The 70,690-nt window shown below is 41.0% G+C and overlaps 2 protein-coding genes across 6 annotated transcripts; one reads left to right on the top strand and one right to left on the bottom strand.

Annotated features, from left to right (window-relative positions):
- Positions 1 to 10,215: 10,215 nt before the first annotated feature.
- On the top strand, positions 10,216 to 35,100 carry LOC131242695 (protein CELLULOSE SYNTHASE INTERACTIVE 3). 3 transcript variants are annotated; one of them, XM_058241506.1, is made up of 7 exons: positions 10,216 to 10,372; positions 11,253 to 11,358; positions 22,531 to 25,591; positions 28,343 to 30,887; positions 33,282 to 33,736; positions 34,257 to 34,373; positions 34,450 to 35,100. In XM_058241506.1, exons 2-7 carry the CDS (start codon positions 11,297 to 11,299, stop codon positions 34,609 to 34,611), a joined length of 6,402 nt encoding a protein of 2,133 aa, XP_058097489.1. In that variant the 5' UTR covers positions 10,216 to 10,372; positions 11,253 to 11,296; the 3' UTR covers positions 34,612 to 35,100. The 3 variants fall into 3 exon arrangements, with proteins under 3 accessions (XP_058097489.1, XP_058097491.1, XP_058097490.1); XM_058241507.1 differs by lacking the exon at positions 10,216 to 10,372 and adding an exon at positions 10,444 to 11,067; XM_058241508.1 differs by lacking the exon at positions 11,253 to 11,358 and having other exon boundaries at positions 10,218 to 10,372.
- Positions 35,101 to 37,078: 1,978 nt separating this feature from the next.
- Positions 37,079 to 46,964, bottom strand: LOC131242693 (replication factor C subunit 3). 3 transcript variants are annotated; one of them, XR_009169691.1, is made up of 10 exons: positions 46,746 to 46,964; positions 46,396 to 46,612; positions 44,137 to 44,216; positions 43,881 to 44,040; positions 42,468 to 42,549; positions 39,479 to 39,608; positions 39,312 to 39,375; positions 39,128 to 39,196; positions 37,703 to 37,931; positions 37,079 to 37,360 (listed from the first exon to the last, which is right to left on the bottom strand). XR_009169691.1 is itself a non-coding variant. In XM_058241505.1 (9 exons), the coding sequence occupies exons 1-9, from the start codon at positions 46,924 to 46,926 to the stop codon at positions 37,832 to 37,834; spliced, it is 1,083 nt and encodes a 360-aa protein (XP_058097488.1). In that variant the 5' UTR covers positions 46,927 to 46,964; the 3' UTR covers positions 37,674 to 37,831. The 3 variants fall into 3 exon arrangements, 1 of the variants encoding a protein (XP_058097488.1); XR_009169692.1 differs by lacking the exon at positions 37,079 to 37,360 and adding an exon at positions 37,412 to 37,594; XM_058241505.1 differs by lacking the exon at positions 37,079 to 37,360 and having other exon boundaries at positions 37,674 to 37,931.
- Between the last annotated feature and the right edge of the window lie 23,726 nt (positions 46,965 to 70,690).

The raw sequence follows: 70,690 nt of genomic DNA, 5'->3' as shown, positions 1-70,690 counted from the left end.
TGGTGGATATCCAATTACTATTATTTTCATGCTGTGTGGTCCACCTGAGATTTTTATCCCTCTTATTTTTGTAATCAAGCCATAAAATGATCTGTAAAAATGGATGAACGGAATGGATGAAACACATACAACATGGTGGGGCCCACAGAGCACCGACCACTAACCACAGAGCTGGTGGCAGGGGGAGTAGCCAATCCGTTTCTCACCACGGGGACCAGGTTAGATATGGACGGTCGTGTCAGGGGCTATGTGGGGCCCAAAGTGATTTTCATGTTTATCCAAGCCGTCCATCCATTTTGAAAGATCATTTTAGGTCATGAAGCCAAAAAGGAGGCTGATCGAAGGTTTGAGTGGAGCACACCTCAGGAAACAGTGGTGACAATGACGCCCACTGTTGAAATATTTGCCATCTAAACTGTTCATAAGGTCACATAGATCTGGTTGAAGGGAAATCATAAATATCAGCTTGATTCAAAACTTCTGTGGCCCCCAATAGGTTTTCAGCCGTAGCCATTCAATCCTTACTGTTTCCTCTGGTGTGGTCTACTTGACCATTCGATCTGCCTCATTTTTCGGCTCATCACTTAAAATGACTTGTAAAAATAGATGGACTAGCGTGGATAAAACACATACATCACAGTGGGCCCCATAGAGCCCATGACAGGACCGTCCTCTCTAGCTAGGTCCCGATGGGGGTAGTACCCAATATCCGTCCAACCATCAATGTTTCAGATTATTCATATCAATGCAATCCATGGGCTTTGGCTTATCCATCGCAGGGGCCTTATATGAACGGTCTGATCATCCTACAAGTGCTCAATCAACGGTGGATATCATGGGAGCTTAATAACAGAAATGATCATTGCGCATGGTAGGCTAGCGTTTGTCACCTTTTACTTCTCAACTTAAAATGACTGGATTTCCAATGCCTGCGGTACGCGTGAAAAATCCGAACCGATCATCATGAAGAATCTGCCGTCAATTGCCCACATCCCAAAAATCACCTTCTTTGGACGATCCTAGCAATTGCATTTGGGTACTATAAAAAGAAAGAAAATTCCGTGTTATAGAAAAAATCAACAAAAGCTTCTTTGACCATATATTTTTATCTCACCGTTGGGAAGTGCGGAAGGTGAGCCCTCAAAATTTGACGGTCTACATGAGTTTTGGAACCCTCACAAAACAGAAAATTGGCACTCCAATGGCCTGCCTATCTACTACTGGAGCAAATGGATCTATTCACACTTCTAATCCTACGGTATAAATGACTCCGGATTGCGATTTATGAATTAGATGGTCCCAAGGACAAGCAAAAATGGACAAATTATAGTGCACACTATATCTCTCTGTATACTCTCGGTATTTCATATTATTCATTTACGAGAGAAGTTCATCCTTTTTTATAGGAAAAGAAGGAGATGGGATGAAACCAGGTTATCCCATCTTCTCCCTATCTCTTATTCAAAATCAAATTCAAAATTGAATTTTATATTTCAACATAAAGGTAAAATCTAATTACTATGAGTTTTCTAAGCTTGTCTATCCAAGGTAGGGCCTACCTGATGGTCGGTTCCGATCTAGCACATACTTTCGATGCGTACAAAAACAAGTCGCCAGAAAGCTGACCAAAAATAAAAGACAGACATTCTGGGTTTTCCGACTAATAAAAAATATCATACCCGGCGGCATTAAGCTGTAGTTTGACCAATGTATACGCAATGCTCGTACGGGAGTTTGTACAGTACCACCCAGGATTTCACGTTATGCACAAGTGGGGTCATTGTTTTAGATATCCAAACCGTTGATATTACGGGCCCCATGATGGATGGCCCATGCAAGTAAATTATCCTAGATGGAAAAAAAATTAATCCATCAGCAGGTTGCCAAGATTAGGCGGTTAGGAAATAGAGGTACACATTCAACAAATGAAAGGACAAATATCTTATATGGGCAGTTTTCAAACCTGGTGGATTTTGGTACGTGGGACATCCAAGTCAATTCGCCTTATATAAACGGTCTGGATCGGTGGACCGTGGGCCCACTTGTAGAAGTTGAAAATTCCGTGACGTATTATTATTATTACAAACTCTCAGCCGGAGCATCGTGCAGAGGCAGAGCTCGTCTGACGTCTGTCGCCACTTCAGGATCCCGCCATTGCCGCGGCTGCGGATTGCATGTTGGCGCTGCCATCGGCTACTCGATACTGGACGGTGCTCTGTGGGACCCACCATGATGTGTGCGTTTTATCCACGCCGTCCATCAAAATTCAACTGACCTGATCAACAGATTGGTTGGAAAATACACATTACAGTGGGTTTGACGAAATTCTTAACAAGGAAACGGATTGGCTGGCGTACCACACACCACCGACCCCGCTGGTGTGTGTACGTGTCGTACGAAGACGACCGAGAAATTGACCACCGTGAATGCCACCTTTTACCCGGCGTCTTTTCAAAGCGCTCCCAAACTTTACTTTCCCAAAGTGAATCATTTTATACGGACATACTATCTACAAACGAAAATATCTTTGTATTAATGGTGCTAAGTAACTGTAGCTACGGTTATAATCCGTAGCTATAGGTAACGAATGCAAAAGTATCTCTTACTTTCCATCTACAAATAGTGTGTCCGTACAAAATGGTTTACTTTGAAAAACTAAGGTTTGAGAGCGCTCTAAAAAGACGCCGGGTAAAAGGTGCAATTAACAGTGGTCAATTTCTCAAGACGACCGCTGATGATCCTCGAGCTCCCGGCTGCACGTACCGTTCAAAGGAGATCAAAGTTACATGGGCCTGACTTATTTATTATATCTACACCGTTCATCCATTTGGCCATATCATTTTAGAGTTTGAGGCTAAAAATGAGTCATATACGAATGCTGAAGTGCAACACACCACAAATGGTAGTGGGACAATGATTCTCACCCTCAAAACATTAGTTGGGTCCCCCGTGAAGTTTATTTAGGCATAATGAGTAAAAACGAATATCATATTGATCCAAAACTAATGTCACCAGCGAAAGGGTATCAATGGTAGACGTTCAATCTCCCCCTGCATTTTGCAGTGTGGTCCACTTATCTTTGGATGTGTCTTATTTTTCAGATTAATCCCTACAACTATCTCGTTAAAGGGTTGGAAAGTCTGCATGTAACACATCGCTAAAGGGTTGGAAAGTCTAGATATAACACATATTTCATGATGGGATCTATACGATTTGATGACACCAACACACCAGCCAAGTTGGTGGTGTATGGTACACCAGCCAATTTCAGGTGCTGTATGGCCCACCGGAGATTTAGATCCATCTCATTTTCGTACTAACGTGTTGCTGCCAAATATATAATGTTCGGAAGTCGTTAGGTGACAACATCACATGTGTCTTAAATGGGTACGATCCCACCGGACGTGAATTCCATACCTATTAGACGGTGCTATGTAGACCCTACCTGATGTATCTGTTTTATCATGTGATACATCTATTTCCAATCATTATTCCAAGGCATTATGTAAAAAATAAGGCAGACACAAAATCTTAAGTGGACCACACCATAATAAAATAATAATAATTGAATGTCCACCGTTAAATTTATCTAGGGTTCATTGTAATGTTTATTTTCCAACTAATTTATTAATTAGGCCAAGTAGTCTTAGATAAAAGGAAAGCATATATATTAATTTGATTGGAAACTTTTGTAGCCTTTAAGAAATTTTTAATGGTGAGCGGTCAATCACTATTACTTCCCGTGGTGTGGTTTACTGATATATGGATTTACCAGATTTTTGGGCACATGCCCAATAATGTATTAAAAAAATACCAACAACATGAATATAACACGTGTATCATAATGCGCCCCACACAGTTCGATAAAAGCTTCTTAGGGTCCACCCTAATGTCTCAATAATGTTTATTTGCCATCCTAGTTGTTGAAAAGGTCACAAAAATTTGGTTGTAGGAAAAAATATTATTATGTACTTAATTCAAAACTTTGTTAATGATACCAATAAATGAATAATCAACATAAATATGGAATGCATACGTCGAGATGTGCCTCAATGTAAAGGTCACACCTAATCCGCTCCCATTATATTAAGGTGGGACGCATTGTCATCGGCTAAACTCACTTGAGATTTGGATTTTCTTCGTTTTTTAGATCACAGCTTGAAATGATCTTTTGCATTGGATATATATATATATCTCTGGTGTATTGAGGTTAGCAAATTTTGTGGGTCAAATCAAATGTATGTGTTATATCCAAACCGTTCATCAATTTTGCAAGCTCATATTAAGGGCTTGCTTGTTAATGCTGAATTTTTACATTTAAAAGTAGAATTGGGAAAATGTTCTGTGTTTAGTGGTGTTTGTTAATGTATCGATAACGCGGAAGAAGGAAAGCGCAAAGTGGTTTTTCACTGAATTCTTTGATTAATAGTGAACGCAGAGTGCGCACAATAAATTTTTCATTAAACAAAAATTTTTGCTTCAAATATTACCCTTTTCAGGTTACTATGGCAATTTTTTTTCTTTAAATTAATTACGTAACACAAAATCAACTTTTTACTTGTAAAACTTTTTTATGCCCCACCATGATATATGTGTTTCACTCATTCCATTCATCCATTTTAAAGATCATTTTAGAGCTTGATACTAAAAATTAGAGGAATATAAATCTCATGTGGGCCATACCACAGGAAAACAATAGTGATTGGATATCCACCATTAAAATTCTCCTAAGGCTTAATGTATTGTTTATTTGACGTCCAATTTGTTGATTATGTCATATAGACCTAGATAAATGGGAAAAACAAAGATCAACTTGATCCAAAACTTTTATGCCCCCAAAAAGTTTTTAATGGTCGACGTTCATTCAACACTGTTTTCCTGTAATATGGTCCACTTGAGATTGGGATATACCTCATTTTTCGTCATACCATAAAATGATCTAAAAACATAGATGGACGGCATGGATGAAACACATAAATCATGGTGGGGTCCACATAGCACCGATCATCAGCCATTGGCTGGTGGCAACTGGGGAGTAGCCCCGGACGTGGATTGGATACTGACAAGTTGAGTGGTGAGACTCGCTACTAAAGTTTCGCCACCAAGTTATGTGGGCCCTATCATGATGTATGTTTTGTATCCACGCCGTCCATCCATTTGGAAATATAATTTTAGGTAAAGATCCAAAGAATTAGTCAAATCCAAAGCTCCAGTGGACCTTACCATAGAAAACAATGGGGAGAGTGACGCCCACCATTAAAAACTTAAATAGGCCACAAAAGTTTTTGATAAAGCTGACATTTGTTTTTTTCCCTTCTTTCGTGTCTTTGTTAACTTGTGAACAGGTTGGATTTCAAATAAAAATCACGGTGAGCCTTAGGAACGTTTCAATAGTAGGCATTAATCTCGCCACTGTTTTTTTGTGGTGCGGTCAACTACATATTTAGATCTGCTTCATTATTTAACTCATGCTCTAAAATTATATATCCAAATAGATGGACGGTGTGAATAAAGCACATACATTATTGTGGGCCCACATACATCATAATGGGCCCATGGAACCTGATTGCATCTGAATCTCACTATTCAACCTTTCAGTAGCTAATCCTCAGCCAAGTAGGATGCGGATTGATTGGTGTACCTCACACCAACTATATTGTATTGATGTTAGCAAGTTCTGTGAGTCCAATCATGAGGTATGTGTTATATCCAAACCATCCATCCATTTGGCGAGCTCGTATTAAAGCTTGATATGAAAAATAAGCTGCAAAAAGCAGTGGGGGATTGAATGTCTACCATTGAAACCCTTTTTAGGGTCATAGAAGTTTCGGATCAATATGATTTATTTATTTTCCTCATCATATAGGGATTTGCGACCTTACGAACATATTAGATGAAAAATAAACTTAAATAGGCCATAAAAGTTTTGGTTTAATATATTTTCACTTCATCCAATTGGGAATGACCTTATAAACGGTTTGGATAGCATATAAATATAAGGTGGGACTTATTTGAAGGTTTTGTTGTTACTGGTGTTCAATTCTATATAACACATAGTGACAATCTTCCAGCTAAGAGGAATTGAGCACCTTATGATGATATTTTAATTTTTTATTATACATTTACTTTATTTGAATTAAATATAATGATTTTATTTTTATTTAATAAAAAATAATTTTTTTTATAATGTAAAGCATTTCCAAACGAGAAATAGGAGCAAATGTGTCAAATTAACATATTTTGGACATTTAAGATATTTGTTAACAAACAATTTGTTCCAGATCCAGTACTCAAATTTTAAACTTCAACTATAATTATCAAACAAGTTCTTTTACTTCAGGTTTCAGATTCAGGCTTTAGATTTCGTATTTGGTCTTTGGACTTCAGATTTAACAAATGGGGCCTAAGGCTTGAGCCGAAGAATAAGGCAGATTCAAAGATCAAGTGGACCACACTACAAAAAGCAGCGGGGATTGAACGTCTACCATTGAAACCCTTTTGGGGTCCTAGAAGTTTCGGATCAATATGAAATTTGTTTTTCCTCTTCATCCAGGTATTTTTTATCTTATTAACAGATTAGATGGAAAATAAACGTTATGGTGGGGCCCTACTAATTTTTTAACGGTGAAAATCATTATCTCGGCTGCTATTTTAGGTGTAGACTATTTGAGCTTTGGATATGATTCGTTTTTTGGATAATGCTCTAAAATAATCTCAAAAAATAGATGAACGGTGTGGATATAATAAATACATCATTGCGGGGCCATGTAACTTTGATTTCCTTCGAACCGTTCGTACAACTTGGAGATGGAGGAGTGTCGGCGCTCCGCGCTCGTCTTCGCACGACACGTATCTACACCAGCTATAGAGCTGGTGTGTAGTACTCCAGCCAATCCGCTTCCGTTGAGCTGAGGAAGTACTTAAGCACCAGGTCCATCCAATTTCCACAACACCAGGTGCCACCAGCCAGTGTAGCCTACACGAGTATTTAGATGATCAAAACCATCCATGTTCTGGAATCTACGTTGCACGTGCGACTATAAGAAACTCACCCTGTACGGACGTTTATCATCCCCACCTGAAGATGAATTTAGAAAAATGAAAAGAAAATATTTAGTGGCTGATTTAAATACTAAATTCCAAAGGTCAGATCATCACTGAACCGTTACTATTGTAAAATATCTTATTTATGGTACATACAAGAACGTAACGTTTCAAACTATTGGACCATTTAGAATGTGGGCCCCATTAAATGGCCTCATCGGTTGGATCATGAGTCGCGACGGATGCAAAATCGAAACACCATAATACCTCATTTTCACCATGAAGAGAAATAAATGTCGGTAGATGGGATGGACGGGATGTTCGGAGATGATACGGTAGAACCTGGGGAAACATGATATGGTGGAGCCATCCTTTTACAGCATACTTGACAATGTGACGAGTCAATCGGAACCATCCATCTAGTGGAACATAAAATGGATGGAAAATAATTCTAGAAAAAAATAAATTTCCATTCTCGGAGACATCTGAACATTGGAATTCCAATCAACGGTAACTAAAAAGATATGTTAATGGTCAAAATTAAGTGCTGAAAAAGAATGAATTTGACCGTCAGATAAGAGTTATTTCTGAAACATGTTCCATCCATAATCAGGCCCACTACATGGACAGATCAGATTGACACCTCATCCTGACTATTATACTCTATCAAGATAGCACTACCGAACTCCGTTTCTTCCGGTTCCAGCGTACATGCGTGTGTATTTTCTGAAATGCTCCCCGCAAAGCAAGATAAGAAGAACCAAAGGCCAAAATCGAGTCATCTCCGAATGTGACTGCCCATCCCGAGACATTGGGTTTTTGCCTTTTGCCAGACAAGGTGGGCCCCACAGACTTTACTCGGTACGCATTCCCTACGTACTGTTATGCGAGACATGGTACGTCTCCGGCTTAGCCATTCGATCTGGGCCATGTTCACTGATCGAAACCATTCATCTGAGGAGATAGATAGCTGATGATTTCTTCTTAGAAGATATTCAAGATTTAAAATCTTAAACATCTGATCAATGGCCCAAAACACAACATTTTAGTAGACAGTCTATATTCAGATTAAAAGAGTTCAGTTATTTATCAATGGATTGAAATATTATTTTTCATGTATTATTAAACCACGTTCGCCTGTCATATAAACGGCTTGGATCATGAAATGACATTAATCATATGTGTTTTAGCAAATCTCGTTACCAAACACACACCAGTTGGCCTTGCGGACCCTACTCGAGAACCGACTCGTTGCACAAGTGGCAACCTGGCAAGCATGTGAAATCTGGGCGGTTCATCACATGGGCCCACATAGCATGTGTCCTTTTTAAGAGTTATACTACTCTTGCTCGACAAGTTGTAACACGTGACAAGCTTGGACGGTTGAACCGTCGACCAAAAGTCCGTATTAGATTAGCAGTTTTGGCGCACCTAATTATTCGACGTGCATGACTTTTAAGGTTGATTACACTTCCACGTAAACAGATATGGTAATCAAGGCCACTGTGAGATGCATGCAGAGTATCAGGTGGGGCTTAGCATAATAAAGAGACTGCTGGTGAAATTATCAGGTGGGCCACATGTCCATTGAATATGCACCGTTGGTTCTTTTCTTTATAATCATCCGTTTCGTTTGATACATGTAGAATGATTTGATGTATGTGCAAGGGCATGTCTGAAGCAGGCTCCCTCTAATGATTGGTCTAGATGTCACACACGTGTACCACGCTGGCGTCTGTGCCACGATTCGCTTTTTCAATGGTTCCTTGTGCGAATCGCCGTGGCGCTTCTCTTGGTAAGGAACGTGGATCTTGCCCAGATGGCTGCGAGTAGATTAGGAATGCCAAAAGGTCACTCGTGCTTTTGTGATTGGTGACCAACCCACCAGTACATACGTGCAAGATCTGGGCCCTTCATCAGTTTTCTGGGCAACAACTTTCCTCTTCCGCAATAAAGAGGCTGATCCGGTGGCTGAGTAGACACAGTTAAGCATCGAATGGACTATGACCGTCCATTGCACGTGTCCCTCCGAACTGCCTATTTTTTCAGTGGACCCCAACTGATGCATGGCCCACATGGAATGCTAAGTGTGCTTGTTCGCACGAGATTGATAGGAGGCTTCTCATCACAATTGCTAAAGCAGCACACGTGCAAGATGGGGGAATCATAAGGTATGGCCCACTTCGAGGATGCGTTGTACCAAAAAGTCGCGAACTGTCGCAATCGAGACGCAACACGTATCATTTTAACTGTCCATTCTCCTCGTAAAAAATTGGTTCCAGATCTTTCGCACGTGCCGAATGAGATGACTAATCCTCCTCACATGTGTCAGTGACATACAGCTAGCCAATTATCCAAATTGTGGATCCAAGCATAATCTCTAGCTGAACAAGGTATCTAACCATCCAATTAATGACTACAAAATGGAGGGTGAAAGTGAAATAATGAACGGTCCAAATTAGAATGGAAAAATCAGTTGGTTAATGTTATCTTCGTAGTCCAAATTTCAATTCGGCAAGATCCACAGTCCTGACAGAAATTTGGGCGGTCTGGATTGCCTTAAAACTATGTCATGTGTACGTTGAACGTTCACCAGAGTCACCACCACTCTGTAAATGGTGCAGAACTGACACTCGAGTCTCTCTTCATTTATAGTATTTGCGACGAGACCCATGACGGCACGTGCCTGCGAGTAGGATTCTACTTCCACCCGCGTACGCGAGTAGCCAACCCGAGCAGCGGTCTGTCTCTGTCCCCATGAGGAGTGTTACAATACATCGCAATGTATCGAAAATGGGTACATCGGAGCTTTCTCCGTTGGATCGACGTTCTTTTCAAGAAAAAAAACCGTTTATACGATGGATCACATTCTGGATTGTGGAATTCTAGAAAATATCTGATATTTTAATGTTCAAAACGTTTGATTATTTAAACGGTAAAAGAACTGTCCATATTCAAAGGAAAAGAATCGAAAGATAAAAAATTAAAAATTAGAATATAATAGATTTATAATTTTTCATATAGAACATATAAATTGAGGCCCATTTTGCAGACGGTTTGGATCATTTAAATATGACCACATATCCAAAAGCTAAAGTCGCGATGTATTCTGAAAACATACATTGGGATGTATTGTCGCCAAATCTTTTCCCATTTCCTTCCCACTCTCACCGAAGCCGACGCCGGTTTCCTCAGTAGGAAAGCAAAAGAAGAGGAAAAGAAAAGAAAACGGAAATTCTCTCTCTCACAGTAGGAATTCTGGCAGCCAAACGCTCCAAAACGGCATTTCTTTCCCTTCTATTTCTCCCATCTCCTATTTCATTCCAAGGTAAGCATCTCCATCTGATACGATCTTCCTTCTCTTTGCATTTATACTGCTTTTTTTTTTTTTCAGCATCTCTGCAATTTTAACTGAATTTCTCACAAAATTCATGTTAGAAACTCTCCGAATTTCCTCCCGCTGCGATCATTCGAGCACCGAGAGAGATCCGGGATTTTTGCTGTTTTCCGACGATGTTTTTGCCAATTTCGTGTCCTAATTCATTCTCACATCCCGTCGATGGTGGTGCTAATGGATCATACTCTGTTTGTACGGTTGTCGATTCTTAGAATTGGGTCCCACTTTCCGATCTAATGGGCTGTGCACCGTAGATTGTTAGGGTCTGACTGTGGAATGGTACTTGTGGTCGAACCAGATGTCATTTGCGAATTTTTGCGTGGTGCGGGTGAGCAAGATCCAGGTTGTTTGTTGTGTGGGCCCCCACTGTTAATGTGGACCCACCCAAGGAACGGGCCAGCACACTCACTCGGTGGGCCCCCTTGCGTTTAGGAGGAAATGGAGCGTTGGTAATGCATGGCCAACAGTCCACTTGCGATGCACGTGTGTGGCCTACCAAATGAGCTGATGAGCCTGACTTTTGGATGGGGGTGCATGACTAGCGGGGCCGAACAGATGAATGGTCTTGATCTCACACACATGTGAAGGGCCGTCTGGGTTTGATGACTGCAGATGCATTCCTGCAAGTAAGCATTGGACATGGATGTGCACTTGGTTCTAGAGCTTCCTTTTTCTAACTCTTTTTTTTTTGGTCTAAAATTTAGAGTATCCAATTTCAGCATCTTTGATTGAAGTTGGGTTGTTAGAGAATTTATGGTGGCTTATTGGATATCTCATTGTTCTGTTGAATTACATATGTTTTGCTATGCAGGTGGTGAGAACGAAAGCTGCCATAGTCAGTAGTGATTAGCAAAAATGTCAAGGTCTTCCTCCCACGAACCACGTGAGCCCGTTTCCTTGTCGACTTCTCAGCCTAGGTAATTGATTCCTCTTTTAGCTGATTTTTTCGATTTTCGGTCTCCATCTACAGCCAATAGTCTGTAGTTGGAACACCCTCCATACCGATTTCAATATTTTTGGATACTTGTAAAATAGGTTGAAATATGTTCCGTCTTACTGTTTTGGGTATTTTCTAAATATCTCGCCCTTTCGTTACTTTTTAATCTTTAGGAAATATAAATGGTGCACAGTTAAGGATTTTACTAGTTGTTATACAAAGGTTTTTCTTCAATGTCGATGGTTTTCTTAAGCTTTGCATGATATAAAGACTTTTAAAAAATACTACTCAGTTTTATAAAACTAGAAGTACTAGCATCATTTAAATTGATTCAAAAAGGCCAGTAGAAGTGAATAGCAATTTTATTTTATTTTGGTAGACAAGCTGGCTTTGGTAGGACCCCCACCTAGCAGTAATAGGGAACCAAATTTCAAGCTAGGGTACGGCGTACCCTGCCAAGCATCTTCGACAATACATGAGAATTGAGAGCACAAAGGGGAATTACAAGAATGGAGAATTTGTGCCGTATAGGCCCTGGTACTAAAGGAACACATTGGCACAACCTAAGATTGTCAATTAAATGGGGAAGGATCTGCCCAACATAGGTACCTCCAAGCTAAGCTTAACACAAATCACAACTAGAGTAGGGAATAAGTTCAGAATTTTATTGAATTCTGAAGTGCTTTTAGCATACTCATGTGAGGCCCTTAAATAGACTTCTTAAATGTACAAGGAAGGAAAGTTTCTTAGTGCCATTGACGACTAAGGATTTATTAAAAAAATAAAAGACTAATCAAATAAAGATAGTAAAATGATAAGAAAGATCTAATTGGATTCAATTGCATGGCCGTCTGATTGGTTTTGCATCATTGGCTGATTAGATTATGCTACATAATTAGTGGCTTAGCCCTAATCAAATAAAGATAGTAAAATGATAAGAAAGATCTAATTGGATTCAATTACATGGCCGTTTGATTGGTTTTGCATCAATGGCTGATTAGATTATGCTACATAATCAGTGGCTTAGCCCTCCTTGCTGATGGGCCAATTGTGAGGCTTGAGCTTGGGTGTCATGGATTTGGGTCCAGGCCATCGGTCTTCGGCCCAATTGATGTAGCTCTTACTTGCATCAGTTTTCCTTGGTTTGAAAGGACTCAACTCCAGTGAGTTAATGGGTTGATATTGATCATAAAGGTCAAGAGTTAGAAGCTAGAAGTCTGTAGCTGCAATCCATGTAGCATCCGAGAGAGGCCGCCCTTGTTGACAAACGAAAAACTTCTACCAACCACCTTGGCGCACGGAGACCATCTAATTGTCAAGAACATTGATGATGGTGTCTGTAGGTGGCAAAATGGTGGGGAGTATAATAGCTTGCCCCTCGATACCATCATCAATGTAGTGCCCATGATAGATTGACAGATCTTTTACGATGAAAGTATGACTGATGGGTAAATATGGTGGGAGATCTAAAATATAAGCATTGACACTAATCTTCTTTATGATTTTGAACGATCTTGTGCTACGAGGATGGAGTTTCTTTGAGGGCTTGGGGGGTAACCATTTGGGAGGAATAGAAACCATAACCATGTCGCGTTCTACAAATTTGACAAAACGATGTCTTGCATCTGCATGCTGCTTATAACTTTCATTACTTATGGCAATATAGCAGATGAAATCATCAACTCCTATTCGTGGTCTCAACTTTGTGGGTAGAGGAGCTAAATTGACTGAAAGACACTGATGTATACCTGTTGCAGAAAAACACCCGCACTTAATCAATGTTGGTGAGGCCAAAACACAAAAGAAAAGTGCCAAACAAAAACAAGAGACAAGAGGCACATGGATTTATATGGTTCGGCAATATGCCTAATCCACGAGGCAACAACAAAGCTTTCTTCTTCACTATAAACAAGAGAAATAGAAATACAAGGCTTAATCTCTCTCCCACCCGTACAAGGAATCCCACACCAAGGAAAACCTCAGAAGATGAATTAATTGAATAAACTTAGATCTCTATAATTGCGCCATTTCTTTATATAGACCACATCGTGTGACATAGTAAAGAGGTAGGGAGACTAGGCTTCATCTGTACATGAGGAGGTGAGAGATGACTTTTCTTATAAGGAGTCCAATAGAGGAGAGTGAAAGAAGACATCTTCTTACTGGAGACGTCATCCACTGCCTGGTGGAGTATCCACCGGCACAACAATACCAATCATCGGTTCAAAATGTGACATCCTCATGAACTTGTTGACTAAGTTATTATGGGAAAATTAAGTCATGGTTCTTACAAGGTCCCACATAACTATATGATCGTGTACAAGAGGATACTTACATAAGTTGTGGTTGACTACTTACATTTGCCCTCAATTTGAGGGTAATAAGTACAAGAGAACTAAAGCTTGGTCTCCATTGCTAGCCAAAGAGTCTTCCCAAAATAGCTCATGAACGTGGTATCACGATATGACACAATTTTCTTCGGAAGCCTATAAAGATGAACAATCTTTCGTAAAAATAATTGAGCAATCTTAAGGGCGTCTGTTATAGTTAAACATGGTATAAAATGATTGAGCAATCTTGAGGGCGTCTGTTCTAGTTAAACATGGTATAAAATGAGTCATCTTTGAAAAGTGGTTACCCACCACAAATACTAAGTTAACTTTCTAGTTGGTCTTTGACAAACCGAAAATGCAGTCCATGCTGATTTCTTCCCACGAAGCATGTGGGATCGGTAGTGGTTGATACAATTTATTGTTTTTCTTTTGACTCTTAACAAGTTGGCAAATCCTGCATGACTGACAAATCTTCATGATATTTAATTTTATATGAGGCCTAAGTATCTATCTTCAACGAGGGTAGGGTCTTCTCACAACTTAGGTGACCAATACACCCATCGATGTGTAATTCTCTCATAACATGCTCACGGATGGATGAGGGTGGTAGGCAAAGTTGCGTTTTCCAGAACAAGTAGCCATTATTAATGCTGAAATGTGGAAGTTTCGCATGCTCTCCACTAAGGTTGTGTGTATAAATATGTCTGAAATACTTGCCTTCTGTATACTCATGTTGTATCTCTTTGAATTCTGGAACAGTGATAGACATCCATGATAATAAATTCACATGACGGCTTAAAGCATCGACAACTTGATTGTCCTTGTTAGCCCTATGATAGATGACAAAGAAGAACTCTTGCAGATAAGTGCTAGTGTGCTACACTTGACACGACGAACACTCATCTTTTACCAAGAGTTTTAGATATTTGAGTAATTCATGATCAAAGTATAAGACAAATTGTTTGCCAAACAAATAGTGACACCAATGTCATAGAGTCTGAATAACGGTATAGAACTCCAAGTCATAAGTGGAGTATTGTTGCTTCGCAACGAGAGCTTCTTGCCAAAAAATGCTATTGAATGACCCTCCTGACTGAGGACTCCACCAATGTCGATGTTGGAAGCATGATGGCTCACCTCAAACGCCTTCTTAAAGTCAGGAAGGGGCAAATTGGAGCTTTCGTCATCTTACATTTGGTCTTATCAAACGCTTTTGTTCTCGTAGTTGACCATTGAAACTCTATTTGTTTCACGCCATCGGTGATTAGAGCCATGATGTTGTTGAAGTTTTGCATAAAGTGTTTGTAAAATGTGTTAAGGCCATAAAAGCTATGAACTTCAAAGATAGTGATAGATATCGACCAATTAAAATGGCTTTCACCTTGGTGGGGTCCACTTTACACATTGTGATGAGGCAATGTACCCTAAGAAGATCATAAATGTACCTCATGGAGTGCACTTTTCAAGGTTAATGTAGAAGCGCTTGTGGCGAAGGACTTTGAAGATAAGACCCATGCGATTGAGGTGCTCCTCCCTCGTCTTGTTGCAGACATGAATGCCGTCAAAGTAGCTAATGGCATAGTTGCCAATAAAGGGGTAAAACAACTGGGTTATGATGTGCATAAAAGTACTAGGCACATTTGTGAGACCAAATGGCATAACCAGCCAGTGGTAGAGACCGTCTTTTATCTTAAATGGTGTCTTACATCCGTCACGAGGTCGAATGTGAGTATGGTGATATCGACCGTGATGTCAATCTTGGAGAAAACACTAGCAGTTGGCATCAAGTCCAATATATCATCATGGCGATGAATGGGGAGTGGTAGTTCACTGTTATTATTAATAACTCAGTTGTCAACACATCATTCTTAGGAGTAAGGAGGGTTGGCATAGCCATGGGCTTAAGCTCTCTCAGATGTAGCCCTTTTTAGCAACTCATCAACATATTCTCGATTGGACTCATCCGGTATGCTGGTAGATTAAGTAAGGGTGCTCTGTGGACCAAATCTATGGTGTGTTGAATATCCCACAGTGGAGGTAATTCCTTAGGAACTACATCTCGGAAGTAATGGAGCATTGATTTGACTTCACCACAAGGAATAAACTCATCCTAATTAATAACAAGCTCTTGCACTTGTTCTGGGATTAGAGCGAACAATACACCTTTCTCCCCACTCTCTTTCTCGAACTTTCACATAGTGGGAACACAGATTTAGGAAGAGTAGCCAAAGTCGACACTAACGACGTAGACAGAGGCAACGTAGGTTGCAGCGGGTGAAAGTGGATTCGATGACCTCGCCATAGGAAAGTATACGTGTTAGCCTCCCTTTCACTTTGTACCTTTTGGTCAAAGAGTAAAGGTCAACTGAAAAGGATGTGGGTGACATTCATGGAAATTATATCACACCAAATATTGTCCTCGTAGACCCAGGTTTTAAAAGACGTCAAACACATTCGAGCTACGGGAATGGCAATGTCATTGACCCATGCAACCTTGTATGTTCTTGGATGCTCTTTAGTTGACAATTTTAGCTCATCAGTTACCTCTTGTGAGGCGATGTTCATCGTACTATCACCATTGATGATCATGGTACATAACCAACCCAGGCACTTCACCCGCATTTGGAAAATAGTGATTCTTCACCAGACCTTTGACTTCGTCTTCAATTGTGGTTTCACTAGGGGAATCCTCTGGCTGTGATGTAGGTTCCACTTGGGGTTCTTCCATCTTGATGTGCTCGTTGTAATATTTAAGGCCCTCTTGGTAGTAGAGGTCTTTATTACTGCAACACTCCTAGCTTGCGTACGCTCATTAGAAAAGTGTTCTCTCTATCCACAAAGGTAACGGTCAACTTCTGCCAATCTCATCTAAGGGGAGGATTAGGATTAGGACCTCGCCCTCTGGTAGCATGTCCTTGCAGTGCTAGTTGCCTCTGGTATGAATTCTACAATGAAGGGCATTACAAGGGTTTGCCTTACAGGTGAATTTACATCTGTGGACGCAACTGAAAACGATAGGAAGGTGGCCGATAGCCTTGCGATGGAGTCCGGTTAAGATGTGGATTCGGACATTTCCTCATATAAGACTCCCTGTTGGAGAGCCAAAACGTTGGAGTCTATTGCTGCAATTGTTGCTCAACTAGTTGAGCCTTTTGATGAATATCATGGATTGACTCAAAATCATATATGATCATCTCATACTGGATTTCTTGGCGTAACCCTGCCCGATAGTGGTTAATCATTACGCAATTGATCTTTACAAGCTTACAACGGACAATGAGCTCATTAAATTTGTTTGAATGCGAGCTCCTTGAGAAGGTATCCATGTAGTCTGAAGGCAAATGCTTACTTTCTATCTTCTCTTTCATGTCAACCCACCTGGTGATAATAGAGCACCCCATGATGAGATTGTTATCATCAATACTTTGCTACTAGATTCTTATAGGGCCATTCAACTTGACTTTGAAAAAGGCCACTCATTGAACATCGTCCATATCATACCATACAAAATAATCCTCGAGTGTTGTAATCCAATAGACAAGTGCATTTGCATCAAGGCGACCCATGAAGTCCGAAACTCCAACTCACACTTTCTTGGAGATATCGTCTTTCTTTGGCATATCTATTGCGTTGTCGTGGACTTTCTCTGCAAAGAGTCGTTGCATGAAATCATAAACAAACTCCCGATGATCAATAATATTTTGATTCATCGAAGGTTCTGGCTAGAAACCTACTAATGGATCTGAGTTACCATTAGGATCTTTGGTGGGGTTACGTTGCTCTCCATGTTGTTCTCCTCGTAATTGGTCAATGGCAGGTTCCAAACTGGCTACCCTTGCGAATAGCTCGGTGATGCAATTGTCTCGTTATTGATCGGTAAGCCTCCTTCAATAGATGCGACCGCTAAAGGGTAGACACCGTATCAAGGGATCGATGTCAGCAAAGTAATAGATAGAACATCCGATTGATTATCGGTCGTTAATTGGGTGGAGTAATGGACAAAATATAAGGAAGTTTATGGGCTAGAACAGAGGACTGTTGATGGGCTGGGATTCTGGGCTTTTAATGGGTTGGATTTGGACTTGTTAATGGGCTGGACTTCTAGGCTTTTAATTGGCTGGATTTTGGGGCCTTTAATGGGCTGGAATAGAGGCTGGATTTGGAGTGGTAATAGGCTAGATTTCTTGGCTTTTAATGGGCTAAAATAGGGACTAGATTTAGATTGTTAATGGGCTGGATTTCTGTGCTTTTAATGGGCTGGAATAGGGGCTAGATTTGGATTATTAATGGGTTGGATTTATGGGACTTTAATGGTCTGAATTTTTGGGCTTTTAATGAGCTCGAACAGGGGCTTTTAATTGGCTGGATTTTGGGGCCTTTAATGGGCTGGAATAGAGGCTGGGTTTGGACTGGTAATAGGCTAGATTTCTTGGCTTTTAATGGGCTAAAATGGGGACTGGATTTGGATTGTTAATGGGCTGGATTTCTGTGCTTTTAATGGGCTGGAATAGGGGCTAGATTTGGATTGTTAATGGGTTGGATTTATGGGACTTTAATGGTCTGAATTTTGGGGCTTTTAATGGGCTAGAATAGGGGCTAGATTTCGATTGTTAATGGGCTGGATTTCTGACCCTTTAATGGCTGAAATAGGGGCTGGATTTGGACTGTTAATGGGCTAAATGGGAAGAGGTTTGGGACTAGTTTGGGAGGGTAGATGTCTGCCAATTTTTTGACAGTCTCCCCTTATCAATTGGAAATTTGGGCTTTGTAAAAGGGAAAAAAAAAAAGAAGAAAAAAGTGAAGGGGGATAAAAGGAATAATTGCAATGGAAAAAACAAACGTAAAGGAAAATGTGCAGATTTTATGATTCAAGAATTTGAAAGTAGAATAATGTGATTTGGATGTAAATTTGGGGAGAAATAATAGAAACTAGGGATCAAATTGAGGAAAGGGGATGATCAAGTCATTGTTATTAATCCAAAGCTTCAACCATGTTGTCAGTTTCTGCTTTGATGCCAATATGATGCAGCATGACGCCAATGTTTTAAATATCGACGATATCGGCCGATATATCCCACAATATATCTTGTATCCCACCTATGCAATACAAAGCACATAGGTAGTGCCACTATATCCCACATGTTTGATTCGTTGAGCATTTTCAATTTTCAATCCCCTTTTTTCGTAGAAGTTATATTAAATCATTGTCAAATGGTTACAAATCCATTGGTTCTTCATGTTTTGCACGAAAAATCATGGAGTTGGAGCTTTGATTTCGATATCCATTGGTTCTTCATGTTCTCCATATTTTTTAAAAAATTTCCTTCAACTAGCTGTCAATTGAGACTAATTTTGAAGCATTTAGGAGTACTTGATGAAATGATCATCACATACACTCTAATTTCGAAATTGGAGTGGTGGTCTGATTTGGGAAAAATTTGAAAATTCTCCAATTTATCCCAAATTGCTTGCAATGTTGCACTCTAAACATCTCGTCAATTTTCATAAAATAAAAATCATTTTAATTAAAAAGTAATTTAAAAAAATATATTTTTTTGAAATTTCCCTTCAACTAGCTGTCAATTGAGACTAATTTTGAAATATCTAGGAGTGTTTGATGAAATGATCACCACATACACTCTAAATGTTTTTTTTTTTTTTTTTTGAAAGATCATGTAATTTGTATTAAAAGCGAAAAGAAAATACAGGAAAAAGGAGAGAGGATCTGCTGAGAAAGCAGACTCTACTAAACCCTAAGAAAAAGAAGGTCATAACCTTTCAGGAAATGAACATGAACAACCCATTCTAAGATTAAACGCTTTGCCTTGGAGGTAATAGCCTCAACAAAATTAGAAGTATCCCTAAAGGCGTGTTTGATTTCCAAGAGCTTGGGTAAATACCCAGGAAATGAGTAATTATTACCATTTCCTCCGTTTGAAAATCCAGGGAAACTTCTGCATTGGGAAACGGTTCAAATAGCTATTTAAAATTTTTGAACCTCAAGGTAATGTATATGGTATATCAATTCCGTTCATATGTTTTACCACAATATTTTGAGGCATGAGACAAAAAATGAGGATGATCCAACACTTAGGTGGCCCACACAAAAAGAAACAGTGGCCTCACAAAGTTTTTAACGGTAAGTATTCGATTCCTGTTTTCGTATGGTGTGGTCCACTTGAGTTTTAGATATACCTCATTTTTTTGCTCATACTATAAATTCAAAAGGCATAATGGATTAACGGTGTTGATAAGCGAAATGCTTCACAGTGGGAGCCATATATATTTTGCAATGTTTTCGGTTACCGTGTCAAAAAGTAAGTAGTCAAATCAGGTGCCGTGTAAATACACAGGGAAATAATTATAACTCTTTTCCTTGGTATTTACCAGTGCACTGGAAAATCAAACAGGCGCTAAAGCATCTCCCATTTCTTTTTTCCCAAACAGACCACCAAACTGCAAGAATTGCCATTCTCCATAACCGAGACCTTTGCTTGCCTATGCTGACCCCGTGCCATGCCTTTAGAAGTTGATCCGCCAAACTAGGGAGACACCAACAGATGCTGAAATGAGCACAAAATTCTGACCAAATTGAGTCAATAAAAGGGCAAATGAACCAGCAGGTGATCGACCGATTCTTCGTCCATCATACAACATAAATAGACATTAACTAAGATCGTCCCCCTTTTCCTCAAATTGTCCACCGTGAGAATCTTCTTCTTTCCAACCAACCAACCAAAAGCTGCTATCTTAGGAGGAACCAAATATTTCCAATTGTGCTTTGACAAATGATCAACATTTGGAAACGGGTTATCCAGTAGATTATATAGCAATTTTATCGAAAACTTGCTGGACTTATCCAACCTCCAGATTAATCCGTCTTCGGTTAACTGGTTTCGCGTAGATCTATAGATGCAATCTAGAAGGTCCACATACTCTTTAATCTCCCAATCTTGAAGATTCCTTCTACACACCAGGTTCCACTCTATTGTCCCCGCAGAAACAGAATAGCAATTGGCTACAGATATAGCTTGATTCGGGGTGAGAAGAAATATGTTCGGGAATCCTTCTTTCAAAGGCACATCACCCACCCACCCATCTTCCCAAAAACGAATATTATCACCCTTTCCTAGTTCAAAACCAACTCCTTTAAGAACCTCCTTTTTCATATGAAGGATTCCCTTCCAAAGGGTCGAAGCCCTATAGAAGGACGAGTCTTTTGTCCACCAGCCGCCTTCTGATCTTCCATATTTGCTTTTGATAATCTTGTTCCAAAGACTCCCGTCTTTTGTTCCTAATCTCCAGATCCACTTGCGTAGGAGAGCCCGATTCATTATCTTGAGATCTTTTACCCCTGCTCCGCCTTGTTGAAATTGCTTGCACACCTCTTTCCAATCTACAAGATGAAATTTCTTCTCCTCCTTACCATGCCATTGGAAGTCCCGTCTTAATTTTTCAAGAGTAGCCAAAACTGAAGCCGGACATTTGTATAAGGACATGAAATACAAAGGCAAATTTGAAAGAGCAACCCTGATGATAGTGAGACGACCTCCCAACGATAAATACCGACATTTCCATCTAGCCAGATACTTCTCAAACCTGTTTATAACCTTATCCCATAAGGCCTTAGGAGGCGAGCCAATACACAAAGGAAGAGCAGCAAAGGTGGTCGGAAAGGACGCCGCTAAGCAACACATTCAATTTGAATATGGTTGCATTAGTTCAATCAAACAATGCATAGCTTAGGACCCTATACAAAGGAAACCTATTATGTGTACTTCTTTTTTGAGATGTTATGATTTAAAAGTGTGCATTAGTATCTTTTTTTTAACAATTTTTGAAGTTTCATTGAAAATGCCCATGTTGCCCAAAAAGTACGATAAATTACCTGATACAAATGATATATTCCGTGAGATAACTGATACCTATCTGTATCCCAAGGATGCAGTACATAACATGATACCAATATTTCGAACACTGCCTGACACAAACGATTGAATGGGGAAGGATCTGCCTAATGTACGCACCTCAAAGCTAAGCTTCACACAAAAATCACAACTAAAATAGAGAATAAATCCAAAATGTTATTGAATTCAGTAGTGCCTTGTGAATATTCATGTGAACCCCTTACATAGATTTCTTGGACATACAAGGAAGGAAAGTTTCTTTGTGTCATTGACAACTAAGGATTTATTACAAAAATAGAAGGGTAATAAAAGAAAAATGATAAATAAATAAAAAAGGATCTCATAGATTTTATTGCATGGCTGGCTGATTGGGTTATGCTGCTTAGTTAGGAGGCTTTGGCCTCCTTACCGATGGGCCAACTGTGGAGTCTAGGCTTGGGCTATTTGATCTCGGCCCATGGGTCTTAGGTCCAGTTGATGTGGCTCGGCTTGCGTCACACGCTTGCTGCTTTGCTTGCTCCCAACAAAATGTGGAGGACTCAAAACCCTTCAAGGAGAAGAAGGTTCTTATTTGAAACATGAGTGATATTGTTGATGATATACCCATATCTGTGTCACGGATTTTGGGAAATGTATAATCATATTTCCCACTTGCCAGATCCTTCTATGTATCTATAGCCATATCCAGGCATCACAGACCTGTAATGACTTGACCAAAAACAAAGTCTTGTCTATGATGAAAAATTCTTTTTAACCAAACAAACTGTTTTTAATGATTTACCATCCAAAATATCCTTCTATATAAAGGACTCTATGTTGGATGTTTGTTTCAAAAAGAAAAAAGGTCTGTTGGGTGTTTCTTCTAGCATTAAATCTTATATCCTGACAATGGAATTTTCCAATGCTTTTTAGGGAATCAAATGATGCAGCAGGGATGGATGATCCTGATTCCACCATGGCTACCATTGCTCATTTTATTGAGCAGCTACATGCCAACATATCGTCACCAAATGAAAGGGAGCCGGTCACAGCCCACTTGCTTGGTCTTGCCAGATCAAGAAAAGATGCTAGAATTCTAATCGGTTCCCACTCTCAAGCAATGCCACTGTTTGTCTCCATCCTTAGGAGTGGAACACCCATGGCAAAAGTTAATGTCGCCACTACTCTGAGTGCCCTTTGCAGGGAAGAAGACTTACGAGTAAAGGTTCTTCTAGGAGGATGTATACCTCCATTACTTTCTCTTCTGAAGTCTGAAGCATCAGATGCCAGGAAGGCTGCTGCAGAAGCTATCTTCGAAGTTTCCTCAGGAGGGCTGTCTGACGATCACGTGGGGATGAAAATATTCGTCACCGAAGGTGTGGTGCCTACCCTGTGGGATCAGCTCAATCCGAAAATAAAGCAGGACAAAGTGGTGGAGGGATTCGTGACTGGGGCTTTGAGGAATCTTTGCAGTGACAAGGATGGCTATTGGAGGGCCACACTCGAGGCTGGAGGAGTTGACATTATCGTAGGGCTTCTCTCTTCCGACAATGCGGCTGCTCAGTCCAATGCGGCATCTCTTCTGGCACGTTTGATGTTGGCTTTTGGTGATAGCATTCCCAAAGTGATAGATTCTGGAGCTGTTGAAGCTCTACTTCGTCTTCTAAGCAAGGAAAATGATATTTCTGTCCGTGCCAGTGCTGCTGATGCTTTGGAATCTATCTCATTGCAGTCTGCTAAGGCAAAGAAGGTTGTGGTAGATGCAGATGGTATACCCGTTCTCATTGGGGCAGTTGTGGCTCCTTCGAAAGAGTGTATGCAAGAGTCAGGTCAGGCTCTACAGGCACATGCAGTGCAAGCTTTAGCGAATATCTGCAGTGGGATGTCAGCTCTAATACTGTATCTTGGAGAACTGTCCCAGTCTCGTCGTTCTCCTGCTCCGGTTGCTGATATAATTGGTGCTCTTGCATACTCACTAATGGTTTTTGAGCAGGCCCCAGGGACAGAAGAACCATTCAATGTGAAGCAAATAGAAGACATTCTGGTTATGTTATTAAAGCCTCGAAATGCTAAACTGGTCCAGGAGCGGGTCCTTGAGGCTCTTGCTAGTCTTTATGGCAACACCCATCTCTCAAGATGGCTTGATCATTCAGAAGCAAAAAGGGTGCTCATTGGATTGATAACCATGGCCTCTGCTGATATGCAGGAACATCTAATCCATTCAGTAACAAGCTTATGCTCTGATGATTTGGGTATATGGGAGGCGCTTGGAAAGAGGGAGGGCATTCAGTTGCTGATAGCAATGCTTGGATTGTCAGGTGAGCAACATCAAGAGTACACCGTTGCTTTGCTAGCAATCCTGACAGACCAAGTTGATGACAGCAAGTGGGCCATGACAGCCGCAGGTGGCATCCCTCCACTGGTGCAGTTACTTGAAACAGGGTCTAAGAACGCAAGGGAGGATGCGGCTCATGTGTTGTGGAATCTATGCCGTCACAGTGAAGACATCCGTGCTTGTGTCGAAAGTGCTGGTGCTGTCCCAGCACTCCTCTGGCTTCTCAAAAGTGGTGGTCCCAAAGGGCAAGAAGCGTCATCAATGGCACTCACTAAGATTATTCGCTGTGCTGACTCTGCTACTGTCAATCAGCTGTTAGCATTGCTCCTTGGGGACTCCCCTGCTTCAAAGGCCCATGTTATTACTGTTTTGGGCCATGTACTTGCCATGGCACCACACAAGGACCTGGTGCAGAAGGGAGCTCCTGCTAATAGAGGTCTCAAGTCTCTTGTCCAGATTCTTAATTCCTCGAACGAAGAAACCCAGGAATATGCAGCTTCTGTCCTAGCTGATTTGTTTTGTTCTAGACAAGATATTTGTGACAGCCTTGCGACAGATGAGATTATTCTTCCATGCATGAAGCTCTTGACGAGCAAAACTCAGGTCATTGCAACACAGTCGGCTCGGGCATTGGGTGCACTGTCCCGTCCAACCAAAGCTAAGGCTGCAAATAAGATGCCTTATATTACTGAAGGCGATGTCAAGCCTCTAATCAAGCTGGCCAAAACTTCTTCCATAGATGCTGCTGAAACTGCTGTTGCAACATTGGCCAATCTTCTCTCGGATCCGCAGATAGCTGGAGAAGCCCTTGGAGAAGACATTGTGTCAGCTTTGACAAGGGTGCTGGGAGAAGGTACGTTGGAAGGCAGGGAGAATGCATCACGTGCACTTCACCAATTATTGAACCATTTTCCAGTTTGCGACGTACTTACAGAAAATGGCCAGTGTCACTACACAGTTCTTGCACTTGTTGATTCCTTAGCTGCAATGAACATGGATGGGGCCGATTCTTCTGATGCTCTAGAAGCTCTTGCTTTGTTGGCAAGAACAAAGCCAAGCATGAACTCCATTTACCCTCCATGTTCTGCCCTATGTGAAGTTCCCTCGAGCTTAGAGCCTTTGGTACGGTGCCTGGCTGATGGGCTTCCACCAGCTCAAGACAAAGCTATCGAAATTCTTTCTAGGTTATGTGGTAATCAGCCTGTTTTTCTAAGTGACCTGTTAGTTGGAAAATCAAGATGCATTGTCTCCCTAGTTGACAGAATTATGAATTCGTCGAGTTTAGAAGTCAGGATTGGTGGGGCCACACTTCTTATCTGTGCTGCAAAGGAACACAAACAGCAGTCAATGGACGCACTCGATGAGTCAGGTTTCTTAAAGTCACTCATCTATTCTCTTGTTGATATGGTGAAGCACCATTCTAGATCTCTAGAAATCGAAGTTGCCCCCCCAAGAGGTTACATGGAAAGAAATGCATACCTTCATGATGGGGATGACTTTGAGGCACCTGATCCAGCAACTGTTTTGGGAGGAACAGTTGCCTTGTGGTTGCTCTTAATAATTTCTTCATTTCATGAGGATAGCAGATTGACAGTCATGGAAGCTGGTGGCGTTGAAGTTCTATCTGACAAGCTGGCAGGCTATTCTGTCAACCCACAGGTATGGGGAGGGCTTCTTCATTTGTTTTTTATCTCATTTGCTGAAGGTTACTTCCCTTTTTCCTTGTGGAGTTCATTGCCTACTATTTCATGTCACACTTTTTCGACTGTAAAGGGATGCTTGCTAAGGAACCTTTGGACAGTGTCTTAAATGAATAGATGATGTCACCAAAACCTGATTTAAGGGAAATATATACAGTGTGTGTGTGTGTGTGTGTGTGTGTGTGTGTGTGTGTGTGTGTGTGTTAAGTACACCCTAAGAATTGTACATTTTTATTTTAAAACCCAGTAGAAAAAGAGGGCACAATGATCAATAAGAAAGGGAATAATCAATTTCCTTTAATTTCTTTTGTCATGTCAATTTTGATGGAACAAAAAAGAAAGCACCATGAACATGTTGTTGGCTGTTGTTTATATGTTCTTTTTTTAAAGAAAAAGAGTTGGGTCAAACTTTTATTAAAGGATTAACAAATATAAAATTACAAGGGAAGGCTTCACCAATTACAAGGTCTAAAAACCGTCCTGCTGGCTAACCAAATCGCTTCAGAACTGTCAGTTATACCAACTTGAGGGAATACTGCTCGATTACTCCAGCAGGCCTCCCTGATTTCCCAAGTCCAGAAGTCACACATCCCCACTGGATGTGAATCCATCCTTGCCAAACCCTCGTCATCCTGAATGAATGCCCCCCACACCCACTGGGCCAGGATTCCTCCTGAAGCACCCATCAAAGCTATGCTTCGTACAGCTGCAGAATGGATGACTGACAGTGAATAAACAAATGGATAATGTTTTCCAGACCCATCAAACACACCATATACCTGTTCACATAGATGTTTTGTATATTCTGCAGATGATTGGTCATGGGAATCTGTCCAGACCAGCCACCCAACAAAAAGCCACAAATCTTGGAGATGTACCAAAATCTTGAGATTGTGGATTCTCTAGGATCCTTCATTAACAAATATGCATAAAAAGATTTTTACTGTGAAGTGCCTTCTGGACTCTAGTGCCCTTACACATCTTCAAGATCCCTTGGATTAAAGACTCCTCCCAGAACTGCCAATAATTTAGCAAAATCGTTAACCTCCAGATCCCTCTCCTTTCTGAGGTTCAGGCTTCACACCAGTTGGCCCCCTACTCTGATGACCCAGTACTGCATTGTTACCTTCTTAATGGTGGCTGATCTGTACGAGGGAAGATGCTATAGCAAGGTTGTTTTTCATGCCAAATATCCTCCCAAAGTTGATTTTTTCCCCTATCCTAACCCTGAATATTAGGCCTTCTCTGAATGGGCCCTCAATACTTTTTACTGCCTTGGTCAGAGCCTAACAGCTAACCCTCAACAAGGGTTCAAGGTTGGTTACGATCTGCTGCAACCCATCTTTACTTTGTACTTCCTTCTAAGCTCTAGAAGCATGATATAAAGAGCTTGGCCAAACTCTCTGCCCAAGGTTGGATAGACCATATTTCCCTTCAATAGTCACTTTCCACATATTCCTTTTTTCAATGCCTGGCCACCAAATCTGCTTGGCCAAAAGAGCCTGATTCATGACAGGTAATCCTTCCCCTTTTCTACCTCTGGTCTACACAGCATTACTTAGTCAACCAAATGGTACTTGTGTTTCCTTACATGCCTGTCCATGAAATAAAATCCTGTTGCATGCTGTCTAGCCCTTTCACCACACTTTTGGGCATCTAAACAGGAGAGTGCAAAGGAAGATTCAAATAAAGCGGCTCTAATTAGGTAGTTCTCCCCATGAAATGTTGCTATAATCGTTTATATGCACTATTAGAATGGCCTAAATTCGATCAACATTTTAGCCCATCATTGAGAATAATCAAGAACTAAAAGAAACATGAGATACTGGCTAAAATAGACGGATACTTGAATATGCTCAATGTACTTTTATCAACACGATATGATATCCACACTGGTACCAGACATACTCATTCCGGCACATGCAGGATGTGTTTTATTTGAACCCCGTTGTATTAGGTTTGTTATTTTCGAGCTTCCACCAGTTTGCTTTAAACAGAAAAGTATGGTAAAATCCATATAACAATATGTGAATGACATGGTAGGAATGAGATGCTTCTGCATGCCTGTGTCCTGGACTTTGGGCAAAGGGATTTGTAATTCCATTCCAATATTTGTACCCATATCAGAATCCATACCCATGCAGTATACCATACAATATGGCTACAAATCGTGCTTGTTGCATCATTTACTAGTATGAGGTCTATTCTCATGCCGTGCTCGTTATGTTACTTGGGTACTTCATAAATACTTTGCAGAATTTCAAGGCCTGGGTTATAATGCATACAAGCATATAAGTTGTCAATTCTTTGTGGAAATTATTCCACACCTACTTGGAGATGTTAATAGTTTGCTTCATCCATGGTAACTGCCGGGATCTCACTCATGGAGCATTCTGATGATTTTCTGATTGGTAGTCTTTCTTTCTTTCTTTTATTTATTTGGTAGCATACTCTATAGATTTTAGTTTCTCACTTATACCTACTGAAAATGATATTTTAGCTATGATCCTTGAACTGAGAGATTATTTTCATTTACAGGCAGCTTTTGAGGACACGAAGGGCATATGGATTTAGTGCCTTCCTATTATCCTTCTTGTGATCTTCTTTTTTTTAGTATCTGTACTCTGCGGATTTTGGTTTTTCATTTATTCTTACCAGAAATGATATTTTAACTATGACCTGTTAACTGAGAGATTATTTTCATTTGCAGGCAGCATTCGAAGACACAGAGGGCATATGGGTCAGTGCCCTGCTCTCATCTATTTTGTTCCAGGATGCAACTGTCATTCTATCCCCTGCTACCATGCGGATAATACCTTCACTCGCTCTCTTGCTCCGCTCGGAAGATATTATTGACAAGTACTTTGCTGCCCAGGCAATGTGTAGTCTTGTTCGTAGTGGAAACAAGGGCATACTTCTTGCAATTGCAAACTCAGGTGCTGTTGGGGGCCTGATAACTCTAATTGGTTATGTAGAATCTGATATTCCAGACCTCATAGCTTTGTCTGACGAATTTTCTTTGGTGCGCAACCCTGGTCAACTTGTTCTGGAGCACCTTTTCGAAGTTGAAGATGTAAGAGTTGGCTCGACTGCACGCAAGTCTATCCCTCTGTTGGTGGACCTCCTGAGGCCAATGCCAGATAGACCAGGTGCCCCACCAATTGCAGTCAGCCTTCTGACTCGGATTGCTGAAGGAAACGAAGCAAACAAGCTGGTTATGGCTGAAGCCGGGGCTCTGGATTCTTTAACTAAGTATCTATCTCTGGGTCCACAAGATTCGATTGAAACCGCTATCTCTGACTTATTGAGAATCTTATTTAGCAATTCCGATCTTCTGCGCCATGAAGCATCACTTAGTTCGTTGAATCAACTAATAGCTGTCCTACGTTTGGGGTCAAGAAGTGCTAGGTTCAGTGCAGCTAGGGCTCTGACAGAGCTTTTCGATGCTGAGAACATCAGAGATACTGAAATTGCCCGGCAAGCCATTCAGCCATTGGTCGACATGCTCAATGCTGGATTGGAGAGAGAACAACAGGCCGCCCTCGTTGCCCTGATCAAGCTGACTTCTGGGAGCACTTCGAAAGCATCAGTAATGACGGACTTGGAGGGTAACCCGCTTGAGAGCTTGCATAAGATTCTTTCATCAACGTCATCATTGGAACTGAAGAGAAATGCGGCACAGCTCTGTTATGTTTTGTTTGGGAACTCAAAGGTTCGGTCAATGCCGATTGCCTCCAAATGCATACAGCCTCTTATATCACTAATGGAGTCAGATACAACTGCAGTAGTGGAATCTGGTGTGCGTGCTTTTGATCGGTTGTTAGATGATGAACAACATGCAGAGCTTGCAGCTACATGTGATGTTCTTGATCTTCTCGTTGGATTGGTTTCTGGGTCGAACTACCAACTCGCAGAGGCTAGCATTAGTGCCCTCATAAAGCTGGGGAAAGACCGTCCGCATTGCAAGCTCGATATGGTCGAAGCTGGAATTGTTGATAATGCCCTGGAGATGCTACCTATTGCACCAGGTTCTCTGTGCTCATTGATTGCTGAGTTGCTTCGTATCTTAACAAATAATAAAGGCATTGCAAGAAGCTCAGCCGCAGCAGGAATGGTTGAACCTCTTTTCTTGGTTTTACTACGCCCAGATTTTAGTATGTGGGGACAGCAGAGCGCCTTGCAAGCACTCGTGAATATTTTAGAAGAACCGCAAAGCCTTGCGACCTTGAGACTTACACCTAGCCAAGTCATTGAACCATTGATATCATTTCTCGAGTCGCCGTCCCAAGCCATACAGCAGCTCGGCACCGAATTACTGTCACATCTTTTAGCACAGGAGCATTTCCAACAGGATATTACTACAAAAAATGCAGTCGTGCCCCTTGTGAAGCTTGCAGGCATTGGGATATTGGGTTTGCAGCAAACAGCGGTAAAAGCACTTGAGAGTATTTCTATGAGCTGGCCCAAGGCAGTTGCTGATGCAGGCGGCATTTTTGAGATTTCTAAGGTGATTGTTCAAGATGAACCCCTGCCACCTCATGCTTTATGGGAGTCAGCCGCACTAGTTCTCTCGAATGTTCTACGTTTTAATTGTGAATACTATTTCAAAGTTCCTTTGGTGGTCCTCGTGAGAATGCTGCACTCCACATTGGAGAGCACCATTAAAGTAGCCCTGAGTGCACTGATTGTTCAAGAGAGCAGTGACACTTCGAGCGCAGAACTGATGGCTGAGGCTGGTGCTATTGATGCTCTACTGGAGCTTCTAAGATCTCATCAGTGTGAAGAAGCTTCTGGAAGACTTCTTGAAGCTTTGTTCAACAACATGAGAGTGCGAGAAATGAAAGTATCCAAGTATGCGATAGCTCCGCTATCTCAGTATCTGTTGGACCCGCAAACCAGATCTCAGCCTGGCAGGCTTCTTGCTGCCCTTGCACTTGGTGACCTTTTCCAGCAAGAAGGACTTGCTAGAGCAAGTGATGCAGTATCTGCATGCCGAGCACTAGTGAGCTTACTTGAAGACCAGCCAACAGAAGACATGAAAATCGTGGCAATTTGTGCATTGCAGAACTTGGTTATGCACAGTCGGACAAATAGGCGTGCTGTTGCGGAAGCTGGGGGCATATTGGTAATACAGGAACTACTACTGTCTCCGAATTCTGAAGTTGCTGGACAAGCAGCATTACTCATCAAATTTCTATTTTCTAACCACACGCTTCAAGAATACGTATCAAATGAGCTCATCAGGTCCCTTACCGGTAAGCCACCACTGATGCAGTTAAAGCTGTACCTCATTCTTTCCATGCATTTTCTGACTACTTGGTTTTATAAATTGTACAATTCATGGATCGATCAAGCGAGCAAGAATTAATTTAGTGGCTAATATTAAACATAAACACATACATCCGTGAAATGAGTACTGAAATTTGAGTTGTCTAAATTTTTTTTTTAAAAAAATAATGATGATTTGTCTACATAATGAACAAATCTGTTCAGCACAAATTTGTACAAGATATCTGCTTATGCACATGCCATCTGAACGGTTATAGCAATCATTAGCTTCAAATCTGGTGTTCTTTTGCTAATGACCATTTTCACTTTAGGCTGTATTTAGATTACTGTTGGGTTGAATTGCAATAATTGATCAATAGAGATGAAAATGGATGATGATTACCTCAGCCACTGTTCCTCGTGAGCATGTAAAAGTTTCAAAAACAGTGTTTTGATCCCATAATCTTGATTTGAAGACTCGTCCGAGTGGGATGCAACTCGGCTCGGCACTACCAAACCCAGTTTAATACCACAAGTCACCCTGACTCAGGCAAGTCAGGCTGATACACACCCCTCCTTGGGGGCGAATCACGACTTGACTCGAGACAGGACTAGTCAATCTGAATCTCCGAGTCTAAAAAACATGCCCATAATAGCTGACTGGTGTTACTGTTATATAACAGCAATGGCCACTATGAAACAAGAAAATAGAAAAGTGAGAAAATGGAAAGCGTCCTGTCCCCAGGAAATAGCAGGGGAATTTATCGAAATATGAATTGTAATCCATAACATACCGCACCTTAAAATAATAATAATAATCCAGAACACACCTTTGATTAGAAAAATGGCTGCTGTACCAGCAACCGTTATTCCATTGAATACGACCGTTATTTATTAGGCATTTTTCGGTAATACCCAATGGGAGATTACTGTTGCCACTTGCCACTATTACAGCCATTTTATGATGTTTTTTTATAACGTCGGGATGTAACCCTGAATTTGCAGTCATATTCATCTCAAATCCAACTTGAAAATAATGCAAGTGCAATTTGGATTCTAGTCCTTCAATATGAGTACAAAGGAAGGTAAGTGTATTTTGGTCTTTTTCATGCTATCGAATTAGATATTGCATTATAATTATATATTGCATCCAAACATGGTCTTAATACCTTTGGCTGTCAGCTTCATGTAAACAAGCTTTTGGGCAATTTGGGCAAAACGGATCCTGGAATACTCATCCTTCCTAAAACCATGATCCGTAGGGTGCTTTTGTATGCACTATGGATTGAAGTGCAATTATTAGTCTAATAATGTGGAAACAATCATATTGTACCTAGCAAAAAAAGTACTGCTGTTTCCTTTTGTGTCATTTCACCACTGAGCATGGGCTTCATTTTGGAATTATTTATTTTCAATTTATTTATTATTATTATTATTTTTTTAATGATGTCAGGGTGTCCCCACCCCATTTTTAAGGCGGGACTAATCCCTGAAGATGCACGCAATCACCCGCAAACCACGTGCATTGGGTAATCCCATGGTGGGGATTCGAACTAGCATCTGTGGGGAGCAAACCCACGACGGGCTTATTTAATTTCAATTTGGACCTAAGAGATACGTAATTGTAGTTAGAGGGCTACTACCCTTATGAATACTAGAATGGATGGATAGCTATTTTTTATAATGAGCTTTCTAAGCCCCACACATGTGCAATTGACAGCATGGCATGATAGGTCTGAAATCCAACCCATCTGTTAGAACTGCACCACTATGTTGATGCGCTAGCCCAAGAATTGGGTTGATGCACTGATCAGTGGGGCCACATTTTGTAAAACAAATCTGCGGCTCTGAAAAACTTGGCTGAAGTTTTCTAACCAATCAACCTGTTTTGAATATTCGGGCCCACATGCTGAGTGGAGCAGAATTGTTTTTTTATAAAACATGTACAAGGTCAGATTGACCTGATGAATTGATTGTCTCACACCTGTGCCATGCTGGCACATGTCTCATGTACCATGCTTTATTTCACAGGTTCATCTGCTTAGAAAAGCTCTTTTATCGTTTCCTCTTTATTCAACTGAATGTTCACCAGAATCAAGCCAAAAATTCTTGTCCATACCTCCAGATCAGATGGAAATATAAATCCAATAGAGAATCAGAACTACAAACTTCCATATCACCATCATGTAACAAGCTACAGCACCCTTTATGTGATACCAAGACTCTTCCATCCATCCATTCAAAACACTGGCAACAGCAGTTAGGATCTATCTATTGATCCTTGGGCTACTTAAGTATAAAAGCTTCATTTATGATCTCCGACGGATTGGTAGAAGACCACATCTTTCATCCGTAATTTCTAACACTGGCTTCTCCTGCAGCTGCCTTGGAGAAAGAACTGTGGTCCACGGCAACTATCAACGAAGAAGTCCTGAGAACTATCAATGTGATATTCACAAACTTCTCCAAACTCCACATCTCTGAAGCGGCTACCCTGTGCATCCCGCACCTGATCAGTGCACTCAAGACCGGAAGCGAGGCTGCGCAGGAGTCTGTATTGGACACTCTGTGCTTGTTAAAACAGTCATGGTCGACAATGCCTATAGACATTGCAAAGGCACAAGCAATGATCGCAGCCGAAGCCATTCCCATTTTACAGTTGTTGATGAGAACCTGCCCGCCCAGTTTCCATGAGAGGGCAGACAGCTTGTTGCATTGCTTGCCCGGATGTTTGACGGTCACGATTAAACGTGGGAATAACTTGAAGCAGACTATGGGCAGTACTAATGCCTTCTGTCGATTGACGATTGGAAATGGTCCTCCAAGGCAGACCAAGGTAACTGCGTGAAATAGTCAGCAGCCTCTTCACTTTTGATGGTTTGTTTCCCAGCTAATTTAGACCAAAGTGCCACAACAAATAGATTTTATATAGAGGTGTACTATATGATGTTTGATCGAAAGAATTGGCTGATGGCATTGTTTGCTTGACCACCAATGGTTCAGGATGGGCCTACTTTTGGTTAAAGGCATCATCATCTTCTTGATCCCACCATGCAACAGGCCATGCCCCATTATTATATCGATCAGATGATCCTAGCCATCAGGTTGTTGGCCTGCAAATAGATGGTTTCAGTCAATGGTCAACATTGTATGGGGGTTGAATCAGACGAAGTTGTGGGAGATTTTTGGGCCATCTCCCACTCACCACTATATTTACAGTTAAGATCACCAAAAGGTGGCTCCCATATGCACAATTTGTTGAAACAGATTGATATCTTGACCAAGAGCATTTCTATATTTACCCTATCATACGGCGGTATGCCGATTCTGATTTTAAATCATTCAATTTTTCTTAGGTAGTGAGTCGCAGTACCTGCCCAGAGTGGAAGGAGGGCTTTACATGGGCATTTGATGTACCTCCAAAGGGACAAAAGCTCCATATCCTATGCAAGAGCAAAAATACATTTGGGAAGGTATGTTGATCACTGCCACAATCTACATTTTGGTTATGGAATTGGGTCTCATGCTTGGGATATAATGTTGTTTCAGACAACCCTTGGGAGGGTGACTATCCAAATAGACAAAGTCGTGACGGAAGGGGTGTACAGCGGGTTCTTCAGCCTCAACCACGACGGCAATAAGGACGGATCGTCCCGGACACTTGAAATCGAGATTGTGTGGTCCAATCGAATGTCTAGTGAATGCATGTGATTGGGCTATCGTGGGTGCGATTATTGCATACAGGCAGCTCGGAAAGCCGAGCGGCAAGGGGTTAATAGAAGTGAAGGTCCCTTGTGAAGTAGGTTTGTTGGTTTGTTTATTTTATTGGTGGTATTGTGAGCTCCAGTTTTGTAGGCTATGGAAGATGGGGAAAAAAAATGTAAATGTTTACGGTCCAGTTTGGCAAGACATTCCAAAATTGGGTGTGTGGGAGAAGGCGCCACTTCATGGGCACAAATCTGACATGGAGGGCATGGGGCCTGCTGAAAAACCCTAGTTGGGGGATTCCATAAAACCGGCGGACTGGATTGATGGGTTGGGTTAGGGTGGGGGAGGGGCTGTTTTGTACAGGTGAGTTTGTAGCTATTGCCATTCTCAAGATCCTAAAGAGGGTCTTTTGAGAGATTGGTGGAAATAGCTTTTTTAGTGTTGTCATCTGTATTCTATAAGTGGCTGGTTATGTGGTTGTTTGCTGTTTGAGATTTGAGATATTAGAGGATGCTTGGCTGAACACAATGGCATTTGCTGTTTGGCCAAGAAATGAAAAGCTGGGGCCCATCTTTTAATGGTAAAGACCATTCATCGGGTCATGGCCCATGCCACGAAAATCTCCATCAGACTTTAAAAAGTGTTGTACTGCTTGAGTAGCCGGCGTGCAACCCAGCAGTTAAGGCTCCATTGATTGCATGGGCAAAATCTTTTGATGGTGATTTTTGGGGCATAAAACGAATTTATGACTATGCTGTGGCCCATCCAATGGTATTATGCATCATGGATACATTACCAATGGTCACATCATGCCATAATATTTTTACTCGGGAAAAAAGGATCAGACCTTGTGGTACTATACCATCTTTCCTGCCTTAAGAAATCAGTACCATGAAAAGAGTAGGCTAGACCGTGAAGATCACCAGGCGCAAAAATCAGGTCTGTCAGCTAATTGGGTGGGCCACTGTTAGATTCAATGGACCACTGACTCAACATACCTGTGCAGCCCACTTAGCGAGTGGGTTAGGATGTTTTTGGGAATTGTGATATTCATGGTATGATGGTCTGTCATTGTCATGGTTCCTATTTCCTAAACAAGTAGCATGCTAGGGGGAAATATGGTACGGTACCACAAGTTGGTGTCATGTAGATGATCAGATCTCATAGAGCATTGAATACTCTGATGAAATTAGGGGTGTAAGTGGGCTGGGCTATCTTGACCAACCAGAACCATCCAATTACTCGACCCTACAGGTATTTGGAGTTGGACAATGCCTGACTGGGCTACCTTGCCACCTCTTTAAAAATAACCAAGCCCAGGTTCATGATGTTTTTAATGGGCTGTAAAACCCGTCCAGAGTAGCCACCAGGCTCCATGCGTGTCTGAAATCAGACCCCGCTGACAATGAGAGTCCAAATGAAAAAGGAAAAGATAATTGGCGATTCACTCCATTCGCTTTCCTTTCCCATTTCTGCTGAATGCTCTCTTATCCATTCTTTCTTTAAATGGAATGTGTTTGTGGGTTTTAGTTTCTTTCTTTGGGGTGCATTTGGTTGCACCAAATATCACGAAATGTAATGATATTTAATGATTAATCAGTCTAATTTGGTATAAAGTATCATGGAATTTCTTGACATTTGGACTCCATTAATAAAATTCTCCAATGTTTTAAAAAAAATAAAAAAAAATCATGATATTTGGTGCAACTAAAAACACCCCGCAGAAGCCCAAAGAATTATGGAATTAACAGTGCAAATTCAACAGGCAAGGACGTCGAATCGGGCAGGAAGGTGTATCCAGATAGCAGTAGTGAACTTTTTGGGCCATGGGTAATTCTGTGATGGGTCCACTACATGAACACTTCAGAGTCATTCGTGCAAGGTATACGAAGAACTCAATGATAACAATGACAATGTCACAGCTTCAAAAAAGGCCAAGGACTTAGGCTTCCTATCATTCACAATTACCACCTGGACTCTTGCCAATCTCCGTCACATAAGGAGCCGTTTGAATGCGAGTAAATAGAGATAAATGGCATGACATTGAGTAAATGGCGGTAAATGGCATTTGAAGTGTGTTTGGATGGGAGTAAATGCATCAAAATAAGTGAAATGGAAGAGGATTTAAAAGTAAATAGGGTGAAATGCCTTCTGAGCTCCATAGGAGAGTCGCATGAGTAAAGAAAACTCGTCCACCATACACGTGGCATATTGATAATACTTCAAAACAATCCAATTATCAGTTATATCACTAAAATCACACCAATAGAATGATCCAAACCATCCAAACACTAGCCATCTAAACGGACGGTTAAGAAATGTTGACAAGTCAGTTGTTTGCGATCCTTACGTTTGTGGCCCACCAGATGCTCAAAATTTCCCCAAATTTGGCACAAGTATATATTTCAATGGACTTATTACAATCATTCTATTAAATATCAACTATGTACACTAATTTGGGATATTAAAGTTGATTTGGGATATCACATATGTTCCTGTGAATGTATTAAAAAATTCGAAAGCATTCCAATTCCTCCCATCCAAGCAGGAAATTTGGATTTCAAATGCATTTCATTTAATCTCATCCAAACACAATCCCAATTCATTTTACCTCCAATTCCATTTCCTATTTACCTCCATTTACAGGCTCCCAAACTAGCGGGTGAAATTTGGCAGAATGGGCCCATGGTTCAGTAATCCAAGCTTTTGATTTCAGGATGCCGCAAAGTGGACGCCAATGCACCAAAAATACCTCAGACCATTGAATAAAATACTCGACCTTTTATTCTTTTTAAAAAAAAAAAATTTATTGGTAAGCATGTGATCCATCACTGACAGTTACCAAATGTCATTTTTTTGGTGCATGGCAATCCAAAGTGGAGAGCATAATAGCTGCAGGTTTGATCACTGAACCACAGGTCTCACTTCTACAAACTGAAAACTACCATGCCAACCTTCAGCCCAAGACTTTCTATCTGCTACCCACCTGACAGTAATGGTTGTCATGTCATAACGAGGTAGAGTTAACAAGCAAATACACAGAAATCGGAGTTGAGCCAGGAGACTTACCCATTTGGGCAGAAAAACAACCTACCTCAATTTCATTTCCGAAAAAAAAAAAAAACACTTGCATGTCATCAGGCACCGCAGCCACATAGACGTCTTTACGCTGAAATAAACCCAAACAAAAGAAAATACATATATAGCAGTGGGCGAATGGACATTACTTAGCAGCAGCCACCAGAGAAGCTCGAGCATATGTGAAACAAGTGACGAGTGCCCCAAGCTGCAGCTTGTCATTGCATCCAGAACTCAACCTGTACCTGCAAATCCAAACCATTCAAACATAACACTTAGCCCCAAGTCCTAGGCTATTAACATTCCTAAATGTAGATACAAAAGCTAATGCCTCAAACTTAATTAATAGTGTTGATATTGTTGAACTTCGAGCAAGTTTTTTGGTCTCTATGGTAGTATGCAAAGAAAACTGCTACTGTCATGACAGGCAGGTCGACTCTTAACTACAAAGACAATGAATGCCCACATTTTCTTTGAACTATGCTATGAATTACCTGTGTTTTGCTAAGCTGGTGCACATATAGATTCCCAGGTGCACCCACATGTGCCAACATGGTATGCATGAGCAATATCCAAGCCTTCCAAAAGGTGGCACTGCCTTGTATATGGCCTGGTAAAAAATTTGGGGTCCACTCATCAGGTGGGCCACACATGTAAAGTGAATGCGGACTGCTGGCTGATTTTTTAATTGGCCATTCTTTTCGTTCGCTGTCCCACTGATTGTGGATACAAGATGGGGTTCACATGTTCCCAGGTTGGCATGCATGGCTGTGTGGGTGGAAAGGATTTCCATGCTTGTGTTTGGTTCTGCTTGAATCATCATGATCGCCTTGTCCCAGCTATTTTGGGTGAGTTTCTAATGGTAGCTTGGCAGAGTTCAACCATTGACATGTCAACCTGACATCAGCCCTCTACCCAAGCACCATTGAGTTCCAACTTTCTGAGTGTCCATCTACCCGTACTTGTATCATGCCCCTTTCAGCACCCTTACATATAGGTAAGTTGGTGCCTCAAACTGAGACCCAGATTCCCCATTTAGTAGTTAAGAGCCTGGAATGAAGCAAAGGTTTCAACAGAATGTCCTTATTTATAAAATATTTTTTTTTCAAAAAAAAGGAGGTGCTGGGCTATAATCTTCCTAGTCAAAATTCTGCATTGCTGTTAAGGGAAGAATCATTGGAAGATGGCAGTTGTCAGTTGTCACATATTTTCTTAATTGCATAAAATTATAAATGTACATACATGGATAAGCATGTATAAACATACAGCTTATGTATGCAAATGTCTATGCACGTGTTTGTGTACTTCTATATACATGCATGCATGTCTTGAGGGAAGGGAGAGGGGAAGGAATGGCCATTTCAAGACAAGCAATGACGACATTGCACATTTCAAGAATCAAGGTAAGGATTAAAAGAAGGAATGAGAAAGGAATGCATACTCGATGTCTGCCAAATCATTGATTAATTTAACTCGAACATCTGCTGGCATTTTAATCTTAAACACAAACCTGTTATTATAACACATGGTATGAGATTCATTAAAAGAAGAAGAAGAAGAAGAAGAAGTAGAAGAAGCATTCCCCAAAATTTGGAAAAAGTACCTAAAAGCATGTCTTTACTTACATGGTAACCTCTCTCACAATGTCCACCAATGCCAATCCTTTCCTCATCTTCATATTAGATATGCCTGTACAAAGTTAAGTAAACAAAGGCACCATTTTCTTGCATATAATAGTTATATATATTCCGAAATTGGCAAGCATTAGTGGAATATACAAGTAGCTGGATACATCCGAAACTAGTCGCAAATGATTCATTTAGAAGCCAGGAGGATATCTGCTCAATGTCTTTAGGCATTGGGTTTCCAGTGCACAAGTAAACGGCGTCTTCAGTTACATGCGGAGAAGCCATTTGCGTTGACTGCAGACAGAGATCAACAGTATAATCATGAAATTTGCCCACAAGAATGAATGCATTAGCACAAACAAGATGATAATGCTACAAATTCCAATTTTCAGCTCAGCTGTTAAAAATGAATTCCATGGTTTGATTTTTTTTAGGAGAAATGAGTTAATTGGGATTGCATTAGTTAACATAGGTTTAAGCAACTTCATAAAAAGAAAAAGAGTTTTAAGCAAGGGAGGTAGAAAGATACATCACTGCAGCTCACAAATTTGATGAATAAAGATGTATCAGATATACTGCTTTATCAGTACTTTCTTTAATGTTAGTATAGAAGACATCAAAGAAAAATGATTCACAAAGATCTGATACGGACTTTAAAAAAAAAAAAAAAACAAACAAACAAATCCTCTATGATCACCCAATGAGGCCCAGTTTTCTCTTGCTCCATATGAAATACCATACATACATGATACTTAAAAGAAAAGATAAAAGAATATATGCTATTGTTACCATGCCATGCCACTTCCTAGAGTGTTGTCTGCTGACATTTGGACTGATGAAGGCACTAGACATTGTCGTGCATAATGCCTCAGTTAAAGCGATTTACAGTTTACGTGCACTGACATCGATCATACCACCTTCAAATTGTAGTTCTTACTGTATAACTAATGTTAGTGCTTAATTATAATGTTTGCAGTTCTCAGTAACTTAGTTCTAAATTCTTCTAATGGTTAAGTAAAATATATAACAATTTAAATTGTTAAAGTGAAAGTTGAAAGAATTGATCCCATCTAATATTTTGCAGTTGCCCCATGGTTACTAGATTTAAGATATTATTTCATAAAAGGAATCATCACTTAGTCATAATTAGGGTCAGTTGGGATGGACCCTCCGAAAGAGCATTCGAGGCCTAAATGCCATTTCGATCCAAACGGCAGTTGATGTTACGTTTGGATGCACTTTGCAAACCCCCCGACTCATCTCCCACTCAACAAAATCAGGCGCTAAAATGCCGATATCAGATTGGTTTTTGCTGAGCTGACCAAAAAAGCAGGCGTGAATCTCCCTTTTTTTTTAGAAACCCCCCTTTTGAGGAAGTGCATCCAAACAGGTTGGGAATTCAACATTAGTGACATTTAACCAACTTTTCTGTGAAATTGGATTTTATTTCTTTCATTTGGTTGAATTGGCAGTCGAATGATGACAACAGGAAGACTACATCGTATCGGCAGCTCATTTTTTCTCTGTTTTTCTGGATAGTTCAAAAGGAGAGAAGTAGAAAGGTCACAGAATCAGGGAATCATAGAAATTATTTGCCATGATAGCTGAGAGGGTGGTCATGTTACCATGCTTTACAGGATTTCAAGTTTAAAGCCAATGTGTCTAAAGAAATAAAAGGATACATCCCTAAAACCATAGTTACCATACCTGGAAATGGATGAAGGAAATGATGTGGGAAATAAATGTCTGAAATATCTCATGTGAAGCATGAAATACTATGTTTCTGCAAGGGAAACATGTTTCCTGGTAACTGCGCATTTTATGGATTAAAAAAAGAAGCATATTATGTATAATAAGTTTCTTAAATTAGTTTCTGAGATTTGTCTTTGGGCTATGATGTGGTGTGAATGTGTATATGGAATCCATGCCAACAGTAGTAAAGAGGACGAAGGAGAAACAGACGATTTCTTTGTGTAGGCTTGAAACTACTTTCTAAATAGTGATCTTCTACCTCGAAACTTAATTGGCCCTCAATTTGGGGCGCAATATCATTTTTCTTTACATTACTTGGTCTTTTTCAGTCAGTCTCTACATCTTTAGGGGATTTCCATCATGGTACGCCAAAACGGTTACGTTATGTAACGGTAACGGTTGCAACTGTTACACATTACGGGGCCAAAACAGTCATAACAACCGTCAGTTTTTAAAAAAATAAAAATGGTCCAAAACAGTTTTTTTTTAGATTGTAACAGCTGTTACAGCCTTTAACGTAACGGTAACGGCGGTGGCCCACCGCTGTTACAGCCACCATTACCGTTGTCGAATACCTTGATTTCCATCGACTACTTTGACACAGCAAACCTGACTTGGCCTATTGGACTCAGTTTCACATCAAAGGAGTTCCATTACAAATCATGTTAACATACATCTTATTGTAAATGAAATTTAGATGATATGAGGTCTATGACATCATTGATCTATGAATTGAGGTTTGCTAGCCCCAAAAGCACCCTCTCCACATGCAAAACTTTACACAGCACATGTGCCAACCCAGCGAGTCTGTATGACATCGAGTGGTGCACACAGTGGCACAAAGATCACCATACATAAATCAGACCGGTCCATACATCAGACAGTGCCCCAATACAAACAAAATAGATGGTTGAAAAAAGAACTTGCCAACTGCCCACATATAACTTACACGTGTGGCCAGCTGATGCATGACCAGTCTATTTTTGCAACAATTCGCCTTCAGGTGGCACCCTATGCACTACTCAGATGTCCCATACACTTGCCAAGTCGGTGTATGTGATGCCTGTAAAGATGCATGTAGAGGGCAGTGAGCATGGGCCTAGCTATAAATCATGAAACAGGACAGGAGATTGAACACAGAATATAATTTGAATATTATTGTTAAAATCTAATAGAATGGGACATTGGCTATCAAAGCTTGCTTCATCTATCTCCTAGAATGTAAATATAGCAATATTGTTGAACAATGTAATATACGCCAAGGCCATCATGGCACGCAGAGGACAATATATTGAATTCTTTGTTTTTTTTTAAAAAAATGCCTGTCATATTGTAGCATTATATGAAGCTAATCAAGTCAAATGATAATAGGGACAGAATTTAAATGAAAGGGAGATGCACCTGCAAAATATTCAAAGCCTTTCTCATGTCACCATTGCTCAGCCGTACAAGTGCTGCTAAGCCACTCTCAGTTACATCAAGCCTATGAGAAACAAGAAGAAAAGGCAAGCAAGCATAAGGTTCTTACATTCAGCCAAAGATGGATAAGGGAGAAGCCAATTCCAATTATAGAGGGAGGTCTCTCATCCATATATACCCTCATGACAAAATAAAAAGAAATAAACAGCATTAAGTTAGTTACTAGGTAGCCAGGCATGGTAGTCATTGTTCCATAAGAATTTTTCAGAAACAAAAATCCATGTACAACGTGCTTTTATATGGTTATACGTACTTAGATGTGGAGGAGCTATTAAACAATAAAGTCAAGAATTTAGTCTTTGTATCCTTTTTAGTAATGCTTCATTGCTTTGTCATTCAGAAGCTTCTTTGTTTTTCCATGTTGAAAGTTTCCTTCTTTTTTATCTTTTGATTTTTTCTTTCCATTTTTTATTTGTGTAGGTGAGGTGGGTGGGTGGGGATCTGGCATTTGGTGATGATCAGTGGGCAGCAGGAAATCAATAACAGAGTACTATGAGGTCATTGAGACAACCTACCCATTGTAAACGTTAAGTTTCTTGTATCTTGAAATGGTAGAACCCCATCTGAGCTAAATGTTTGAGATTTATCAGTAGAAATAGACGTGTTTACTGGTCACCAGATGACGATGATGTGTGACAATCGAAGTGCCATTCATGTAGCCGCATATCCAATGTTTGAAGAAGCCAAATGCCATTATTTGTGAGGGGAAAAAAGAAAGATGATATCACACTCATGCCAAAAGTGATGACCATACTGCTGCAAAAACCAAAGTCACCAGTACACTTCTATTTTTATATAGGCACGTTGGGAACAACAGATATTCATTATCCAACATGATGGGTAGCATTATAGTCAGTATTACTTAGTTAATCTTGAGAGCTCGAGCCTTGAGGGGAAGTTCTCTTTGTCATTCAGGAGTGGTTTGGGGGATCATTTCTAAGTATCAGTTTGCCATTGTTAAAATAATTGTTTCTAGGTGATTTTGATTCTCAAATTGACTTTTTAGCTGTTAAATGTTTTTGGTTAGCCACCACATTAAGTGATTTTTAACAAACGAAGCAATCATCAAGGATAGAGCTTTTTTATCCTAAGTGCCACCTCAATCAGGATATTCAGCATTACATGGAAAAAAGAAAATGCAGAAGAAAGCACTATAAGCTCATAAGCACACTGAGGCACACCATGTAAATAAAATGAGAGGATCAGAAGAAATTGATTTCCTCTAACCAGAACACAGAATATCTACAAATACCCTCTTATCATAAAATTGTTATTTAGCAAAAACCATTCATCAATAAAAAGTAAAAACATAGCACAAGAAAATAAGAAACCTACCCTTCAGCCTTTATTACATATTGAAGGCGTTCTGTGACGTGAGTAGCATCGAGAGGAGCAAATCTAAAACGAGTACATCTTGATTGTAAAGCTGGAATGATTTTGTTGACATGATTACAAATGAGAGAAAACCTGGTGCTCTTTGTGTATTTCTCAATTACTGCAAATATAAGAATAGAAATACATGGAGTGAGCATGAACAAAGACCTCCTAACAAAAAGGAAGAAAGAGAAATGAGCGAAGGCAAGGGTGACACCTCTACGCAAGGCAAACTGTGCATCCTTCGTCATGGCGTCTGCTTCATCCAATAGGACCAACTTCACGGAGGACTTGGCACTACAAAAAATGGTTGACTGAGATCTAACACATCATAAGCATCATGTTCCACAAAAATCAAAAGTCCCTTTATTTTCAGTTACAGGTTTTTGAAAGGCATTAAACCATATAATTTCAGACGAGGGTGTTGGTATTGAGCTCATTATAAAGAACAGAAGCATGAGCAATGTCCTTTTCTTAGCTGCATGAGATGAAATTGAACATAGAGGTGGGACCCACACATCTGAGTATGGGCACTCTTCTAGTTTGGTTGATCACTTGCCTATATGAGAGATGAGAGGGTGTGTAGACACCTTTTCCTTGTCCACATGTGAGATTATAAGGCCTCCATTAAAATAAGCATTATAGCATAAAAATAAAGGGTTAAAATGCATATTATGTCCACGCGTAACATGTTAAGTTGTTGTATGCACAAGTCATGATTTGCCATGAAACCAGTGAAGGATGATCCCAGAAAGATGTGTAACATGTTAAGTTGTAGTATACACGAAGTCATGATTTCCCATGAAACCAACGAAGGACGATCTCAGACCAATGTGTAATGAAACCTTAATGCAAACACAGATCAGTAACTGTAATTCTTGCACTTTCAAACTAATACAAGCATGTAATATGTGGAATGCTACTTGCAAGCACCCATCAGCAAACACCAAATACAAGCCTCTACACATGCAATAATACGTGTTATGTATCGGTATCGCGTTACATGTCGCACCCTTGGGATACGGATACGTATCGGTTATCACATGGGATATATCGGTTGTGTGCCGTGTAATGTATCGTTGTTGTTGGAAACATTGGGAAATTGGTCGAATTTTTCAATGAAACTTCAATGATTGTTAAAAAAGACATCAATACACACTTATAAATCAAAACATCACAAAAAACAAGTGCACATAATAGGTTTTCTTTATATAGGGTCTTAATCAATGCATTGTCTAACTGAATTTATGCAAGCATATTCAAAGTCTATTCATATAATTTATAAATGTAAGAAGATGTGTGGAAACACAAGTAATACATTCAAAAACAAAAGAAGAATCACTAGATCAAGTTACATGCATGTTTTACTTTATGTTTAGACACAAATAATGCAACTGATTTGCGAGAAATTGAGAAATTTTGATTATTTTTTTTTCAATTTTCTACAACTCAGCCCATCTCCTCCAAATTTCGAAATCGAAGCTCCCAATCCATGATTTTTCACACAAAAAATGAAAAATCATGGATTTGTTACCATTTGATAGTGATTTAACATGATTTAAAGAAGAAGAAAAAATGATCGAAAATCGAAAATGCTCACTGGATCGAACATGAGGGATATATCCCACTACTTGTGTGTTTCGTATTGCACAAGTAGGATACAAGATATATTGTGAGATATATCGGTCAATATCATCGATACTTAAAACACTGCTTGCAAGCACCCATCGGCAAACACCAAATACAAGTCTCTACACATACAATAATGTGCAGAATGCTACTTGCAAGCACCCATCAGCAAACACCAAATACAAGTCTCTACACATGCAAAAGTGGTGCACTTGATGGAGATCAGACAATTAGTCAGGCGAGTCCCGCAGTGATTGTGCCGTGGTGCAAAAAGTACGGGCGGTCCACCATACAGATGCACTGCAATTGTAAAAAGCAATGCACAACAAAAGAGATGTTCAACATACATGAATGGACAACCTCATTTTGGTGCTAGGGGGCATTTACCATGGGGCCAACCTAACAAACAGCCCCAATCCCACACACATGTACCACATTAGCACCTGTGTGGTGCTTCCAAGTAGCACTCTTCAATTCCACCAATGGTAAAACTATCCGTCTTGTGCCATCCAATGTTCCGTCACTAATAATCACTTTCACCTTGTTTAGTTTACATTTCACCAAAAATAACACATTTAGGCTCTACTTTTGGTATTTCCTACTCTCATTATACAGATGCACTGCAAGTGTACGAAGAAATGCACAATACAGAATTTTTTGAAATGCACTGCATGTGAAAGTGAAATTCCATACATTAAGGCTCTATTTTTGAAAATCCTACTAACAATATAGAATTTCAAAATCACAAATTGCACATCTCTTCGCTTCGGAAGTAGCCATGAGCCAAACACGACAAACAACACAGAGCCAACAAAGAAAGAGAAAGAGGCGGGAAGTTGTCAGTTACCCAAAGGAGAAGCTCTGGGTGCTGGCGAAGTCTTGGATCTGCTGGCGGACGACGTCAATGCCCCTGTCGTCAGATGCATTGAGCTCGAGGATCATGTTCTGGTAGTGGGACCCATAGAGCTTCCGGGCGACGGCGAGGATGGTGGAAGTCTTGCCGGTGCCGGGTGGGCCGTAGAGGAGGAGATGGGGCAGCTTGTTCTCGTTCGTGAGCCTGTCGACTGTTCGCCATTTGAAAGGAAAAAAAAAAAAAAACAAAAAAAGATGAGAAAAGAATCAGCAGCTGTAATGAAAGGTAGAGGAGGGGAATGTATGGATTGATTTGGGGAGAAATGGATAGAGAGGATTACTGACTGGTATCGACGATGTCGCGATGGGCAGCTACATCTGCGAGGGACTGTGGACGGTATTTCTCGACCCACGGCGTGGACTTGCTGCTTACTTCTGAAATTACGCTTTTGCCCTTGTTTGTTGGGCTCTTCGATGGCAGAAAACCCTCGTCGATTTCCATGGGAGAGTTCATCGTCTCCGCCATTCCCTCTCTCTCTCTCTCTCTCTCTCTGCCCTGGCGCCAAAACCTATTCCCTCCTTTTTAGGGAGTGGATTCGGTCAGGTCGGGGTAACACGGAGTTCGGTCAAGCCATGACTGTGGGTCCTACTTTGACGTATGCGTTGTATATCCACACCGTCCATCATTTTTCTCATATCATTTTAGTGCATTATACCAAATATTAAGAAGATATGATTTTCATGTGGACCATACTAAAGAAAAAGTGTTTATTTACCAACTAAAACCTTTTGTGGGCCACAATAGTTTTAAATCTAGTGATGTTTGTTTTTATTCCTTTATCCAGTTCTTTTTTTACCTTATCAACGGGTTTGATTCAAATTGAAAATTAAGTTGGCCCTGTGATTTTTGTAACGGTGGGAGTTCAATCACTAATTTTTCCTGCGATGTGGTCCACTTCAGACTTGGATCTGATTCATTATTTTTATAATGAGTTAAAATTATCTGAAATTACGTATGAACGGCATGGATATAGAAAATATTCATCATGGTATGCCCCACAGTCACGGCCTGACCGAACTGCGTGTTTCCCCGACCTGACCGAATCCGCTACCCATGTGCGGTCGCATGTGTTAATGTGGATACGTGCGCCTGGCCTGCCCTGCGCCGTCGCACGTGTCAATGAGCGGAGCCCGTGCAACAAAAAGATCCGTGGGACCACCGATGATGTTGATATGAAATCGACTCCGTCCATCAGTTTCAACAGCTCATATTAGGGAGTAATGCAAAAAAAAGTGAGCAGATCCAATTTCAAATGGGCCACACCAGGTGAAACAGTGGGAATGGAAACGTTAACCATTGAAACCTTCCTGGGCCGCCTTGATGTTTATATGCCATCCAACCGATTCATAAAGGTGACTCCTAATAGAAGGCTGATCGGGTCCTAATAAGTTTCAACGGTAGGCGTCTTGTCTACAGTGTTTCGTGTGATATCGTGCAATCGAGCTTGTTTTTTCTCGATCTATCTGAATTTTGGGCTCATGTACTAACATGGGCTCGTGTATCTGACGAGGGGAGTGAATGTCAGTCTGTCGCATGAACACCGCAATGGGCCGAGGACGCGGATTTCTTGCGAAAGCTTCAGCTGGAAGTTACTGCCCAAGGATGCTGGGTGGGGCACAGATATGTTTGTGATAAATCCACCCCGTCCATCCGTTTTTAGAGCTTATTTTAGGACGTGCAACCAACAATGAGGTGTATCCAACACTCAAGTGGGACACACAAGAGGAAATAGTGAGAATTCAATCAGCACCATTGGAGTATTCTTATGACCATAAATGTTTGTATCAGGCTATATTTTGGTTTTTAAACTTTTTCCCATTGGGAATGATCTTATAAACGGTTTGGATAGCATATAAACATCAAGGTGGAGCTCAAGAAGATTTCAACGGTAGGAATTTTTTTCCCAAAATTTCCCTTTCGTGTGACCCACTTAAGTTTTGTATCCAACTCGTTTTTGTTTGCACGTCCTAAAATGATCCCACAAAACTGATGAACATAATGGATTTCTCATGAGAAATTTGTGACTGTACGACCCATTTATGGCCCATTCAGGAGACTAAGCCCACCTCATTTTCCTTTGCGAGAATACGCCCCAGCTGTACGGATGACTTGCCAAAGGTCGAAAATGCCCCTGCTTGTTCCTTCGAGCGGATGGGTCGTGCTCGAAGACTAGCGCTGACACTCCTCGAACTCCGAGTTGTACGAACGGTTCAAAAGATATCAAAGTTACATGAGCCCCACAGTTACGTATTTATTATATCCACAACGTTCATCCATATTTCGAGATCATTTCGGAGCATTATCCAACCAAAAAAAATCATATCCAAAGAGCAACTGGACCACACCACAAAGAGCAGCAGAAAATTGATTTTCACCATGGAAACTTTTGTAGGGCCCACCATAACATTTATTTTCCATCCAATCTATTCATAATGTCACAAAGACCTGGATGAAGAGGAAAAACAAATTTTGTAATGATCTGAAACTTCTGGGACCCTAAAAGGGTTTCAATGGTAGACGTTCAATCTTCCATTGCCTTTTACAGTGTGGTCCACTTGATAGCTAAATCTATCTTATTTTTCTTCCCAAGCGGTAGCACGAGTTCGCCAGATAGATAGACGGTTTGGATATAACACATACCTCATAAAAGGACCCACAAAGGCGGTGGGGATTACAATAGAAAAAAAAAGAGCCTGGTATCTATGACTACGGATTATACCCGTAGAGATAACTGCAGCCAATGCTTTTTCAATATGTCCTCTACTATGCATCGAAGGTCTTTCAATATGTACTTTGATATGTCTAATGTCTTTCGATTAATCAAAAAAGGTCCAAAACTATCCAGCAACTTTGCATAAAAAATCCTGCAATTTTCGATTAATCGAAGTGCATTCGATATGTATCGAAGATATAGCTACAGATTATAGCTGTAGCCATAACTGTAGTCCGTAAAAGTCTATGCAAATTTTTTTATTTTTTTATTTTTTTATTTTTTATTTTTAATTTTTTACATGGAGAACTTTATTCTACCTACAAATTTCTCTAATACATATTTATATAAATTTGTATATATAAGCATATAAAACAAATTTCTCTCTTTTTTTCATTTATTTCTCTATTCATTTAACAAGAATATCTTCTAAACCAAAATTAGTTACTTGATGTACCCTATATGATTTTGGGGTAAGAGAAGATACTTTAGCCAACTAACCTAGTTATTTTCCAAGATTCCACCAAGTTGATGGTCGAAAATCCATTTCATTCACTTTGCGGTCAATTTCAATCAATTCGTGGTCATTTCCATGCATTTCACCGTCAATTCCCTCCACTTCACGGACAATTCTATGCATTTCACGGTCATCCCAAACTATTTCGTGTTGATTCGTGGTCGTTTCGAGGCATTTCACGGTCAATTCCCCTCACTTCACGTCATTTGCATGCATTTCACGGTCAATTCGTATCAATTCATGATCATTCCCATGCACTTCACGGTCATCCTAAACTATTCCGTGTTGATTCACGGTCGTTTCGAGGCATTTCGCGGTGCAACTGACCATGAAGTGAAGGGAATTGACCGCAAAATGCCTCGAAACAACCGTGAATCAACACGGAATTGTTTGGGATGACCGTGAAATGCATGGGAATGATCATGGTTTGAAGCGATTTGACCGCGAAATGCATGCAAATGACCGGGAAGTGAAGTGAAGAGAATTGAACGCGAAATGCCTCGAAATGACCGTGAATCAACACAAAATTGTTTGGGACGACCGTGAAATGCATGGGAATGATCATGGTTTGAAGTGATTTGACCGCGAAATGCACGCAACTGACCGTGAAGTGAAGGGAATTGACCGCGAAATGCCTCGAAATGACCGTGAATCAACACGGAATTGTTTGGGACGACCGTGAAATGCATGGGAATGATCATGGTTTGAAGTGATTTGACTGTAAAATGCATGCAAATGATCGTGAAGTGAAGGGAATTGACCGTGAAATGCCTCGAAACGACTGTGAATCAACACGGAATTGTTTGGGACGACCGTGAAATGCATGGGAATGATCATGGTTTGAAGCGAATTGACCGCGAAATGCATGCAAATGACCGTGAAGTGAGGGAAATTGACCGCGAAATGCCTCGAAATGACCGTGAATCAACACAGAATTGTTTGGGACGACCGTGAAGTACATGGGAATGATCATGGTTTGAAGCGAATTGACCGTGAAATGCATGCAATTGACCGTGAAGTGAAGCGAATTGACCGTGAAATGCCTCGAAACGACCGTGAATCAACACGGAATTGTTTGGGATGACCGTGAAATGCATGGGAATGATCATGGTTTGAAGCGATTTGACCGCGAAATGCATGCAAATGACCGTGAAGTAAAGGGAATTGACCGCGAAATGCCTCGAAACAACCGTGAATCAACACGAAATTGTTTGGGATGACCGTGAAATGCATGGGAATGATCATGGTTTGAAGCGATTTGACCGCGAAATGCATGCAAATGACTGTGAAGTGAAGGGAATTGACCGCGAAATGCCTTGAAACGACCGTGAATCAACACAGAATTGTTTGCGATGACCGCAAAATGCATGAGAATGATTATGGTTTAAAGCGATTTGACCGCGAAATGCATGTAAATGACCGTGAAGTGAAGGGAATTGACCGCGAAATGCCTCGAAACGACCGTGAATCAACACGGAATTGTTTGGGATGATCGCGAAATGCATTGAAATGATCATGGTTTGAAGCGATTTGACCGCGAAATGCATGCAAATGACCGTGGAGTGAAGGGAATTGACTGCGAAATGCCTCAAAACGACCGTGAATCAACACGAAATTGTTTGGGACGACCGTGAAATGCATGGGAATGATCATGGTTTGAAGCGATTTGACCGCGAAATGCATGCAACTGACCGTGAAGGGAAGGGAATTGACCGCGAAATGCCTCGAAATGACCATGAATCAACACGGAATTGTTTGGGACGACCATGAAATGCATGGGAATGATCATGGTTTGAAGCGAATTGACCGCGAAATGCATGCAACTGACCGTGAAGGGAAGGGAATTGACCGCGAAATGCCTCGAAACGACCGTGAATCAACACGAAATTGTTTGGGACGACCGTGAAATGCATGGGAATGATCATGGTTTGAAGCGAATTGACCGTGAAATGCATGCAACTGACCATGAAGTGAAGGGAATTGACCGCGGAATGCCTCGAAACGACCGTGAATCAACACGGAATTGTTTGGGATGACCGTGAAATGCATGGGAATGATCATGATTTGAAGCGATTTGACCGCGAAATGCATGCAACTGATCGTGAAGGGAAGGGAATTGACCGCGAAATGCATGCAACTGTCCGTGAAGTGGAGGGAATTCACGTCAATTCCCTTCACTTCACGGTCATTTTCATGCATTTCACCATCAATTCCCTCCACTTCACGGACAATTCCATGCATTTCACGGTCAATTCCCTTCACTTCATGGACAATTCCATGCATTTCACGGTCAATTTCGACAATTCCATGCATTCAAGTGTCCAACCTTTGCACACTTGAAAGAAATCGAAATTGTCTGTGATCGACTACCTCCTGTCATCCAATGCCTTTGTTGGTCAGATTGGGAACATTTCCTTGGCTGTGCTACCACACTGTTTGTGGTTGCTAAATGTGACCGAAGTTCTTCGATCTGCTGATGATGGCCCACCTTGTCAACTTCACTTCCTATACTAGGCAACGGTTGGGATCCTTTCTCATTTGATGTATTGAATGATGCACTCTCTCGCCCATTGACATCTCTTGTACCCCCATCTGTATGTAAACCGGGTTCCTTGCTAGGCAGATGGTAGGGAACCTCCGCCACTTGGAATCCTTCACCAGAAGATTATGGCGGCCCTTTATCTATGAATCCATGGAGTAACATACCCTCCAGTGTATTACCATTTCCTTCTGCCCTTTCATGTAAATCAAGACCCTTGATTGGTGGATGGTGGCTTCCCTCCGCTTCAAATACTTTTTGAGATAATGATAGTGGTTCGTTCTCTATCGACCCATGGAATAACACACCCTCTAAATCACTACAATCTCCTTCTCCCCCTTCATGCAAATAGATATCCTCAATTTTAAAATGGTGGCCCACCTCATTCACTCCAGATCCTCCACCAGATGATGAAACTGGCCCTCTCTCTATTGACTCATCAAATGATATATCCTTGCGTTTGTCATCATCTCATACCCCTTGTTCATGCAAATTAATCCTTTCGATCGGTGGATGGTGGTCCACTTACACTTCAAATCCTTCACCTAATGATTTCTCTATTGATCGATGCAATATCACATCCTCTAGTCCATTATCATATCCTTCTTTGAGCATTTTGATCAATAAAGATTCTTTATCAGATGATGATGGACAATCATTCTTAATTAACCCATACAACAACATACCCTCGATTCCATCACCATCTCCTCCCCCTTCTTCATTTAAATCGAACTTCTCGATCAGCGAATGGTGGCCCACCTCCTCCACTTGAAACCCTTCCCCAGTCAATAAGATTCTGGTTGTTGGACCATTGACGTACATTTTTGATATATCGATATTTACTCGATACATACTTACTTTGATATATCGAAATATCGGAGATATAATCGATAATTGCACTAAAAAAGCAGTTTGACACTGGACATTTTCTGACAATTTTCGATATATCGAAATCTAGTCGATATATCGATACCTCGATATATCGACATCTACTCGATTATATCGATAATATAATTTAAAAAGTATTTTGTCGCTGGACAGTGAGTGACCATTTTCGATCAATCGAATAATAGTCGATATATCGGTCGGTTGTAAGGATGACTTACTACTATTATATCGACTAGATTTCGATATAATCGACAACTTACTCTACCATTAATCGATTATGTTTCGATTATATCGAAGAGTTTCGATATATCGTGTTCTATTCGATATATTGAAGTGTAATTTTTTCATTTTTTTCTAATGTATTTTTTTTTTATATTTTTTTGTTTTGCTTTTTTAGGTTAGCTTGTTAGTACACACCCATGTCGGTACACACACCATGTTATCCAAGTTGTGTTCATAGTGTGCTTTTTCTAGTCTCTTAAGTTGCACGGTCATTTGCATACATTTCGCGGTCAAACCGCTTCAAACCATGATCATTCCCATGCATTTCACGATCATCCCAAACAATTTCGTGTTAATTCATGGTCATTTCGAGGCATTTCGCAGTCAATTCCCCTCACTTCACGGTCATTTGCATGCATTTCGCGGTCAAATCGCTTCAAACCATGATCATTCCCATGCATTTCACGGTCATCCCAAATAATTCCGTGTTGATTCATGGTCGTTTCGAGGCATTTCGCGGTCAATTCCCCTCACTTCACGGTCATTTGCATGCATTTCGCGGTCAAATCGCTTCAAACCATGATCATTCCCATACATTTCACGGTCATCCCAAACAATTCCGTGTTGATTCACGGTCGTTTCGAGGCATTTCGCGGTCAATTCCCTTCACTTCACAGTCATTTGCATGCATTTTGCGCTCAAATCGTTTCAAACCATGATCATTCCCATGCATTTCGTGGTCATCCCAAACAATTCCGTGTTGATTCACAGTCGTTTCGAGGCATTTCGCGGTCAATTCCCTTCACTTCACGGTCATTTGCATGCATTTCGCGGTCAAATCGTTTCAAACTATGATCATTCCCATGCATTTCACTATCATCCCAAACAATTCCGTGTTGATTCACGATCGTTTCGAGGCATTTCGCGGTCAATTTCCTTCACTTCACGGTCATTTGCATGCATTTCGCGGTCAAATCGCTTCAAACCATGATCATTCCCATGCATTTCGTGGTCATCCCAAACAATTCCGTGTTGATTCACGGTCGTTTCGAGGCATTTCGCGGTCAATTCCCTTCACTTCACGGTCATTTGCATGCATTTCGCGGTCAAATCGCTTCAAACCATGATCATTCCCATGCATTTCGCGGTCATCCCAAACAATTTCGTGTTGATTCACGGTCGTTTCGAGGCATTCTGCGGTCAATTCGCTTCACTTCACGGTCATTTGCATGCATTTCACGGCCAATTCGCTTCAAACCATGATCATTCCCATGCACTCCACAGTCGTCCCAAACTATTCTGTGTTGATTCACAGTCGTTTCGAGGCATTTCGCGGTCAATTTCCCTTTCTTCACGGTCATTTGCATGCATTTCGCGGTCAAATCGCTTCAAACCATGATCATTCCCATGCATTTCACGGCCATCCCAAACAATTCCGTGTTGATTCACGGTCATTTCGAGGCATTCCGCGATCAATTCGCTTCACTTCACGGTCAGTTGCATGCATTTCACAGTCAATTCGCTTCAAACCATGATCATTCCCATGCACTTCCCGGTCGTCCCTAACAATTTCATATTGATTCATGGTCGTTTCGAGGCATTTTGCGGTCAATTCCCTTCCCTTCACGGTCAGTTGCATGCATTTCGTGGTCAACTCGCTTCAAACCATGATCATTCCCATGTATTTCACGGTCGTCCCAAATAATTCTGTGCTGATTCATGGTCGTTTCGAGGCATTTCGCGGTCAATTCCCTTCCCTTCACGATCAGTTGCATGCATTTCGCGATCAAATCGCTTCAAACCATGATCATTCCCATGCATTTCACGGTCGTCCCAAACAATTCTGTGTTGATTCACGGTCGTTTTAAGGCATTTTGCGGTCAATTCCCTTCACTTCGCGGTCAATTCCCTTCACTCCACGGTCATTTGCATGCATTTTGCGGTCAAATTGCTTCAAACCATGATCATTCCCATGCATTTCGCGGTCATCCCAAACAATTCCGTGTTGATTCACGGTCGTTTCGAGGCATTTCGCGGTCAATTCCCTTCACTTCACGGTCATTTACAAGCATTTCGAGGTCAAATCGCTTCAAACCATGATCATTCCCATGCATTTCGCGGTCATCCCAAACAATTCCGTGTTGATTCACTGTCATTTCGAGGCATTTCGCGGTCAATTCCCTTCACTTCACGGTCATTTGCATGCATTTCGCGTCAAATCGCTTCAAACCGTGATCATTCCCATGCATTTCACGGCCATCCCAAACAATTCCGTGTTGATTCACGGTCATTTCGAGGCATTCCGCGATCAATTCGCTTCACTTCACGGTCAATTGCATGCATTTCACGATCAATTCGCTTCAAACCATGATCATTCCCATGCACTTCACGGTCGTCCCTAACAATTCCATATTGATTCACGGTCGTTTCGAGGCATTTCGCGGTCAATTCCCTTCCCTTCACGGTCAGTTGCATGCATTTCGTGGTCAACTCGCTTCAAACCATGATCATTCCCATGCATTTCACGGTCGTCCCAAATAATTCTGTGCTGATTCATGGTCGTTTCAAGGCATTTCGCGGTCAATTCTCTTCCCTTCACGGTCAGTTGCATGCATTTCGCGATCAAATCGCTTCAAACCATGATCATTCCCATGCATTTCACGGTCGTCCCAAACAATTCCGTGTTGATTCACGGTCGTTTTGAGGCATTTCGCGGTCAATTCCCTTCACTCCACGGTCATTTGCATTCATTTCGGGTCAAATCGCTTCAAACCATGATCATTCCCATGCATTTCGCAGTCATCCCAAACAATTCCGTGTTGACTCACGGTCGTTTCGAAGCATTTCGCAGTCAATTCCCTTCACTTCACGGTCATTTACATGCATTTCGCGGTCAAATCGCTTCAAACCATGATCATTCTCATGCATTTCGCGGTCATCCCAAACAATTCCGTGTTGATTCACGGTCGTTTCGAGGCATTTCGCGGTCAATTCCCTTCACTTCACGGTCATTTGCATGCATTTCGCAGTCAAATCGCTTCAAACCATGATCATTCCCATGCATTTCACGGTCATCCCAAACAATTCCGTGTTGATTCACGGTCGTTTCGAGGCATTTCGCGGTCAATTCGCTTCACTTCACGGTCAGTTGCATGCATTTCACGGTCAATTCGCTTCAAACCATGATCATTCCCATGCACTTCACGGTTGTCCTAAACAATTCCGTGTTGATTCACGGTCGTTTCGAGGCATTTCGCGGTCAATTCCCCTCACTTCACGGTCATTTGCATGCATTTCGCGCTCAATTCGCTTCAAACCATGATCATTCCCATGCATTTCACGGTCGTCCCAAACAATTCCGTGTTGATTCACGGTCGTTTCGAGGCATTTCGCGGTCAATTCCCTTCACTTCACGATCATTTGCATGCATTTTACAGTCAAATCACTTCAAACCATGATCATTCCCATGCATTTCACGGTCGTCCCAAACAATTCTGTGTTGATTCACGGTCATTTCGAGGCATTTCGCGGTCAATTCTCTTCACTTCACGGTCAGTTGCATGCATTTCGCGCTCAAATCGCTTCAAACCATGATCATTCCCATGCATTTCACGGTCATCCCAAACAATTTCGTGTTGATTCACGGTGGTTTCGAGGCATTTCACGGTCAATTCCCTTCACTTCATGTCATTTGCATGCATTTCTCGGTCAAATCGCTTCAAACCATGATCATTCCCATGCACTTCACGGTCATCCCAACCTATTCCGTGTTGATTCACAGTCGTTTCGAGGCATTTCGCGGTCAATTCCCTTCACTTCACGGTCAGTTACATGATATAAATATGTATTAGAGAAATTTGTAGGTAAAATAAAGTTCTTCATGTAAAAAATAAAAAAAATAAAAAAAAATAAACAAATTTGCATAGACTTTTACGGACTACAGTTATGGCTACAGCTATAATCTGTAGCTATATCTTCGATACATATCAAATACACTTCGATTAATCGAAAATTGCAGGAATTTTTATGCAAAGTTGCTGGACAATTTTGGACCTTTTTCGATTAATCGAAAGACATTCGACACATCGAAGTACATATCGAAAGACCTTCGATGCATAGTAGAGGACATATTGAAAAAGCATTGGCTGCGGTTATCTCTACGGTTTTAATCCGTAGCCATAGGTACCAGGCTCTTTTTTTTCCTGTTGTAATTCCCACCGCCTTTGTGGGTCCTTTTATGAGGTATGTGTTATATCCAAACCGTCCATCTATTTGGCGAACTCGTACTAACGCTTGGGAAGAAAAATAAGATAGATTTAGCTATCAAGTGGACCACACTGTAAGAGGCAGTGGAAGATTGAACGTCTACCATTGAAACCCTTTTAGGGGTCCCAGAAGTTTTAGATCATTACAAAATTTGTTTTTCCTCTTCATCCAGGTCTTTGTGACATTATGAATAGATTGGATGGAAAATAAATGTTATGGTGGGCCCTACAAAAGTTTCCACGGTGAAAATTAATTTTCTGTTGCTCTTTGTAGTGTGGTCCAGTTGCTCTTTGGATATGATTTTTTTTGCTTGGATAATGCTCTGAAATGATCTCGAAATATGGATGAACGTTGTGGATATAATAAATACGTAACTGTGGGGCCCATGTAACTTTGATATCTTTTGAACCGTTCATACAGCTCAGAGTTCGAGGAGTGTCAGCGCTCGTCTTCGAGCACGACCTATCTGCTCGAAGGAACAAGCAGGGGCATTTTCGACCTTTGGCAAGTCATCCGTACAGCTGGGGCGTATTCTCGCAAAGGAAAATGAGGTGGGCTTAGTTTCCTAAATGGGCCATAAATGGGTCGTACAGTCGCAAATTTCTCAATTCTCATGGACATTTCAATGGCCTCGACCGAGCATTCTTGCGCAGCGACTTCCTGCGAAAGCTTTAGTAAGAAATCCGCATCCATCAATGCCGTACATCCGTTTTATAACCCAAACTTTAAGTATATCGAAAGCTCAAGTGAACCATACCACAGGAAAACACAAATATCATCTCGATACAAAATCCAAGAAGCTATCAACGGTGGCCGTTCAATTCACACTCTTTCCTGAGTTGTTGCCCACTCGAGCTTTACATATGCTTCAATTTTTGTTTTACACACTGAAATGATGTGATAAAACAGGTGGACGGCGTGGATATTACACATACATCACGCTGGGCCCACGGAGTTTACTCAGTGTGCTATAGAAATTGGATACTCTGGCGAAGGGTGAAGGTTCATACCTGGACACTAATATTACATACGGTGTCCAATAACTCAAATCAAACCGTTTATTGTGGTAGCCTGTGCAGATAGATTATCATCGAAAGATCTGATCCATTGGAATATCCTTCCTCGCTTCTGATTACAACATCCGATCATCGCTGTTTCCAGCGCTTGACCTCTCGTACGTTTGGTTGATCAAATGGCTAGGCTAGGTCGTCGGGCTTTTCCAGAACCCGCCTATCACGGTTGTAATAGAAGCCCGTGGGTCTAAAGTATGGGCTTAGACTAACGCTAGATTTGCAAAATGTTCCCTGCAGCTAGGGGTGTGCTCCGAGTTGAGTTGACCTCGGCTCAGCTCGGCTCGGCCACTAGCTGAGCTAGCTTGAACTTGGCTCAGCTCAGTCCTCAAGCCTGACTGGCCAGCTCAACTCAGTTCAATCGGCAACTCAAGCTAGTTTGAGTTAAGTTCGACCCAAGATCAAGCCGAGTTCGCCTGTGCAGCATTTTCACAAACACATGGACTACACCTTCAAAATCTCACAGTTTTACGTACAGCAACAGTTGTTTTACAGGTATTTTATCAAACACTTTATAAGCAACATAAAAACTCTTGTACGAGACTACCTAAGGGGACAACCCATTGTACCCACTAAAAGCCCACTATATATCATTGAGAATATAATTATTTGCATTGTATTTTTGATTTTTTTATATGCTCAATTGTTATGTTTTACTTGTGTGTATTATTTTAATTGTATCGTACACGAACCATGATGAGTTCACTCACTGAGCCTGGCCAGTTGACAGTATATTGATAGAAAAATTGTACAAATGAAATTAAAGCTGATACAACGACTCAAAAAGTAAGAATACGAAGCCAAACTAGTGGATAAGAATATGAAGCCAAACTAGTGGATGATCCACATGAACAGTGGCCATATATTAACCGAAGATGAGCTTACTTCGCTATATCAATAGAATGATTAAATGCAACATGTGTTTCCTATTATTATTCTAAATTCTATTTCAAAATGACTTCTAATTTAGATTTTATAATTTTGAACAACTTGATGATTTTGAACAATGACTTAATAAAAATCTCAAATTGGTGGACATAAATATTTTAGCTTATATTATTGATTATCATAGATTAGCGGTTGATATGTGTGTTTTGATAGATGTTAATAAGAACATATAATTCATATTATATTATGCCTTTATTAATATGATGTGGCTCACTGATTTAAGTACATTGAGTGTACGAGGGTGCACACTCAGTATCTGAATTGCAGGTGTGACATGTGGTTAGCAGGATGTGACTGAATAGGTGTGATCGACTAAATCAGAACTTAGTCGATCACAGTCCGACCACTTAAGGTTGTAAAAATTTACTTATACTCCTAATGTACCATAGCGGGAGCCGCTAGGTAGTAGCGATGTAAATTAGACTATGGTAAGCTATGCTAAGAAAGATAAATGTGAAAGATAATCTAAAAGGTAGATTGACGTGTTTGGTGTAGGGCCTCGAGCTCTTCTTCGGATGCTCCTTTTATAGCTTGTCGAGCCAGTGAAACCCTCAATGAGATTCCTTGTTGATCCTGTATTCTCCACGCACACACCACAATTATGGATATAGGAATCTCCTTGATTGATCTGGAATTTTCGACTACTCTAGTTACAACTGGACCTACTGGCTTCTCATATCTTTTTCTCGTGGCTAATCCTTCACGGATATCTTCGTTGCCTATTATATGGATCAGGCCTGGGACCACCAAAGTTTCTTTAGTGAAGACAACCAGGCCAAGATCAAGAAACTTCAAAGGTTGATTCGGTGTTAGATTGGTCATGAGCACTCACTTGATGGCCCACTTCCTTAACTTCGAGCTATTGGATGGTCCTGATCGAACCTCCTGCATTTAACCACTTGTAAGGTGGTGGTTTGGAGTGTTAGAGGGATTGGACACCCGATATTGATATGTTATCAAACCAAATTAAATCTAGTTCTCCCATTCACTTTATTCCGATTAATGTGTGGCGATGGAGGCCTGATCGAGTTGATGTGTCTATCTCTCTAGATTTAGGTCCGATCCATGATTGGGTTTGCGTTAACATTGATTTGATATTTGGATATTTGAAATTTTCTCGAACGCTACTACTTCTTTGAACATCTCTAAGAAGATCTCCCATTATAGAAGGACTGTGAGAGACAACTCACCGAGAATATCATGGCCAAATATGTGATTAGATTCCTTCTCTTGGCGGGTCTCTTATAGCCCTGTTGGGTATGCTACCTCATTAATTGGCATGATAAGCGTGGCCATATGGCATGCATTGATTCTTTCTCTTAAAGGCAGGCGTAAGGGTATGTGCCTCTGCGTTTATAACCAAATGTGTATCGCCAAATGAAGATCAAATGAAGATACCCTAGGGTGAGAGTAGGTTTTATACCACATAACAGTCTTTGATTGGTCTATGTCGGGGTGCCGAAAATGAATTTAACCAAATCATTTTACGACATGAGCCAAAAAATGAGATAGATACAAATCTCAAGTGAACCACACCACTAGAAAATAGTGGTGATTGAACACCCGCCATTAAAAATAGTGGTGATTGAACACCCTCTGTATTGTTTTTTGCCATCCAACTTGTTGGTTAGGTCACAAAGATAAAACACAAATATTAGCTTCATCAAGAACTTTTGTGGCCCATAATAAGTTTTTAATGGTGAGAGTTCAATCACCATTTTTCCCATGACGTGGTCCATGTGAGATTTGGATTTGCCTCATTTTTGGGCTCATGCCCTAAAATGATCTAGAAAGCGATTGGCAAGGTCGGTAGGTAATCATTTGGATTGTAAGGTGGCTACTGGTTTGTGCTTTATGGGCCCCACCATGATGTGTATACGTTTTATCCATGTCATATTTACATTTTTTCGGATAAATTTAGGGATTGGACAAAAAAAAGAGAGACAAATCCTGATCTTAGGTGGACCACACTACATAAAACAGTGGTGATTGAATGCCTACCATTAAAAATATCCTAAGGCCCACTATAATGTTTAATTGCCATCAAACCTATTGATTAGGTCACATGGAGCTAGACAAAGGGAAAACATAAATCTAAGCCTGATTCAAACTTTTATAGTCTCCAAGAAAATTTTTAATGGTTGACTTCCAGTCACCATTGTTTCTTGTAGTGTGGTCCACCTAAGATTTGGATTTGAATCATTCATTCAAGGCTCGTGCCATAAAATAATTTGGCATAATGAATGCGCGGCATGGATAGAACACATACATTATGGTGTTTGGCGCTGAGCAGTGAGGTGGCTATTGGTTGGTGCTCCATGGGCTCCATCATGATGTATGTGTTTTTCCAGGCCGTCTATCTATTTTTCCTTATCATTTTAGGGAATGTACCAAATCAGAGTCTGCTTTGGGCGTGAATTAGAGAGGAAGCGGATTGTGCAGTGAGTAATTAGTGCAATAATGGCCCATTGTCAATGTATGTCTTTTTGACACCATCCATCCATGTTTATGGATCATTTTAGGGCATGATTCCAAAATTGAAGTAGATCTAAAGCTCAAGTGAACCATTCCACGGGCGTCGATGGGGACAACCTGTTGGACATAGGCCAGTGGAGCCCACTGGAGGGCAATCTGAAAAGGCCGAGCAATGTCCTGGGGGGGGGGGGGGGGGTGGGTTAGGGGTGCATAGGATAATACCAAATTAAAAATAATAAGCGGAATAAAGACAACAAGATAGCCAATTAAATGCAATTAACCAAAGAAAATAACAACCTCAAAAATCAAGTATTGAGAGGTTGATACAAACTTGATTCTAAGGACAATCTAACACCAAAAACCAATGGCTTATGGCAGGACAACATTACTAGAACGTGGGTGAGTATCAAAAACTCAAACTAAAGAGGATATGAAGGAAATAGAAACTAATCTATTACAACATTCACCACACAATGCTGAAATGTAAAGATTACAACATTCACATCCACAATCTTAAACCATAAAAGATAAAGAAATAAACTACACATCCACCAAACACAAAGAATTATAGTGGATCGCTTGTGTGTACACCAACTGTTAAACAACAGCCACACAACTACTCCACTCATAATATCCACTCCCTCGGGATATTAGTGTTCACTAATTTAAAATAGGTTTTTCAAGGTTCACTTAAAACCTTCACAATTGTATCTTTAAAGTGGGCTTATACAATTCAAAAAACCCCACTCTCTGAGTTTTCTGGATCACCTCAGACAAACCATAAATAGAGATTTTTCTGAAACAATCTCACAAACCAAAAAGGAATTGAATTACAGAAAAAGTAAAATACTTATCTGTATGACGATTTCGAAGCAACCCGGTAGAACCAACCTGATGACGACGTAGATGTTCAACGTTCAGTCTCACATGTATAAAGGGTTCTAAGTCTAGATGATTTTTAATTAGATCAGCACGAGCTTTGCTTTGATTTTGATCTCATAAAAAAGGTCAATCAAATATCCATTTTCAACATAAGAATGGAATAGAGAATCAAAATCAAAATACAAGAACTACTTTAAAGAATCTTAAATATGTACAAAATAGTCTAGAATGTACTTAAAATTAACTCAGAGTGGTTGCTTAAGCATGATAAGAATTGAATAGAAAACTCTGAAATTCGAGTACTATTTATACGTGAAAAATCAGTTCGCACGACTAGCCTTTGGTTAGCTACGACTAGCCTTATCTAAACATATTTTCAAAAATTCTGGCGCGATAAGATTTTTCAGTTGCATGACTGGCCTTGTGTGTCCCACGACTGGTCGAGTAGCCTGCTGACTGGTCGTGTGAGTCCAGATTACTCACTGGAAAACGAGTTGAGCACTATTCACACGATTGGTCGAGCAGTTTTCAGGACTGGTCGTAGACCAAAAGAAAATTTCTGAAAATTAATAACAAATCTTGGACTGGTCAAGGAAATTCTATAACTGGTCGAGCCAGTGCTAGGGCTAGTCAAAAGAATAGAATTTTACACTTATAAAATGACCAAAATAACTGACCAAAAGTATAAAATGATGTAATCATGATCTAAGGTCAATCTAGGTCAATCATACCTTACTTATGAGATAGAACATATGAACCATCAAACTATCGATCACTTCAGTAACTTTAATTCTTGCTCTTCAAAGCTTAAACTTGACATATCGAATATAGTCTTCAAATAGGTCTGGAGTTCTTGAATTTTCAATGTTCTTGAAAACTAAGTCTTCACTTTCTTCCTGTTTGAAGATTTCGGTAAGTTCGTTGTAGATATCGGCAAGATAAATTCAACACAAACATAACACATGTCAAAGATTTAATGTGAATAGATGCACAAGCTTGATACAAATCAAGATATAAACTTGAATTGGTTTGTCACACTAAAATTTGACAATACTTAGGGTTTATCAACATAGCACTTTCACAATCACTAGTGGTTGGGTCCCATGAGGTTTAGCCTCATTTTTCTTATTCATTTTTCTTTCTTCCGTTTGAAGTTGAATTTTAAATTCTACTTTAAATAAAGATTTAGATGAAGAGATAAGGATAAGACCGGATAATTTTTGGTTTCATGTAAACTCCTCTCCTTCCCTATAAATGGAAAGAGACTCTCTCGTGAATAACATATTAAGCAACAACGAGAGTAAAAAAAGGAAAGTGATATATTGATATTTGTCCATTTAGCTTGTCCCTGGGACGATCTAAGCCATAGATTGTAAGACTCGTATCCTAGACCGTACTGTTCTGTAGGCTTTCGCGGTCTTTCTAGTCGAATTCTGGCAACCTTCGACCTTTATCCGACGTTTACGCGCGATCATAAGCCGAGTCCTGTCAACCCGAGACTTGTACCCTAGCGACTACATCGTTGCCGCGATTCTGATGCAGCGTCTTCTACGTCGAGGCGATACCTAGGCTAGGAGATGTGGGCCCGCGCTCAGTTCGAGAAAAACGTCGCCTGTTGCAAAACCTAAGAGAATCTCTACAACATGTCACCTCAATCGATCCATCAATCCCATCAAGGGTCAAGTACACATCACCTCACACCCATCCCCAAGCAACCTCATAAGTCAACAAACCCTTACACACCCCATATCCTTCTTACACAAATTCCCTCAAAAGTCAATAAAGTTCTTACACACCCATCCCTCTCTCCCATCCATCACTCCATCCCATCTTCTCTCTCTCTTATTTCTCCCTTCTTTTCCAAGCAACCCAAAAATACCAAAATACCACACGTCTAAGCTCTCCCAAATCTCCATGAGAGAATTTTGTGTGTGGCTCACTTCCTAACTCTCTCATCTCCCATCTCAACCATCAAAACTCCATCTCTTCCATCGGGATCGAAGCTAAGGAGCAAAGGAAGCCAAATGAGCAAGAAGAAGGCGGTGGGTGATCTTGGATTTTTGTCTTTCATTCTTTTCTTTTGATTTAAAGGTCCATATATGTGGGACCCACTTTAATATATGCTTGTATCCAAGAGGGGCCCGTAGTGGCGGGGCCCCTCCGTTATCTCCGATCTCTCTCTCTCTCTCTCTCTCTCTCTCTCCCTCTCTCTTTCTTCCTCTCCCTCTCTATCTTCCTATGATCATAGCCACCTATGATGTGTGTATTTTATCCATGCTAACCAACTTGTGGGCCACCTTGATCCCAAATTGGGGTCTGCATGACCGGATGGTCACACCGGCCCAGATGAATGAGAAATATAAATATCAGTTTGTTCCAAATCTAGTGGCCCACTAAGCAGGACCATCATGATGTATGTGCATCATCTAGCACCATCCAGCTTGCTAGACGGTGGCTAGACAGTGGATATAATATATACATATATGTATATAGGTGGCACGTGTATGTAATGATATATTTTATATAATATGATGTAATATTATATTATATATAATAGGCATGAATATATGCATACAGTTATATTGCTGTACGTGTGGGCCCCATGTGGGACCCACCTGTTTTGAGAACGAAATGGCTGGTGTAACGCCGGTCAGCAGCCAGCAGCTGCTGTCTGCAGCATCTTTGGTGGGCCACACCACGTGGACCTCACCAAGATGTGTGTGTTTCATCTGCATCGTGTCATGCTCAGCCCCCCACCCATGGCATGAGTTTCATCCCAACCGTCCTTCCATTTTGACGGTGAAGCCCACCTGGTGCAGGTGCTTCCTCTCAACCGTCCATCCATTCTGACAGTGAGGTATAGCTAACAGTGAAGTGTTAACTGACAGTGGAGGTATACTGACGGTGGGTGTGTGCTGACAGTGAAGTGTGGACTGACGGTGGGGTCCATAGGACCCATCCACGCCGTCCATTCATTGGATGGGCCACACTGTGATGCGTGTGGGACATCCACCGTCCTTGGACGGTGGGACCCACCCCACGTGAGGGGCCACCTTGGCGTGTGCGTCCGTCCAGGCCGTCCAGGCAGGGCCTGGATGTTATGTAAATATTAAATATATTATATTATATTACATTAATATATGATGTATATATTATATATTATATTATAATATAATATAATATCTTATATGTGTTGAGGGTAGGCCGTACGTGGGACCCACCTCTGCTCCCTTTTAATGCAGTAAAGTTGCACTAGCAGCAGCTATAAAAATATATTAAATATATTATATTATATATACTTTATGTATATATAAGGGTGTGCCCTACGTAGGACCCACCTCTACCTCTTTTAAGCAGCAGCAGCTGCCTGTACACGGCAGCTATACAGCAGCCATATTGCTGCTATGCACGGCAGCAAGTGGACCCCACCGCCAGCTGTTGTTCACCGTAGCAAGTTCCGTGGGTCTCACTTATTTCATCCACGCAGTCTATCTATGGGACCCATCATGATGCATGTAATGTATACAAATCGTCGAACCATTTGTGAGATTTTTTTTTGGCATGGGATAAATGAGTGAGATCCAAAGTTCAAGTGGACCCCACCATTTGCAATAATAATGAATGGTGACATTCACTGTTTAAAACTTCTTAGGAGCCACAGTGATTCCCACCCAAGCTGATATTTAGTTTTCACTTCATCTATCTCTATGCAACTTATGAGTAGGTTGGATCTCAAAATACATAAGGGTGGGCCTGATTTGATATGCATTTGGCCCATTTGATCGACCCATTTGATTCGGCCCATTTGGTCGGCCCATTGATTCGGCCTATTCGATTGGCCCATTTGATGTATATAAAGTTCGATGCGATGTGTGTGAGGCCTATGAGCAAGGCCCAATGTTATGTAGGTGTGTGGCCGTTACATTGTTTATGAATTCCTTATGTAGGCCACTCTTTGGGAGCAATGTTGGTTAGATGTCCATATTGAGGGGCAATGATGGTTAGATGTCCTCATTATGACCTTCCCTTAGGCCTTGTTAGGCCCATTCCCTTCGTGGGTTAACCCAAATAAGTGGGCCCTATTCGCCGTAAACGGATGACTCCATATTACCGGATTTGATATAACCACGGCCAAGTGCCGATCTTTATACTATGGTTGATCGACTGATCATCTATAGACCTCGCCTTGCTTATATATGCTGATTGTCAGTGCCGATTATCGATGCTGATTATCGGTGCCGTTTATCGACCCTGATTATCGATGTCGATTATCAATGCTGATTATCAGTGCCGATGCCGGCTATCTATACCGATTATGAGTATGTGATAACATAACATCATGATACATGCCCATGCGAATCATCTGTATGCTTGTGATGAAATGAGTGACTGATCATAGCACATGCTATTTGACAGATTATTATGGGACTCCCTGGTGAAGGGAGATACTCACATGAGCGTGCGGTACGCGTATGATTGTTGTATGACTGGATTGTGTGATTCATGCATCTCGCATTGTGTGACATATATACTGTATGCCCTAACGACATCAGGGCCATAGCCTACACAGGCCTATCGTGGTTGGCAGGATTGGATACCGAAAATCTTGTTCTACATGGGATGTTATAGATATCCCTGATTGAAAGTCCCTAAACCCTTATGGTACCAGGAGGTTGCTCCAACGTCTAAACTAAGTGGGTGCATGAGTGCCAAGTGCCAAGTACCAGAAGGCCGCACTTTCCACTGCCCAAGAGGAAGGGACAATGTCACGCCCCAAACCCGGAAATCGGATTCACAGGAATCCGATTCACCGAATCCAGTGCCGACAGCCTCCGTAGTACCCCATTCTCGGCTCCTAACATTCATACGACAGATTCCGATCCTGGGATTCTACAAGGAGGATTTTTTTTTCTTTGTGTACATTTAACTCGCAATAAGCATAACCACAAGATTACCTGAATCACAAAGGCAACATCATCATCACATGTCCACTAATATAATCATTGAGTACAATGCTGAAAAGGAAATACATATAAAAAAATCAAGCTCCAAAAGACTGTTGCACGCTCCAAGCTCAACGTTGCTGCGACCAAATGCCACCTGCACGCATCTATCGTGCATAAGCTTATAGAAAGCTTAGTGGGTGGTGAAAGTGTGTGCACAAGGTAAGTGTCAAGTATTCAATACAATGCCATAATCATACAATACCGAAAATACTGGTAATCCATAATTCGTATAATATTGAAATAAGTAGAATACTGACTAGATCAGGAATTATCAGAGTAAACAGAAATATTAACAAGATCATGAATCATACGATATCAGAGTAAGCGGGAATATTAACAAGATTATGAATCATACGATATCAGAGTAAGCGGGAATATTAATAAGATTATGAATCATACGATATCAGAGTAATGCAAAAACATGCTGATAGGCCCATAAATCCCATCGGCCTTATCTAGGCTATGCGATGCAAAAATATAATGAAAACAATATCATGTACTGATGAAGCAATGCAGATCAGCTATGCAATGCGGAGACACTAAGCCGAATATCAGATGTCGATGAAGCAATGCAATATGCAAATCCTGATGAGTCCACGAATACCGTCAATCGTATCTAGGCCGTATAATGCAGAAGCATAGCAACCTAAAATGCTAAGTACTGTGGATGCAATGTGATATGCGATGCAAATGAGATGACCATGCTGGAGTGTGAAGTCGGGATGATAGTACGTAGTATCGCAGGCTACAGGGTCCACCACAAGGGACTTCTATCCAAACCAGTCCCATACCTAAATTTGGATAGTCAGACTCAATGTGGTAAACTCCTGATCTCAGGTTAGTCGCGCGCCCAACCGAAATCCTCGCCATGCGAAGGTACACGTAACAAATAGTTACGTACCACCAGCCTGAGTGGATAGTGAATGAATGAATGAATGAATATGCAATTCCTGCTCAATAAGTCCACATATCAGTACGGTTACTCTCTGGGAAATCACCGGGGTCTATTACACTCCAAACTAGGTTGCCGCCCCATCGTGCGCAACAAGGTGAGTGAAAGAGACCTCACTATCCGCCTGCCAATATCGGGCCCAGCTCGTCGATAGCGGACCCATTCCTCGAGCTGGTCAGACTCAGCCTAGCATCGCCCCCTCCTCTCGGGCAGGTAAGGCCGTACCCCCTTCCAACCGACCACGACACAGTGGGAGACGCGGCCTAACGGTATACGACCCTCATGCGCTCGTGCATCCACTCGGTCTAGACGTTGGAGCAACCTCTGGAACCAAGAGGGTTTAGGGACTTTCACCCAGGGATATCTATAGCACCCCATGTAGAACAGATTTTCGGTGTCCCATCTCGCCATCCACGAAATACCTGTGGAGGCTACGACCCTGATGTCGCTAGGGCGTGCAGTGATCACAATGCAAGATGCATGAGTCATACAATCCAATCATGCCTCACTCCTACGCATACCATGCGCTCAGGTGAGATAATCTCTGCCTATCAAGGAGTCTCATAATAACCTACCCAATGACATATGCAATGATCAACCACATCTCATAACAAACATACAAATGATGCGTATGAGCATGTATCATGATGCTATGCTGTCACATACTCATAATCAGTATCAATAACCGGCATCGACAATCGACCTCTACAGTGTGGGCATTTAACCAACATCGCCCCCAAGGAATGGCCCACATAGGGCCTAAAATATAGTGGACCTATGACCTCTCACAAGGGTTAAATATACAACACCATGGGCCTCGCTCAAGAGCCACATATACACAACAGGTGGGCCCTGCTCATGGGCTTTAAATACATGACATGTGGGCCCTACACATGGGTCTCGAATACATCAAATGGGTCATGCATCATGAGCCTAATACATATCACAATGGGCCTTGCCCATATGCCACAAATACATCACAATGGACCTTGTCCTTGGGCCATGAATACATCACAATGGGCCTTATCCATGGGCCATGAATACATCACAATGGCCTTGCCCATGGGCCTCAAATTCATCACAATGGGCCTCAACTACGGGTCGCATATACATCATATAGGTCTCAACAATCGGCCTTGCCAATCGAAATCGGTCTCGATAATCGAAATCAGCCTCAACAATCGGAATCAGCTTCGATACTCGGCCTCGACAATCGGGATCGATCGATAATTAGAATCGGTAAATCGGTCACGATAATCAGCCTCGATCGCTAATTAGAATCGGCAAATCGGTCACGACATTCGAATCGATCAATAATTAGAATCGGCAGATTGGTCACGACAATCGGATCGATCGATAGTCAGAGTCGGTAAATTGGTCGCGACAATCGGATTGATCGATAATCAGAATCGGCAAATCGGTCACGACAATCGGATCGATCGATAATCAGAGTCGGTAAATTGGTCGCGACAATCGGATCGATTGATAATCAGAGCCAGCAAATCGGTCACAATAATCATCATATAAATAAGGCGGGGTCCATATGTGAACAACCGATCAACCATAACATAAAGATCGGCCCTCAGCCGTGGTTATACCAAATTCAATAACACGAAACCATCGGTTTATGGCGAATGGGGCCCACCTAATTGGGTTAACCTACTAAGAGAATGATGAGAATGGGCCTAACAAGGCCCACGGGAAGGTCACAATGAGGACATCTAACCATCATTGCCCATCAATGTGGACATCTA

Source organism: Magnolia sinica, chromosome 4 (assembly GCF_029962835.1).
Source record: "Magnolia sinica isolate HGM2019 chromosome 4, MsV1, whole genome shotgun sequence".
Taxonomy (NCBI): Eukaryota; Viridiplantae; Streptophyta; class Magnoliopsida; order Magnoliales; family Magnoliaceae; genus Magnolia; species Magnolia sinica.
This window is presented reverse-complemented; position numbering and strand designations above follow the sequence as displayed.

What these genes read in the sequence shown, in the direction of transcription:
- LOC131242695 (XM_058241506.1), top strand. Translation starts at nt 11,297, where the DNA reads ATGTCAAGGTCTTCCTCCCACGAACCACGTGAGCCCGTTTCCTTGTCG. An exon ending in GTCCTCCAAGGCAGACCAAG is followed by an intron (nt 33,737 to 34,256) that starts GTAACTGCGTGA and finishes AATTTTTCTTAG; the next exon opens with GTAGTGAGTCGCAGTACCTG. An exon ending in GCAAAAATACATTTGGGAAG is followed by an intron (nt 34,374 to 34,449) that starts GTATGTTGATCA and finishes ATGTTGTTTCAG; the next exon opens with ACAACCCTTGGGAGGGTGAC.
- LOC131242693 (XM_058241505.1), bottom strand. Translation starts at nt 46,926, where the DNA reads ATGGCGGAGACGATGAACTCTCCCATGGAAATCGACGAGGGTTTTCTG. An exon ending in ACAGTTTGCCTTGCGTAGAG is followed by an intron (nt 44,041 to 44,136) that starts GTGTCACCCTTG and finishes TTATATTTGCAG; the next exon opens with TAATTGAGAAATACACAAAG. An exon ending in ATTGTGAGAGAGGTTACCAT is followed by an intron (nt 39,197 to 39,311) that starts GTAAGTAAAGAC and finishes TTATAATAACAG; the next exon opens with GTTTGTGTTTAAGATTAAAA.